This window comes from Prunus dulcis, chromosome 4 (genome assembly GCF_902201215.1).
Source record: "Prunus dulcis chromosome 4, ALMONDv2, whole genome shotgun sequence".
Classification (NCBI taxonomy): Eukaryota; Viridiplantae; Streptophyta; class Magnoliopsida; order Rosales; family Rosaceae; genus Prunus; species Prunus dulcis.
The window spans coordinates 20,209,560-20,281,648 of NC_047653.1; the positions used below are offsets into that span (position 1 = coordinate 20,209,560).

At 37.8% G+C, this 72,089-nt stretch overlaps 4 protein-coding genes and 1 long non-coding RNA gene across 9 annotated transcripts; 2 read left to right on the forward strand and 3 right to left on the reverse strand.

Annotated features, from left to right (window-relative positions):
• The first annotated feature begins 14,167 nt into the window (after nt 1–14,167).
• On the forward strand, nt 14,168–17,016 carry LOC117626694 (protein LATERAL ROOT PRIMORDIUM 1). Its single transcript, XM_034358503.1, has 2 exons — nt 14,168–16,334; nt 16,487–17,016. The coding sequence occupies exons 1-2, from the start codon at nt 15,392–15,394 to the stop codon at nt 16,831–16,833; spliced, it is 1,290 nt and encodes a 429-aa protein (XP_034214394.1). The 5' UTR covers nt 14,168–15,391; the 3' UTR covers nt 16,834–17,016.
• Nucleotides 17,017–22,908: 5,892 nt separating this feature from the next.
• Nucleotides 22,909–28,365, reverse strand: LOC117626339 (ankyrin repeat-containing protein P16F5.05c). 2 transcript variants are annotated; one of them, XM_034358007.1, is made up of 7 exons: nt 28,212–28,365; nt 27,737–27,829; nt 27,470–27,557; nt 24,477–24,541; nt 23,458–23,526; nt 23,334–23,383; nt 22,909–23,233 (listed from the first exon to the last, which is right to left on the reverse strand). In XM_034358007.1, exons 2-7 carry the CDS (start codon nt 27,812–27,814, stop codon nt 23,122–23,124), a joined length of 462 nt encoding a protein of 153 aa, XP_034213898.1. In that variant the 5' UTR covers nt 27,815–27,829; nt 28,212–28,365; the 3' UTR covers nt 22,909–23,121. The 2 variants fall into 2 exon arrangements, with proteins under 2 accessions (XP_034213898.1, XP_034213899.1); XM_034358008.1 differs by having other exon boundaries at nt 27,986–28,313.
• Nucleotides 28,366–29,640: 1,275 nt separating this feature from the next.
• Nucleotides 29,641–32,440, forward strand: LOC117624603. Its single transcript, XR_004585343.1, has 2 exons — nt 29,641–29,869; nt 30,437–32,440. It is a non-coding gene; the product is annotated as an uncharacterized LOC117624603 (long non-coding RNA).
• Nucleotides 30,069–38,266, reverse strand: LOC117624602. Of its 4 annotated transcripts, XM_034355950.1 has the most exons (11): nt 38,085–38,266; nt 37,900–37,979; nt 37,405–37,617; nt 36,987–37,078; nt 36,647–36,754; nt 35,604–35,710; nt 35,360–35,415; nt 34,561–34,738; nt 33,612–33,695; nt 31,904–32,194; nt 30,069–31,306 (listed from the first exon to the last, which is right to left on the reverse strand). In XM_034355950.1, exons 3-11 carry the CDS (start codon nt 37,588–37,590, stop codon nt 30,396–30,398), a joined length of 2,013 nt encoding a protein of 670 aa, XP_034211841.1. In that variant the 5' UTR covers nt 37,591–37,617; nt 37,900–37,979; nt 38,085–38,266; the 3' UTR covers nt 30,069–30,395. The 4 variants fall into 4 exon arrangements, with proteins under 4 accessions (XP_034211841.1, XP_034211842.1, XP_034211838.1 ...); XM_034355951.1 differs by lacking the exon at nt 37,900–37,979 and having other exon boundaries at nt 36,647–36,718; XM_034355947.1 differs by lacking the exon at nt 37,900–37,979.
• Nucleotides 38,267–69,253: 30,987 nt separating this feature from the next.
• Nucleotides 69,254–70,070, reverse strand: LOC117626063. Its single transcript, XM_034357704.1, has one exon. The coding sequence runs from the start codon at nt 70,046–70,048 to the stop codon at nt 69,413–69,415; it is 636 nt and encodes a 211-aa protein (XP_034213595.1). The 5' UTR covers nt 70,049–70,070; the 3' UTR covers nt 69,254–69,412.
• Between the last annotated feature and the right edge of the window lie 2,019 nt (nt 70,071–72,089).

Below are 72,089 nucleotides of genomic sequence, written 5' to 3' on the forward strand. Positions count from 1 at the left end.
ACTTATGTCCAAATTACCATCACTTAAATCTAAGTCATTCATGTCTACAAGTTCATGTGACTGAGAATCACCATTTATTTTCAAATTACTTTCATTTATATCCAATTCATTCACTATTTCTATATTCACGAAGCTATAATCAAGTGTATGCACTTCCTTCTGGTGCTCCCTTTGAAGTGAGGACTCTGATGAGAAGAACATATCATTCTCATGAAACATAACATCCATGGTGACATATATTTTCTAAGTAGGTGGATGATAGCAACGATACCCTTTCTGATCTGATGCATAACCCACAAAAGCACACTTCAAGGCACAGGGATCAAGTTTACTTCGTTGATGCTTGTTAATATGGACGAAAACAACATACCAAAACACACGAGTTGGAAGATTTGGAACGTGAGGGCCGATGGTAAGAGTCATCAACGTCTGGAAGGGTGTCTGGAAATTAACTTCTTGGGATAGAACACAGTTGATCAAATAAGCTCCAAGGGAAAGAGCTTATCCCCAATAGGAAAATGGTAAATGAGCTTCAAGTAGAGACACGTGGACAACTTCAAGGAGGTGCCGAATTTTCCCTTTAACAACTTCATTATGTTGTAGGGTATATGGGCACGTAGTCTGATGAATGATATCATGGTGATCCAAGTATTTGTGCAATTCGGAATTCACATATTCACCACCATTGTCACTACGGAGCACCTATATCTGAGTCTTAGACTAAAAGCAACCATTTTATGAAATTTCTGAAACAAGAAATTCACTTCACTTTTCGATTTCATAGGGCATACCCAAGTCATTTGAGTGTAATCATTAATAAAAGTAACAAACCGGTGGGCACCCCGCAATGTAGCAATCTTAGATGAGCCCCAAACATCAGAGTGTCCAATATGATGATGCCATAACCATATTTCATATTCTTTATTCTTCTCCCCGTGAGAACCTTCCACAAACAAAGTTTGAGTCAATCGACTGGAGCTTTCTGACATCAAGTCCAAGTAGTAGAGCTTCCCTTGCCTAACACCATAACTAATCGTCTTGCGAGTCCGAATGTCCTTGAACAGACAAAAAGGCTAGAAAATCACAATACAATTTTAAGGCCACAATTAGTTGAGTAACAGACAAAAGATTATAGTCCAAGGAAGGAACAACAAGTATAGTGTCTAAAGAAAGGTTATCAGTAGGGGATATGGTGTCTTCCCCAATTACAAGGTCGGCATTACCATCGACAGTAGATACCATGAGTTGTGGGGAGGACTTTATGGTTTGCACCTGTTTAGAATCAAAAGACATATGCTCTGTAGTGCTAGAATCAATTATCCACGTATTATTCAGAACAGACGCAGAAACCTTTAAAACCTTACCATTGTTACCTATATCAATGACAAAAGCAGGCATTTGTTCAGCTACATGTTCAGAATCATCCTTCATTTCAGCAATAAATGCATAAGACTTGTTGTGCCTAGGATCACGAGTCTTGTCCCACCTTCAGAATATCTGATAATTTCATAACAACGATTCTTAGAATGCTTGGTTTGACCACAATAATGGCATTTACTTTAACCCAATACTTCCCTCGGAAACTCTACAATGATTGGTTTAATTAATCGATCTGAGATATGTGCCCTGTCCACAAAATCCTTTAATGAGTCAATGGGAGAGAGGAGCGGTCAACGTTGCGGTTGGAACGATCAACCCTTCCACCATCTGTCTGAGGAACTCAATCTTGGCCGGTCTGGGTTTGAGAGGGACGACGCGCCACCATGGTTACGGCTTCGGACTAGGAAACTTCATTTTTCATGGCTTCCCTTCTGTCAGCTTTACGGCAAACATAAGCATAGGATTCTTGAACCCAAGTATAGGGTCCTTCTGCAAAATTTCTCCTCAAACTTGATCAAACTCAACATCCAATCCAGCTAAAAATATATGAATTGTCAATCATTCAATCGACTTTGCATGTGCCTTGATATCATGATCACAAGACATAACTATCATATCACAGTGATCCAATTCCTAAAAAATTGCAATCAATTCCCCCAAAATAATTCGTCATGGATTTTCCATTATGTTTGTATCAAACACTTTTTGGTTCAAAGTGAACACTCGAACTTCATGAGTTCCATCAAAGAACGTCGTTGAAAGGGCATCCCAAATCTTCTTCGTCGTCTTCAGGCGGATGTAAAACTTCATAATTTCCGGTGTCATGGAGGTCAACAACCAACTCTTGACTTTCTGGTTTTCAGCATACCACTTGTATTACTTGGGATCTGTCTCAGTGGGTGCCTTTTCTTTGCCATGAATATACCTCATTTTTTTCTCTTGATGTGATATGCATCATCATGAGTTAGGACCACATATCGTAGTTCTTCTCGGTGAGGGTAATTCTGACATGGAACGCCGCGTTGTTAGATTAAACAACGACGAAAGCAATATTAGAAGCACCAACAGATTAGTCGTCCTTGGCCATCGCAAGAAATTAAGGGTTTCAAGAAGATTGAAGATTGGAGGTGATGCGGAGCGGCTAGGTTCGGCTCCAAGAAGGCAAGTCGGTTGGGCGTTATGGCGGTACTACAGGATTCGGCAACGGCGGTGGCTTCTTCAGGTTGACACTGTGGGATTCGACAACGGCGGCAATGCATTGGGTTCGTGCGGTGGCGACGTAGAGAATTTGCTTTATGTTTTTTTCTTTTTTTTTCTGAACCTGGCTCTGGTGCCAATAAGAAGAATACTATTTGGTTTAATATTGTTGTGTGTTATTCATCTCACAAAGAGGGATACACATAGGGTTACAATCCTAATCCCATTATCACAGGGAGTAATTACAGGTCTATACTAGGAAATCTAATATTACATGGAAGTCAACAATTTTATTGACCTCTGAAATGAAATATTGATCCCTGAAATGAAATATTGATCTCTGAAATGAACTGAACTTTACTACTGCAAGTTAAAAGTTTAATTTATTGAAATGACCCTCACCATTGTAGATACTCTAAAAACTACAAATTTAGCCAAAGTAGCTTACCTTCTTCCTACAAATCATAGTTTGATACATGTGTAAAATGATTATCAAAAATACAAAAGAAAAAACTTCATCGCACATATCAAACAATCATTAACAAAAATGTAAAAGTTACTACTTGTATTGTGTGTTCATAATTCTGAGGCTTAGATCTTGCATCCCTAGAAAGTGAAGGCGGCCAAGGGTGTAAAAAGTACCTCTGTCTTTTCCCTTCTTTTTTTTGGTTTTATACTCATTAATTAAACTATAATTTATACAGATTCTTGGTTGGAAAAGGAGGTGGGCCAGCGCTTACCATCTTTTCTTCTTTTTTTTTTGGGTGAAAACCATTGCTTACCATCGGTTTCACATACAATTGTAATGTAAGAGGTGGGCACTCATATGAATATTCATACACGAATTAGGGTTGGGCCTATAAACTTATAGACCTGGACCATCCTTGTAAGCTACAAACTTTTTACATGACTTAGGATTTGAGCCTATCCATGAGGCTTGAGAGAATGACAAGCTCCCATCAGAACACACGGAAGTCATTATGTTCGAATCCTCACATTGTTAATATCGCTTGTATAAAAAAATAATCAAATTAAGAATTATTGATAGTGATCAAGCTAGACTTACTCATTTTCGCGTATATATCAAAGCGTAATTTATATAAATAAACAATATCTCGATAAGGAAAGAGGCAAGCACTATCCTGAAAGATAATTGAGGATGATCAAGCTTGGCTTAGTAATGCTGACCATTTACAAACCCTAATTAAAGAAATATTTTAGGTATGTTTGTCACGGCCCAGCTGACATGCCCAAGCTGAAGCAGACATGTTGCCTCATGTGGCCCTGGCCTCCTTTAGCATGAGGTATCAGAGGTACAGAGAGCCCTATAGAAAGTGACTAACCCTTGTGGACTTTTCTTCCTATTAAAACCATTAGCTCATTCGCATAAAGTTTTCCCTTGGATTTCGTTTTGGACAAATATAAAAGGATTCTTCTAAACCCGCTCCTTGATCACATAAGATCAAGTTTCGTAACTACAATATAATATATGGCAAACAAAATGTAAAATAACCATCGCGTTTTCCTGTTTATCAAGGGTTCCAACCTAAGGCGTTTGGATTTAGAGCTCGTATTAAACTAATCTCTTTTACAACCGAACCACAATACAAGTTTTGACATGAATACAAAAATAAACATATAATTGTAGGACATTTGACTATGACCGGCCCTGACTTTTGAGTGGATCGGGGCTAAAGTTAAAATGAGGCCCTTTCCTTTAACAAGAACAAAAAAAATTGCACATGCATTTTATTTTTGGCTTAAGTATAGTAGTTCTATACTGAAATATCGGTAATCTTGACGAAATATTGGGGATATTATCGGTTTTTGGAACATATCAACGTACTTATCGTATAAATAATAATAATATCGTTGAAATTTCAGTGTCGATGATATCCTTCAATTATCATCAACATTTGGTCAATATATCGTGATAATATCAATAATATATCAATAATATCATGGTGTGAACATGGAATAGAAAAAAAAAATTATGAAAAGGCTTATACTCGCGAGCACATAGGAATTCAAACCTATGCCACTACAATTCTTCCTCCAACGCCTTATTCAACACATTGATGATGACTTTGTTATACACAAAACCAATCCTTTCCCAACCCTTCATATCCCATGTCTTTTGGGATGTAATCGAGTGGCTCATGGAAAGAAGCTGAGACCCAATCTTCAAATGATTTTTCTTATGGGCAATGTCAACCAATCTCGGATCCATATGAGTGGCATGTTAATAATTACATGCAAAATTATTTTGGGGGATTTATAATTTGATGACTATGCTTTACAGTACACCTAGTCTACACATAGAGATGATGAAGATAGTGAAAATTTTGAACCTCATAGGAACTCTATGTGGTACTAACTAAGTCACTCATGTATCGTACCATGCAATGTCTAAAGTGTAAAATATTGTAATAAATCATTATAAATAAATGATTATGGTGTGTTTAATCTTCTTTCATTAATTACTACATATTTTCTATACTCACAGTGCTTGTCAATTCGCTATATAATCAACTTAAATCAATCAAACCCACCATGCAATACATTTCCTTCCAATTTGTTGTGATAATATAATAGATAATTGATTAAATAAAAAGTTTCATTCAAAATTTCCAAGTTTTTCTTATAATTTAAGTGGTTTTTATTCATTTTTTACCGATATCCATAATTTCATGATATTACCGATATTTCTGTGTTTTTTTTGAATTTATGATATTTCCGTGTTTTTGAATCTCCGATATTTGCAAGACCCTCGATATTTTAGACCTAGTTCTATTAAACTAAAATACCAAAAGTGCATGAATCATAAAATACTTATATATATAAATCAGATCATTGATGAAAAAAAATCATCAAAATAGAAAAACTAAACATTTGGATGTCTTTTGTTCTAAAGTAAATTAAGAAGAGTTTTTCGATTGTTAAACGCGGGTCCTTGTATAGTTTTTTTTTTTTTTTTGGTTGGTGGGTCCATGTATAGTTAAAGAACTTGGAGTGGTTTTTATTTAGGCCCTTGTATTATTGGACTCTCAAAAAATCACTTGTACCATGGCCTTGAACAATTATATACATAATATGTAAATATTAAAACTTATTACTCCTTAGTATGAAGATCATACAATAATACACCAATAACTTATCATAACCACAAATTGTGGTTACGTATCAACACAACTGATAAATACAATTAGTTTAGCCTAATCTGAAGTATTAGAAGGACTCTCATCTAGAACAAGAGTTACATTGGAGAAGGACTCTATCATATCACTAACAAAATATAATATATTTGGGCCCTCCTTGGTCCTAGGCCCAGGGTGGTTGCCCTTGATGCCTAGGCTCGGGGTCGACATTGTTTTTGACTGAAATGGTCCTTATTTATGCCTGAGTTCCATTTTAGTTCTCTAATTAAAAATTTCACTCTTGTGGTTCTCTAACTCACTATTTCATGTTAAATTGGTATACCGTCAAATCTCATCAAATTGAGAGGTAAAACCGTCAATTTGGACATTAATCCTTTAAACGACCAACCCAACTATGTAATGAACATCTCCCTTCATAAGTTGTTACTCTCTCCCCAAAATTGAAACTCGAAGTCTCCTCTCTATCCCATAAGAATAACAGCTTATGAATCAAAGGGAGTTGAGGACTTTACCCCTTAATTTGATATCAAACTTAACGATGTGATCAATTTAGCACGAAAGAGAAAGTTGGAAGACCACCGGAGTGAAAATTTTAGTTAGATAATCATATAATGAAACTCGAGCATAAATTTATGTATGATTTCAATCAAAAATCTTATAAACAACTGATCATGGTTAGAGAAAGATAAATTACCCATGCAGTCGGTAAAAACAAAATCACTCTTAATATAATTCCTGAAAAAGGAAATAAGTGTAGAAAGGACGTGTCACCAATCTATTAGCGAAAGAAAAAATAAAATATAAGGGATACAATTATATGCAAGAACGAATAAAATATATATAAATCAAAGGGAGGTGATGACTTTAAGGAGAATGTAGCGGAAAAATTCCCAGATCTGGAGCGACCGTCCGTGACTAAACCCTGTTAGCTCAAAATCCACAAACATCGTGCCACGTGTAACCCAAAGGCCCCCACTCCCTCCCTCTCTCTCTCTCTCTCTCTCTGTGTCTTTGGTAGGTTCGTAGGTCGTAGGTCGTAGGCCTTTGTAGTTTGTACTGAAAAGGGGATTTTGCTAGACTTCTCTTTTTGCAGGTTTGGCATTCCAAAACCCTAAACCCACCCACGCCGTAAACAAACACGCGCCATCCCACCCTCAAGTTCGGGGGGGCCCAGATGAGATGAGAGGCGCGTAGGGTAATATTTGGCGCGTGACAGTAAATGGGGTTGGGTTGAGTTTTGAGTAGGGAAGCATATATGAAATATATATAATTAATTTAATATAAGAAAAGTAAAAAAGAATTGAGTGGTGATGTTTGCAGGGCTCGAGGCAACCCTCGGCATGTGCGTCCCCTAGGCGATATATATAGACTCTCTCTCTAGATCTGCCTTGGCTGTATTACATTAGCAACACAATCCAGTCAGATATAAAAATAAATTAGTTACATATTACACATGGTTCCTCACTCCCTCATACATTGCGCGTGCGTCATACGCTTACAATATAACACAATAAATAATAATAAAAAATAAAAGGTCGGGTGGGCATTATTTTGACTGAACAAATTAAATTAACCGATCAGAATTGTAATGGCCGGTTTAATTTGGTTTTGAAAATACAAATTACTTAAAATTAAATTGGACTACAATGGTTTAATTCGATTGCAGTTTTGAACTTTGCAAGTCAATCTAAAGTGAAACGAACTGCGTATTTATATATATTAAGTATAGAACTTTGAAGTTGTATGATATGTTAAATTTTAGGATGGATTGATGTGCTAGAAAATGAAAAATATGTAACAAGTTATGAATTTTGTTGTTGTTGTAATTGGGCTAACAAAGTTGAAAAAATGCACACAAAATAAAAGAATTGAGTTTAACCAAACCGTCTTAAATTGATTCAGTTTCTTCCATTGTATTGTTAAAATCAAACCGAACCAATCCATTTTATTGTAATTGATCCAACTATGATTTTGGAGTAAAATCAATCCAATATGTCCTGTATCCACCCCAAATATGAGGAGGTTTCCATTCAACTCATTAGACCCACTAGACCTACTAACCAAACATTTTGTAAAAAGTCATTTTAAAACAAAAAAATTTAAATACAATGCAATTTAAAACACAAATTCTACATAAGAAATATTTAAAAGAAATGTTCAACTTACATGATTAGAAACTCGAACGAAAATATAAAATTACTTTATTTTTTAACGGGTTAGCATGAAAATGACATGTTTTTATTAGATCATTAACATGTCCTCTTGTTTTCAACATGACTTTTTAGGACCCAATGCGAATATTGTACTTTTTATACATGTTTACATTATATTATGACGTTGTGCATGATTTTTTGAGATGTCTAAATTTTGAAAAAGAAAAGAAATAATGATATTGTATAGTGAATCTGAATATTTGTTGAAGAGCGTGGTGATGAGTGTGTAATTGGAGAAGTGAGTGTGGTGAGATAATTCGGTAAGTGATAAAAGCAATGCAAGTGGAGAGAGGAGAGAGAGAGAGAGAGAGAGAGAGAGAGAGGGTTGCGTTGGGTTGTGAGTTGCGCCGTTTTCTTTTTGAAAAAGGAAAAAGGATGGTGTGGGGGTTGTGGAGGAGGCAAACTGTGCAGCGTGTGCAGAGTGAGCAGTTGATGGGGAATTCTGAAAACTAAAGGCTAGCAGGGAAGGAAGGAAAGAAGGAACGCAAAGAGGTTCTAGTGTGTGTGTAGCGTATAACTCTGTGTTTGCTGTCTCCACTTTCTCACTCTGTTTACTTTCTTTTCTACTGTATCCTGTTTTGCCTCGGTAAAGCCATCGCACTCATGTATAGTATATAGCCAGCTGGCCCCCCCTTTGCATGTCTTTCTGTCTTGTTTACACCATAATGAACTGAGGAGACCCAGCATCAAAGCGACTAGCACCAAGACAGCCACGTTTTCTCTCATGCCGAAGGAAGACACACTTCCGAGGTGCCAGACACCTGCCGAATCTCCCAGTTGCCAAACCTAATCTCCAGGACACGTGTCGCCACCACAACGGCTTGCACAAAGTCCCACATTGGAACTTTGTGCAAAGTTCCCACTTTCACTTCCCTATAAATAGGGAACAGTACCCAGGTAAAAAGGAGAACTATTCTCCTACTTTTACTGTTACCCTGCCAGAATTACTACCCATAACTGACTTAGGTATCGGAGAGCCTTCGGCCGGCACCACACCAGTGTCCGAAGCTTAACGGTTGCTTCTCTCCTTTTTACCTTCTGCAGGTCCCTCACCAACCCATTTCACCAAGGGCCTCAGCCCTCTTCCCTGCTGAAGACCCAGCACATATAATCACTAAGTTGAACTCAATATTGGCCGGGCCATTTTGAGCATCAACATGTCTTTCACTACAAATAATACTCAATAATATTAGGGAACATAATAGATCATCATACTTTTGTTTCCCTTCAAAATAAATAAATAAAAAATAAAATAAAATCAGACTTTTGGTTTTTTCTTCCTTTTAAACACTGCATTCTTGTTCATTAATTGTCTCTGCAATTTGCTTTTTATTCTTATATATGTTACTACTATTACTCTCTATTTATTTAGTTTTTAATTATTTATACTATATCTGACCAAGTATTGTCGACAAGGATTGAATGGTAAAATGACGACCACACGTGCCAAAGGCTCTTTAGGTGTGAAACCACCTAGTGTGTCCTTCACCGAACCACGTGGCCACACCGAGCCTCCCTTCGAAAAAGGACAAGGCGTCCTTCTTTGACATAAAGGAGGAACAAAGCCCTCCAATTCGGTATCCACCTCTGTTGTGCCACTTTTGGACAAAGCACTTGTTGTGAGACAAAACCCTAGGGAGACGTGTGGGCATGACAAGCAACGCCACTAGTCCCACATTGAAGAAATCACAAGAGATGACTTCTGGTTCTCGCCCAGTTAATTTGCACATGTAATGTTACTCACTCAAATTAATTCCATAAACCACATTCGTGCTAACTTAAGCATCATAGTGCTTTCAACTGGTTGCACATTGGTAAGGGTAGGTTCAGTTCAGTAATTGAACCAAGAAGGCAAAGTCGGAGAATAACCAAAATCGAAACTGCCATTGAACTGTCTAAGGTCGGTTACTGACTGTTTGGATTTTGGTTGGAGTCAGTTGATTGTTGTCTGTTTCGGGTGACGTTGTCATGAGAGAGAGACAATGGTGGCTGGCTTCCATTGGAAAGAGAAGACTATATAGCAGTGGCTACTTGTCGAGGAGATCTGCAGATGAGCTGGGAGGCGACGATCCAAAGAGAGACAAAGAAGACGAAGAGAGAAAGAGAAGAGAAAAAAAGCGACCAAACAAACGACTAGACTAATAGCGATTTGGTTTGATTTATTCTCGAAATTGAAAAATGAACAAAAACATGAACCGGTTAGGTTGTCGATTTGATGGTTTAAATTTCCAACCTTACACATCGGTGCCAAGACTCTTACCATACTCCTTTACAGATCTCCATCTCATCTTCCGAAGGACGTCATTGACCGAAGGCATCCTACTTTAAGTTAACTCCATTTTTGAACATCAACACTAGTACTTATATATTAGCTAAACATGAATGTTAACAACGCTTATCTATATTCTTATATAATGTTTATGTAATTACAAGTGTGCAAAATATGAAAATACCGTTCGAACCAACCAAACAAAATCAATTTGGGAGGGCTTGGTTCGGTACTTTAAAAAAAAAAGGTGTTTTGTTGTTGACTCGAGCCAAACCCTAATTTATGGTTCGATTGAACTTTTCAAACCAATCTAGTTGTATCAATTAGTCTAATTTTCTTTTTTACAAATTAAGCTTTCTTATAAGTTGTCATACTTGTCAATGTACATGGAATAGACTTTATTTTACAAAGAGAATGAATATACAAAATTGTATGAATTTTCAATGAGAAGTTTTATTTGGTATTTTCTGTTGCTTTATTTTTCTTAGGGAGATTCACTATTATACCCAATATAGGGGCTCAAATTATTTTTTTTAAAAAAAACTATATAAAATGGACTTTAGAAACACACCCAAATCCCATTTACAACATAACAAAGAGGCTTTTAAATTCATATAAATTACAAAACTGCCATCAATTTCTTAAAACAAGCCCAACCCCAAAACCTCATAAAAATACCCAAAACACTCAATATGGCATCAAAGTAATTTAATAATCAAAATTAAATTCAATAGGGCCTGCTGTTATTTCTTAGGTTTGTTTATAAAAATTAAATGGTATAGGGTTTATCTATATTATTAATGCTAAGAATGGATATATGACTAAATATCTCTTTTTGTTAACCCACATAATTATATCAACTTTGATTGTCAAAGTTTAATGAGAGTTATAAAAGCTCTTAACATGTGCTCCTTCCTTACTTCTGACACATTATTTTGGTTTGTGAAAAAAAGAAAAAAAAAAAAGTGTTCATATGATCTTTACAAAGACTAAATTCATATTGAGTATGAATATCAACCTCGTGATCTCATCCTGTTTAGCACATGGGTTGATTTATTATCAAACATATGACTTGCCCCATGGATTTTCCACATCAACATTTTTCTTTTTTCTGTTTGCTGATAAATTAGTTTGGTTAAATTTAAATTGACCTTTTGTTTAGTGATTAATGATGAACGAAAGTGAACCGGAAAGTTAAAGTAAATATGATTAAAGTGTTCACTATCCATATATTTTAATTAACATGATTTTGTTGAGAACTGAATTTTTAAGGGAGATTCACTATTATACCCAATATAGGGGCCCAAATTATTATATATAAAAAAAAAACTATATAAAATAGACTTTAGAAACACACCCCAAGCCCATTTACAACATAACAAAGAGACTTCGAACTTCCTATAAATTACAAAACTGTCATTGATTTCTTAAAACAAGCCCAACCACAAAACCTCATAATAAAAACCAAAACACTTAATAGGCATCAAAATAATTTAATAATCAAAATTAAATTCAATGAGGTTAGCTGTCATTTTTTTAATTTTTTTTTATAGAAATAAAATAGTGTAGGATTTATTTATATCACTAGTGTTAAGAATGGATTTATAACTAAATATCTCAATTTTTAATCTATTATTCATAATCAATCATTGGTGGTGAGCCTATTCACCCCTAACAAAAATATATCATACTGAGCAACAAATTTGGCTATTTCGTTTATTGCAAGAGGCATTTCATTGACTAAACTGAGAGAAAGATGTACCACTTTCCAAAATAGAAGTAAAGCCAAGAACTACAAAGTACACGGCAAATCAAGAACTATAACATAAACCTACGTTGACAACCCAATCCCATCAAAGTTGCAGAAACAACCGTTGGAATGGCCAATGTACCCAAAAATTTTCGAGAAATTAATTAAAATAGCAATTCTTCATAACTTTTGTTTTAAAATTGCCATCCTTGTATTATAGAGGCACTATGAGCAGTGGCAGACCCACAGAGGTGTAAGGAGGTGCACATGCACCTCCCCTGGCCGAAAAATACTTTGGAGATGCAGGAATTTGCCCCTTTACTTGTGCCCACCAAGTGTTCGATTAAAAGCCTCAAAGAGGCTGTTTTGTTGCTGCTGTATGAGACCCTGAATATTTACCTTAGATTGTTGAGCTCGATCTCACGATCATGTAGGAGAAAACGGTTCGTCAATTGTACCCCCACAACCAAAACTATAGATTTTAGAAGATTTTGAAAAAATTTTGAAAAAATTTCACTTAAGTTGCAAACATAAGCCGAAGAATAAGATGACTTGTGTTTGTAATTAGAATCATGTGCTTCTCAACTTGCATTCCTTTTTAATATGGTCCACTATCAAGGAGCCATGTGTCAAATTTTAACTAGATCAACTTTAGAAATTCATTAAAAATTCATATGTGCTCCAAAAAATTCACCGAAAAATACCCCGAACTCATAATCACATGTACTTTTATCTTGTGACCTCCAAATCACATGTACCTTGGGTTAGATTAATTGGTATTGATTTTGGTTAGATTAATGGATGATTTCATATGAATTTTGATAGACTAATTGTGTAATTGACATGCATTTTGATCATATTTGATATGAATTTTGGTAAATAATTGTGTAACATGAATTTTGTGCATGTTAATTGATATACAAAATAGACTATAGTCATTAGACTTAGACGTAAAACTTTTATTTATTTTAATTATGAATAACATTAGTATTGTTTAAATTGTAAGGCTATTTGGTTATTAGCCTTTTAACATTTCCCTTTTCCTAAAAAATTCATGGATTCAACACTGACAACATAGAAAAAACTATGGGGACAACTATATGAAGACACCATGGGGGTAATTGCTATTTTGGAACAAAAGTTGTTTAAAAGGGCTATTTTAGCACAAAGCCCAATTTTTTCACACAATTAGAAATGACTCGAATATGCAAAAACATTTGCAACAAAATTTGCTTCACGAGAATATGATCAACGAATTGGAGAGGAGGAGGCGGCCAAATATCAATAGTAAATTGTGATATCTAATTTGATCATTGGCCACGTTTAATATGGACGATTAACTAAATAACAAACTTTTATGTGCAATCAAGGAAGAATATGGATGTTGTCTTTTAACTTAAAGAATTAAGGTGAAGTATTCATATGAGGTTGACGTCTAAAACTTATCTTCGCTAATCTTCTTGAAAATGGTTGGATTTATAGAGGATAAATTTTAGACATCAACATTTTATGAATAGTCCTTCTCCTCCAAATCAAAAGACAACATTCATATTATTCCTTAATTGCACATGAATTTTAGTTAGCCGAATCTAATCCTCTCCATTAAACGTGGTGCCGAAGTATAATTTTTGAAGAAGAATTACAAAAGGAAGGTACAATTAACTCAGTTATTGGTGCCTTAATTGGTTAATTATAGCAAAATAATTAAACTGATAAGTCAAACCTAGCTTACACTGTTAATGATGTTACCAAATATGCACGAATCTGACAACATTCATCTCCATCCTTTCTCTCATCTCATCTGACAAACCCAAATCAAAAACGACAAAACAGATAGATTTTGGGACTCCTACTTGGACTCCACGTTTAATTAATGAAAAATGAGGAGGCTAATTCGCGTGCCCTACACGCGCCGCACTGCAGCTCTCCATTCATGTGGGCCACCACCATTTTAGGATGAGAGGAATAGAGAATAATAAGGCCGACGCGCTGTGGGAGAGTGAGGAATACACGCACGATGAAGTGGAGAAGTAGGACTGTAGAAGCACTGTTGCCCTAAATGAATGAGAGTTGTCATGTGACTTTAGAGACTCCACAAAACTACAAAAACTAGAGAACAAAAGTCTTTATACTCTCTCTCTCTGTCACTTTTATATATATATATATATATCTCTCTCTCTCCTCCTACTATCTTATACTATTTGCTATTGCTATTCGGCTAAGTGATTATTGGAGAGAGAGAGAGGGAGGGAGAGAGGGAGAGAGGGAAGGGAGTTGAGAGGTAGAGAGGAACCCACCTCAAGTTGGCTTTCTAGGAAACATGTTGAGGAAGGGTTTTTAGGGAGAGAGTTAGAGAAAAAGATAAAGGGAAAGAAGTTAAGAAGCTGAGAAAGAGAGAGAAAGAGAAAGAGCAGAAGGAAAAGAGGAAGAAGAAGAAGATATAGAAGAAGAAAAAGAAGGGAGATGGATCTATGATGAGAGAGAAAGGTCACTGGGCACAATAGCAACAGCAGAAAATACACAGAGGAAAGGTCGTTATTGCATTTCTCTCTCTCTCTCTCTCTCTCTCTCTCTCTCTCACACAGAAGAGTGAAGAGTGAAGATACATAGCATTAACTAGCTGCTGCTTGGTCTTGTTTTTTCTCTGCTGCCTGTGGACTCAGTCTGGGCTTTGAGGGTCGGCCCCCACCCATAAGCAGAAGGGCCAGAACCAGAAGCAGAAGCTCTCTCTCTCTCTCTCTCTCTCTCTCTCTCTCTCAATCTGTTTGTGTTTCTGATCAGAAAAAAACCAACTTTTTTTCTCATAAAAGCCAAACTAGTGACAGTAGAAGCAGTAGCTGCAGCACAGTAGCAGCAGTAGGCACTATTCTACCATATATATAACCAGCAAGCAAGCCAGAAAGACCCCCAACAAACTTCTCTCTCTCTCTGTCTCTCTCTCTTTCTAAATGAACCTAGCTTTATTCTCACATCGATCTAACAACCAAATTCTGATAGAATTTCAGAAACCTACAACACATAACACCCACACATAGATATTAGCTACCCATCCTTCCATACATTGACTTGGTCGCTCTCCTTCTCTCTCTCCCAATCTCACACAAGAAGAAGAAGAAGAAGAAGAAGAAGAAGAAGAAAAGAATATATATACAATTGAGGAAAAAAAGGGGGGCTGATTAAGATTGTGAGCAATTGGGTTTGTAATATACTTTGAGAAAGAGGTTGAGCTTCAGTTGTGGCTACTACAAGGAGGCTGCCTTCAGATTCTGGTGCTTTTGCAGATTGGGTGGGCTCATCTTCCTCCACCAACTCCGCAGCCACCGGACGCCCCTCCCACCACCACCACCCCGACCTCGACGTCCTCTCCCTCGGCTTCAATGCTGGGCCCGCCCCCGCTGGACCCTCCTCCGCTTCCCCCAGCACCATGTGGCCCTCCTCCGGCCCTCCCAGCAGGACCCTCCCCTACAGCCACCTCCCTCCCGAGATGGCCGGCATGGTCGGCCTCAGAGACGTCTTCGTCGTGGCCCCTGCCGCCGCCTACCACCACAACAACCATCACCACCTCCACCACCACCACCACGATCCCAATCTCCTCTCCCCCTCCTCCGACCCACACCATTCCATCAACTCCTCCACCAACCCCGCCACCGCTCTCGGTGTCGGGGTTGGCGTCGGCGTCATCCCTCTCCTCACCACCACCCCTTGTCTTGCCCCGCCAAATATCTCAAATGTCGACGATGACGAAGATAATAATGCCCACACTCCTACAGGTATGAGCATGGGCATGGGCATGGGTATGGGTATGGGTATGGGTATGGGAATGGGTATGAGTATGAGCATGAGTATGATGAGCAGCGGCCAGCATCGAAACAACCGAAGCGCGGGAGGAGGAGGAGGAATTCAGCTGTGGCAGCAGCCCCAGCCCCACTTCTTCAAGAAAACTCCACATGATCTGGCTGCTACGAGTCTCGGCGGGACCCACTTGGTTCAAGGTGGTGGCGGCGGAGTAGGAAACAACGTTATGAATTCCGGCTCTGCCGCTGCCTCCGGGGCGTCGACAATGACGTGTCAAGATTGTGGGAACCAGGCGAAGAAAGACTGCACGCACAGGCGGTGCAGGACGTGCTGCAAAAGCCGGGGGTTCGACTGTGCCACTCACGTGAAGAGCACATGGGTCCCGGCAGCGCGGCGGAGAGAGCGGCAGCTGATGTCTGGTGCGGCTGGAGGTGGGGCTGGGTCTAATTCTGGGTCTACATCCAGTGCCAAGAAGCCTAGGCTCATTGGCGCCTCCCAAACGACAACGTCTCATACTTCCACTTCAAACACCACCCCACCTAGAAGCTATGATACTAGCTCTAGTCACCAAGGTTGATTTAATGACTTGAATTAAATGAAATGTACTAGCAGTACTAATATCTTTTATAATTAGTTGAAATTATTTGAGTAGGGTTTCAAATTGTACTTGGTTTGTTAAATTCCCTCAACTATATAAAGATGTACAATATATCTATGTGTGCAGATGCTGGCTTCAAGGAGTCATTGCCGGGCCAAGTACGTGCTCCGGCAGTGTTCAAGTGCGTTCGGGTGACCGCGGTGGAAGACGGCGACGATGAGTATGCATATCAGGCAGTTGTGAAAATTGGTGGCCATGTGTTCAAAGGGTTCTTATATGATCAAGGGGTTGAAGGTAGAGAAGGGTTTCCCAACATCTCCGAATTGCATTTGGGGGGTGGTGGCGGCACTAGTGGTGGTGGCAATGGGGGACGAAATGGGGCTTCTTCCCCGATTCTCGATACGTCGGACGTTTATGGGGCGTCTAGTGGAGGATTGCTGGGAAGTTCAAACTTTGGTAATCCAATAAATTGATGGTATATTCTTCCTAGTTCTGTGGTGTTAATTAGGTACTGCATCCGTTAATGAACAACCTAGCTTGGAAGGATTAACATTGTACTTGTCTAATTTTTCTTCTGCTTGGTCCTACTAATGATTAATATTAATCTTTTGTATTAATATTACTGAAACAAGTATTTTATTCACATGTTTAATTTCTTCTCTTCTTTATAAATGGTTTTCAGCTTCATGGTTTCTAGTTGCTAGTTAGTTGCATTTGCATCGCACTAATAAGGGGGGATTATAAATCCTTTTTTTGTTTTGTTTTTGTTTTGAGGACTTTTCCTATTGAGTGGGGTGATGATATACTAAACTCACACACACAACATAGATAGGAGGACTCGAACCCAGGACCGGAGAGCAAGTACTCAAAACCGACTTACATAAATCTTGTAATTTGCTAAAGAAGTGCATTTTTAAGATACAAAATACCATTAATCCCATGGATATTATTATTATCATCATTTCTTTTTTTCCTTTTCCCATATATAGAAGCTGCATATAGCTTTCTTATCATCTGCCTGTTTCCTCTTGTTCTTTCTTTTCATCAAAGTAGTGTTGCTTGTCAAAGGTGAAATCTACAGTATAAAGTATTCTCTTATTATTTCTTTTACCAAAAAAAAAAGAAAAAAAAAAAGAAAAAAGAAAAAAGAATCATTAAAAAATACATATTTGTGGTAGATATAAAGCTTATTAATTTCTTACAACTATTTCTTGCTTCTGTTGTGTGCACTATTGATTCATGTGCTATGACATGTATTAATTATTCCAGCCATATATTTTCGATATTAGGGCCAAATTAATATTTCACTGCTCAAGCTGATTTCTCTTTTTCCGCTTGCTTGTTCATGATCAAGGCAGAAGTAAATGTGGGACGACTTGTTAGTGCTGCTTTAGACTTTGGCATGAGAGAGAAGTAGTTGTAATGTTACCATCATTTGTTACTAAAGAAGAAAAAGCATTTCATGCATGTCCTTTTCCACCCACTTTACCACTTTTAGCCTCTCTCTGCACTGTTTTGGACAATCGTGCAATTGCATGCGTTCATGAACAACAAATCATTTACTTGTTTCTCTTTTGTATTGTAATGTGGGGGTAAGTTAGGCTAGCTTCTCATCAAAGATCCAACCTTTATGTTGTCTTAAACTTTAGTCTTTTCGTTGTAAAAACAAACATCAATCCTTTCAGATGTATCCTTTGTTCCTTATAATTTTGATTGTTATATGCACTAGCTTCTCGCACCATAAACTTTCCACAAAAATAAAAAAGAAAGAAAACATTCTCTTTTCATTCTAAACCATCGATTAGTATTTTGTAATTTAGTCTCCTGTATTGAATGCTAATGTACGAAACAAGGCATTGTGTCCGTCCTTTGCATCCGAGTTTGATTCCCTCCCGTACAGTCATTAGAGTAATTTAGAATCTATTGTGTTATATGTGATTTGTGGTTAATTAGCTAGCAGGATAAGTGCTGTACAGAATGGTTGTTTGGCTTCATCTGTAGATTTTTTTTTAATTATTCTTTTTGTGATTGATGGATGCCGTAGATATAGGTGACTTGTTTTTATTTTGTTGGAAATAACGTTGCATACAATGTTGACTAATGTTGATTAATTAAGGGGTGTCTAAATTCATTGCCTGCTTAGATTTTTTTCTCTTTCCCCCACATGCTGTCCCCTTGCTTGTCTGCACTAATATATATAAACTAGATTGGTTTCATCATGTGGATTTCATTCACATTCATTTTTGTTTTATATTAATTCTTCCTATGCTGCACATGATCACCTTTTCTAAGTCTAATCCCTTATTTGACATGCCTATAGTTTTCTTTTGCTTTTCGTATTAGAAATATGTAAATCCTCATCACTGCTATGTCCACTATTTTTTTGCCCGGAGCATCTGTTGGAACTGAATATGGAACTTGCGCTTAAATTTGTATTCTTTTAGAAAAATATTGATGCATTTATAGCTCAATTGCTTGTTTTTATTGTTTCTTCTATGTAAATTGTGAAGTCAGCTGTAATGTGATAATAGTGTTTGTGATAGTCTGCTTAATTCCCAGTAGACAGATTCATCTTGGAACCTCAGAGAGACTAATCGCTTTGTCGAAATTGTTAAGTTCTTTGCAGACGAAAAAACGGATTGTTAAATGCTTATAATTAGTATCCTTGTAACACTTTCTCATTTTTTGTCAGTAGGAAAATTCATTTAGATTTGTTAAGCATGTCATCGACATATTTAAACTGCATTAGATACAGATTATAATTTTAATTTGCGTTTGGATTCATTTGGTATAGAAAGGAAGTGCTTTCTGGATACTAATTAAGGCACCCTAGTCTAGCAGCAATACCCTTCTAGTGATTAATCGTAGTGTATTTATATTTTTCAATATAAAAAAGCTTAGTCGATGCGTGTTTCTTTCTTTTGATTTTGAATGTGCAATTCCTGAATTCTATATTTCTCCAATTGGGTGCTGTTCATCCTTCAGATCTGTGCAGTTGATGTTGCAATTTGGCTCTCGATTGGAGGATATATATGTTTTTGACAAGGTTATGATGATATATAGGTCTTTCCATGGCTAGAACTATGAGATTTCCACAATGTGCAGTTACAGATATGATTTATTGCCAATCATTTTGTCTTTTAGATCACTTAAGAAGCTGGTTAGTAGATGTTTGATTGGGTTACAAGTAAAATATCCTTATTCCTTTCCCCCTTTTTGCTTTTCCAGGGGGTTTTTGTTTTTGGGTATTAGGGATTTTTTTGGGTTGCCCATGGTTTTGTTTTTGGCTTCATATATGTTAGAACCTAACGCAACTATACCTACCCTACCCATATCCTCGCTTCCTGGTTTGTGGTGGCTTCATGTATGTAAATATTTGTCATTTGTAGCTCTAGTGTGCCCTAGTGTTCCCTAGGAGAAGATGGCTAGAATCACTATCGGTGGCTAATCTCCAACAATCGCGGTTATTCGTATTGATTGTGCTATTAGGCACTGCTAATAGTGGGGTTTATCCATATCATCTTGTGTCACGGATGTAACGCGCAATAATAATGTTTTCTTATAGTGATATTTGGTGTAATATGGCAGTTCACTAAAGTTTGCCGATGATTCAGAGGCCATATCACTATATACCACTGAACTTCCAATATACACATCTGAAAACGCATACCTGTATCATGTTAGCCAAATACTGAATAAAACCTAGCTACATGGATCCTTGGTTTATTTGAACCATGCATGTAATGACTCATGCATATTAGGGTTTAGGATGTTCTCTTAAATATTATTTTGACGTTTTTGATAGCATTGAAAGATTTTTTGTTTTTGTTTTTGTTTTTGTTTTTCCTTGTCTTGGAAAGCTAGCTTTTATTTTCTACAACAAGAAGATATGCAATCTTGAGCTAGAAGGGAGGATGGTGAAATTTTACAGGAAAATAATACTTTATTTTCAACCACCAAGAAAATAATATTTATTTTTAGACTTTCTATTGTCAGTTTATTGTAACAAAAAAACAAAAAAAGAAAAAAGAAAAAAAGAAATATAGGTTTATCGACCTTTGAATGATACCAAAGAAGGTTTGAGATTCAGTTTTTGATTGGATACCTTTAAATATTATTTTCAAATTTGTCATGATGAGTTGAAGTTGACAAACTTTTAGAAATATAGAGAAAAACTATGTAAACTAATGTAATTTCATTAAACAGGAGGGAGCTAATTGACCAATGGTCTAATTCAGTAGAAAATGACCTTGATTTGCAAACCAGTATTTCAGATTCGAACTTTCATGGCACTGTGCTAGTGTGTGCGAGAAACTACCTACCCTTTGTAAGCCAGTTTTGAGATTTTGAGGGTCCTGTGCCAAACTTAAACTCGAGTCCTCGCATAATCTAATATGAAAATACTAAAAAAAATAAATTTTTTTTTTTATAACTAAAATTCGTCATCAATTAGCATGTAATAACAATCACAAATCAAATTCATAATTTTTTTAATGTTTTCAATTGATAAATTTAAATATTAGTATGTTCGGTAAAAACATAAGAGTTCAAGAGAAAGAAGGCATAAATTTTTATTTATTTATTTAGGTTTTGTTTTTAAGTAGAAGAAAGTATTTTTTTTTAATTTTTAATTTTAATTTTTTTTTTGGGTTTGGGTGTGATATATAACTAAGACTCGAACTTTGGGCTTTGTACCAAGGGATATGCACTAAAAACAAGCTCCACCAAATACACTTTTGTTTCACTGCGCTGCATGCTGGAGTATATACATAATTTTTATAATATTAATATATATATATATATAAAATATAAAGTAAAAAAATGTCGGGAACCCTATGCAATGGCGTCACTTGCACCGTATCAGGGCCGCCCCTACTTGTAATTTAGACTATCGTTTGTATTAAAAAAAAAGAACTAATTAAACTTGGCCAAAAAAAAGGAGCTAACTGAATTTCATTTTATTCCTTTTAAAGAGAGTGGCAGTGGTTCAGAGCACTTAATTTTGCGTGGGCATATTGCTTCCAGTTATGGTAAAAGTTTCATATTCAAGAATATTTGATTGCCTTGAAATACTATGGAAAAGAAAATGGCAACATTCTATATGAAAATTTGGAAAGCATCAATACAATGCACTATTGGAAAGAAGAATATATATAATTTTTGTTGCTTCACCTCACAATTTTCATCTTTGGAATGAAGAATCCTACACACCTTTTTTCCTGGATTCCAGGCTTGGTACAACATTTAAATATTTAAATATTTCTTACTAGTCTGAAAAGCTAGGAGAAAAAAGAAACCAAAAAAAAAAAAAAAAAAAAGCACAAGGAAAAGAGGAAAAAGTTGATTGGTTCATTGCCATTTTAGTAAAATGAAAGTCCAATAGAAAAGTAGGTTTTGAGCACTAATATTGAATTTCCTTTTTATGATCATTTTGATGGTATTGATACTCTATCTTTTAGTGGCATACCATTCTAATGAACAACCCTTTTGTTTTCTTTTCTTTTATTACCAAAACCCATTGACATTTGATTTTTCTTTTTCTCTTTTTCTTTTGTTCCCATTGTCCAATGAGACATTATGATTCTCCTTGGTGATGCTTCCTTTTTCTTTCAACTTGTACTCTAATTGTACATCATGAAGCTTAAAGCATCAACAATCATGTTCTCTATTTTTTAATTAAAATTTAGCAAAAAATATTAAAGCTATTTTAAAAGTTCTCTATAAAATTTCAACTCCAACCATACTCCCTAATTTAAAGAGTCATAAATGATTTTAATATTTTTTAATTCAATTTTTGAATAAAGTATAGACACAAAAACAACAACAAAAAATACTTGCATTAAATAAATGGTTAAAATACTATTAAAATAAATGAGCATTAAATTATAAGGAGATACTAGAAGTCATTTCTCTCATCAGATCTAGAAGCTCCTAGAAGTCTCTCTATTTTAGGAGGTGGCTAGGGAGCTTGGTTGGAGTTGTATTTTTCTAATTGCTCCCTAAAATTTGCCTAAAGAGATGATTTTAAGGGGTCTATTATGGATGCTTTGACTTTCATGTGAAAAAAGACATTATCAGTGATTCCTCTCACATTTCCGAATTTGCAGTTTCCACTATTTGTGGGGATTAGAAATGCATTCAAGATCTGGTGATCTATGTCTCGGCAAGAAGTTGACCTAAGAATGTTTGTTTTTTTAAAACCTCGGATGCATTCGTAACTGCTCTTAAGAATGTTATGTTTTTACTTGAGATCTGGTGATTTCATTAGCTCTTTAATCTCTTGAACACCATCATCTGTCTGGTTTTAGGAAGGCTGAGAAATTTGGGGACCATTTTCTCTATCCCCCACTAGCATCAATAAGAGCTCATCAAATCCTGCTTATATTGTTTCCTCTTGGTAAGTTTGCAAAGATGCACAAGAAATAAAGCTACACCAACCTTAGAATTGAAAACAACTTTGGTTAACATTAACATTTTCTAATTTACACCAAACCACGGGATCCAGATATGCGTTCGAAACATATTCCTGCAGATTATTTCCCATGGCATAGACAACACAACATTTCTTTTTTGACATCACTGAAGCGCTGCACATTAAAATTTGAGATATGGAGATTGATTAGCATCACGCTAGTTTAGCAAACAGTTGCAATCCTCTATAGCTATTACCAAAAGTTTCATATCTAAACTTTGCAATCTACAAGAAGATAACATCTATAAATTTTATCATGGCTCCCACTTTTTGTTAGGTACTCAATACATTAGGACACGCTGACACCAGTCAGCTCTACTTGGGCAGCTGCTGCATTAATGGCATCAAGAACATCCATCTTTCCCCTGGTCACAGCTTCATCAATTGGAGTCCTCTCATAGCTGAAGACAACCAGTGCTACAATCATTCTTATAATAAAAGGTGTGCAAATCTTATATGTTAAGGAAAGTCAGGCTTTAGTTAACATGTTCGAATGCGTACCTGTTTAGTACACTAAGATTAGCTCCTGCAAAGATCAATTTCCTAACCACCTGCAAAAGCAAAAACGTTAGACAAAAAGTAGAATGAGTTAATATCACTGCGCCAAAACAAACAAAATATTCACCTCAACATGTCCATTCAGGCAAGCCCAATGTAGAGGTGTATTCATCTCCTCATTTGTAGCATTAAGATCCTTACGCAAAGAAGCACAAAATTATTATAATTTATCATAATAACATATCACAAGTCGAGAACAGGGAACATGCAAGCAATCTTTTGCCAGATATCACAATGCAAATAACATAAATAAAATTTACGCTTAAAAACAAAAAACAAAAAACAAAGAACAATCATAACCTTAACTGATAAGCCTTTTTGTTGAGTAAAAGACATTAAAGTGCTTCATACCAGTTAAGGTAGTTGCTCCATTTATAAGATGCGAGTTTTTATATGGAAGAAAACTAGTTGGTATTTCAACGTACTACCCTTACAATCAACCAATGAGTCATCTGCCTAACAATCTAACAATAGAGATAATTTTTGTTCACAACTTTAACCCAAGGTGTTGCATCATCACCATAGCAATGTATCCTATAGTCTAACCCCATAGTTAACTTATATATTAAATACATTTAAATTCACCACTAACTAATTAATAACAACTAAAGAAAAGTTTTAATTAAAAAAAAAAGTACTTTCCCTTCCAAAGCCATTGTGCTCATCACTCCAGCGTCCCCAAGCTATTGTGGCGGTGGCCATAGCTTGTGAGAAAATCACTTTTTTCTTCTCTCCTTCTCTGTGAGTGTTTGGGTACTCTCTGAACAGCACTTAGCTTCTGTAAAATTCCTCGCACAACCTTCCCTTCAAACCCCTCAATTTTCTTTCCTCCCACTAACTTCCAATCCGACATTCATCTAAGCTCCACATCCAAAACCGATTTGAAATGCATTAGCTCTACAGTAGGGACCAAAACCCAATTGATAAATCCTTTTATCGATCCTAAATCTATTGACTTTATATTCTAACATGAGATTGATACTTACAGATTTCCTTTACAATCTTTTTTGAGAGAACTAAAAGACTTATATTATTTTTTTTGAAAAGGAGAAAAAGAATGTTAGATATTGACTTAAAAGACCTCACCACTCCTCTACTGATAAGATACTCCACAATGTCAAGATGTCCATTAGCAGAAGCCATATGTAGTGCTGCAATCAAATGTCACAGTACCCCGGTCAAACACAGTTACACAAGCTTGTAAAGTTGTTCAGCGTGAATAAAAGTTTCATTATCACTTGGTATAATATAACAATTAAGAAAAATGCATAACATCAATATCCCCATCTAAGTCTTGAAATTCAACTCAGAAGAAACTCTCATTTCAATAGGTATGTGATTGTGTGTGCATAAGATAACTAAATATCTTCTCTTATGTATGAACATCATACCTACATATTGTTTGTGGTTTAATTGGAGGGAAAAAACCATTGACCAAGAACTAAGAGAAGATCATTGGCGAAAAATAAACCTTAAAAATAAGAATTTCTCACTTAAACCATAAACGTAGCAGCATGACATATGGGAATAAATAACATTGATTCAAGCCATGCATAATCATTAACCATCAACTTCTGAAGTCTGTTATGCTATTAATTCCTGACAAAGAATAAAGTTTCATTATGGTCGGGTGTTTGAACAAATTTTGTTTTTGGTCACGTGTTTCAACCAATTTAGAAACAAAGAAATAATAGAATCTGTAACTTGGTGAAAAAAATATTGTATCAGTTACACGCTACAAATCTAGCTCAACCCATGATATATACATAAAGTATTTCAAAAATTAATTAATTAATTAAAATTTAATTATTAATGGGAGCTAGAAAGCGAAATTAAGCAGTTAGGGGTTGGGGACGCGGGGTGAGGGTCGGGGTGGTTTGCTTGGATGCAATCCTTCTCCCCTTCTTTTTAGCATTTTTTTCCCATCCCATTCATACAGCACTTTGCATAGGGCTCATTTATTGGGACGGCATCACTAATAATCACGCCTCAGACCTTTTTTTGGTTGGATTGGGATCCTTAAGCTAAGTTTGTTTTATATGTAACAAAGTTAAAACCTAGTCTTGATCTAGGACTGCGAGTTACTTTTATTGCCAAATGTCAAAAAACAAATGTTCAGGTTTAACCCCCAATTTATAAAATCTCAGCTGAACCCAAAAGTATGCCACTCTTCCAAAAAAAACTAAAACTGAATATGCCGATGAAACAAGGGAAGAAATGATGAGGAACCAAACGTGCTGGGATCTGTAAAGATAAATAAAGAAGAGGCAACTGAAGGCCACATCATATGCCAAATGCGGCATTGCACCAGCAAGTTGCCTTACAATGCCGCCTCTTCTATTCTAGCTGGATCTATCCCTTTGCGATTAGAATTTCACATGATATTTAACTAAAACACGATATTTTCAAGCAAAACCATGCGAAGAAGCATCATTTCACTAGAACCCCCGAGGTTGATATTCCAGGTGTATTTTAGTGAAACCTTGCAAAGCAGCATCCAAACGTGTTGCCCATCCAAGCAACCAACACAGGATTCTGTTCCTTCATATCAACAATATTGACTAAACCTTTCGTGGGATCAAAAACACTAAAGTTTAAATTCTCTTCAATAGTCCATTTGAAATGCATTAGCTCTACAATAGGGATAATAAGGAAATCTTAAAGTCACAAGGAATTTCAAAATGATTAAATTTTAAAGATAGGAAGGATTTTTTCTGTCTAAAAAGGATAGGATTGAACAATCAAAACAACATCTTCACCCCAAACCCAATCAAACTCTCCCATCCAAATACTCTGAAGAGAAAATCTCCACCTTTATGAGTTGTCCTCAGAATCTGGAATCAATTGTTCAAGAGGCCTTACAGTAGTCATACTCATTACCTTGTTACATATGTCTTGTCTTTTGAAATTTTGAGGGAGAGGGAGAGAGAGAGAGAGAGAGAGAGAGAGAGAGAGAGAGAGAGTAAAGGGACAAGACTTTATTAAAAGAAATTTACACAATACAGAGGACATCTTGTCGACACTCTAAAGGAGAAAAAGAAACCCAAGACCAACATCTACCTACACTGAAGACACTCCAAAATTTACCCAAGAAATCAACAAAGGGCTATAAGAAACAATAGCATTCCAATCTGGATTAAAAAAAAAACAAAAAAAAAAAAACTGAAGATACTCCTTAAACTCTGATTACACCGATGCCCCAAAGAGATGCCCAGGAATGAACCCTCTCCCACAAATCCAATCCTCACCATCCTCAAATGTATGTCACCCCATTTGACTGACCTTCCCGTTACTACTAACGGCATGATTTAGTAATCGTTGAAAATAGTTTGGAAATGGGATGCTATCGTAATTTGGTGCAATACAAGGTATGCTGATTTAAACACTTTAAGGAGGTCAAAATGATTTGTCAATATTAAACTGATTAATGAAATAACTAACAGCTTCAATGCATTATCCTAATGCCTAACTATTTCTCAAGGAAATGAAAACCTAATTCCTCACTTCCAAGAAGAATTAGGTTTTCAGATCTCTATCCTTCCAAAATCACCCTTGCATCTCCTCAACCTCTCTACTTACGTTCACAAGCTTCACAGATCAAATATCAATACCATCAACCTCTGAGACCACATACAAGTGAACCTTATCTACTGAATTTCAAATTTGACAACCAAATAAATACCCTTCAGATTTTCAATAAGCAAATTCATGAAAAATTATTGCTCTGGTTGTCCTGGTATCTACGTTATTAAGACCAACTACTATAAGAGGTTGAGGAGATGCTGTCCAAGTTTCAACAAATTCACAAGTGATTATGCACAGGAAAGCAGCAGACAAATAAAACCTCCGCATGATGAGAGAACAACTTGGTACAACAAAGTGTCATCTCATGCATAATCTATAATTGCTTTAATAATCCCAATGAATTCCTTAACAAGTAATAAAAAAATTCACATTTTAATAAGAGAGGAGAAAACCATGAGCCACAAGAAAAATATCTACCACTTTTAGCACATGTCAAATTTATATAAAAAAACTGTAAAACGGGGATGAATTTATAAAACAACGAAAATTATAACCTGTTCGGCCCTGAGAATCCTTAGAATTGAGAGAAACACCAGCAGATGCTAAGCTTACAGTGTCATCCATGTCATCATATCTAGCAGCCTGCCAAACACAAAAAGATCATCTCCAACTACAATTTCTTTCATGAAAGCAGGATATGAATTTCAATAAACATCTCATTGTACAAAACACAATATATCACATATGTTGAATCCTTTCGTTCAATACAAGAGGGTACTTTAGAAAAGAGTATTAACTTTTGGAAAAGGGAGTTGGGTTACCTCCAGCAAGGCCTCAATGTTCTCCAAAGATGTCGTTTGGACTGCTGAATCTTGAACTGCATTTCCCCCTTCCCCCATTTTGCCACAGCCACCCTATGAAATACAAAAGCAAATGAATTTGTTCCAAGCATCAGTTCATGGCATACACAATTTTCCCAAATACAAAAGCAAATGAATTTGAAAAACAGGACCATTTTCATTTGCATACATAACTTTCCCAAATAAAAATTTATAAGCGGCAACACATACAAGAACTCCACAGTCGCTTCTATTTGGAGACGGAGAGAAGAAGAAATAATCAAAGGGTAACAGATAAAATCGCTTCTTTTAGCTTAAACCCAAAACCTACAGTCTAAATTCAATCACTTACTTCTCAAACCCAAATTTAATTTCTAGGAGAACAAATGAGATTACAGAACTCGCAAATTCTAACCAGCAAATAAATAACAAAAGCACCGAAGCTATTTGTTCGTACCGCAAGAGAGGAAGAGAGAGAGAATGGTTGTCTACGTGCAATTTTGTCACTTGGAAAAAGAATTCTTAACAATGTCACCCCAAGGAATTTTCCCACATGTTGGTTTCTACATTGTTTTATCTTGGGTTATTAGTTTTTTCATTTTTATTTTATATTTTGGTTTAAAGCAATAGAGATTGTACGAGTGAAGAAACACAACAATCAGGGCTCTAGGTGGGGAGGGTTAAAATATAGCTATATCTTGGGCTAAATTTAACTCTGTGCTATATTCAGCTCCCTAAAAACTGATTTTATAAGAAATAGTGTCAGTTCAGGTTATATTTTAATTGTCTCCAGTAACAAAAGGCTAAATTTAAAATTTTAATAATTTTTAGTATATTATGTAAATTTATTATTTAATTTAATTAAACTACTATTTATATTCTATTTAAAATACATTTTAGAAGATAAAATATTCTGGGATATGATTTTTGATATCCACGTGTCGGAATGTCATTAGCCATATAAATTTATGATTAGATATTTTTTTGTTATTAAAAAACTTAAAAATTAATTGAAATGTGAAGGATAATTTGTAAAAGAATGAAGAGATTGTGAGAAATTATGTAAAAGAATGAAATTGAGGAAGGATAATATGTAAAATGATGAAGATGTGAGAAATTATGTAAGAATGTGGTAGGTATTTATACCAAAAAAGTTAAGAATTTTATAGAATTTTTTTTAAATAAAAAAATCATTTTTTCGGATTAAAAAAAAATAGCTAGTTGACGTCACCTAACAACTAGGTGATGTCAGTTGGGCCTCATCCAATTATTTAGCCCGAACCAACAAAAGGGCCACATGTGGCCCTCATTTTATGAATTGGCCCTTTATGTAACCTACCTTTTTTTTTTAGCGGTTTGTGTAGCCCACTTTTGGAGATGAGTTTTGAGGATTTGGGCTATATTTGAAGATATAACCCTCACTTAGAGATGGCCTAAGCCAGTTGGTTAAGGTAGTGTGTACGTATGGTTTTATTCAAATTCGATCCTCCTCCTATAGTCAGAATAATTCAGAATATCGCTTTGGCTAAAAAAAAAAAAAAAAAAAAAAGTCATTCTCCAAGGCTTCATTGCATTTTGAAGAATAGGTGCAAAGTATTGTACCGCGAAACTTCCAATTAGAGAAAGCTACTGTACGACAGACTAGCAATTGAAGAGTACAAAGCAGCTTTGAAAAAAAATCAAGCTGTACCACATTGTAGTACAATTTATGTCATACATAGTTTCTTCTAAAGAAAAACATATGGTTAAGTAAAGAAGATTTGTACTAGAAATTCTAATTTTCTATTCGTACCATTTATGTAGTACAATGGAGTGAAGTACTCAATTGAGTTGTTCTATATATATGTTCACATGCAAGACATGGATACCAAGTTGTGGCAGTAAAACTAGAACCAAGTTGTGTGGCTAGGTATTATGCTGATGCTAGAGAGGTAGAGGGGTTCAACAGGAGCGACATGGGATCACATGCGTGCACCCTCACATTAACACAATGTGCTGCATTGCTAGTGTATTGTGCTCGATGTGTTCTCAGGTCGCCCCTGCAGTACCTTCTTTTACCGCATGATTGAAGTGCCATAGATTTGGTAGTACGGTGAAGATGGACTGGTGATGCAGGTATGTCATGCCTACCTTTGATTCTTTGTTGTGTGATTGAATCTTGGTCTTTTTTATTGTCTTCTTAGCTCACAATATTTTGTGGGGTGCATTTTTTTCTTCTTGTTTTTTCCACATTGGCTGTAAAGAGTTCTGCTCCTCAATTTTAAGGAGTCAAGTTTTTTCCTGATTAATAATAAGACCGAAAAATGGTATCAAATCATTGAACACAAAATTGAATAACATAATGAACCAGTGGCTTAGTGAAAATAAACCATGGTCAGTTTATAAAAAAAGAAGAAAAATACATAAAAATAAAAATAATCTTTGGTGGAGTGCTAAAATAGAAGAACCCGCCAGCTAATTTTACTCTGGTTACAACTTTTATAACCCAGATAATCACATAGTGCACTACAAAATATAAATCAAAACTGCTTCGGTCGCTAATTTATCACCACTATAAATCAAAACTGCATAGATGCTAACAAAAGCTTCCAAAATTAGACCTACCCTAGCTTTGAATAAATCAGTGACTAAATTAATATCCTTACAGCAGGCTTTTTTTTGTGTGTGGCTCAATTTTTACAGCAGGCTTTTTTGTGTGTGGCCAAATCCTTACAGCAGACTTGATGGCAAGTAGCTCTTCTTCCCCAACTTTCTTCCAGACCCCGCCTATCATGAGATGACCACTGACATCTTCTGTGGATAAAACATGCTCACTATCTGATACACAGCCATCCTCTGTTTCCCTCAACTTCTTAACACATCGGTTATCTAGTAGCTGTATATCGGAACTAGCTTCTCTCTTGCCACTACACTGGTTCAATTCCCAGTTCTCTTTTCTTCCTAGTAACTGAGAAACCTTTTCTGGGACAGTATCGAAGTCCAGAACGGGAAGGCAACCAGAAGACCCAACAGCTCGAGGCAACATTCCAATTGGACACGGATTCCATGATTTTGCCAGAACCCATCTGTTAGTATTTCCGGCATCACCATCTGTTCTCTTCACTACTTTGCTCTTCATTTTGCGCTGTTTAATCATCTCTAGCTTCTCTGATGCTTCACTTATAGATTCGTCTTCGTTCTTAAATACATTAGTTGAATGTTTAAGAGAATTATCTTCTTCAGTAACATCCAAATTTGATGAAACTAATGAAGAGAGTTTGTTCAGTTTTCCCAATAGGTAGTTGTCCCCAGTCAGTTGTGCAAGATGGACGGCAGAATCCATGAGCTGGTTATTAGCAGAAGCTGATAGAACAAGGCATTTACGTAGGAGTTCCATCAGAATTGCCTTCGATATCGTTTTTTCTCCTGAAGAAACTTTGATCTCAGGTGCAGAATCTTTTTCAAGATGAGGCTTTAATCCTTCAAAATTCCCAACTAGCCACTTAAACAGAGAAGAGAGGTGTTCAACTTGGAGTATCTCTGCCCTATGGTCTGATGATGTGCGAACCCCTCCTAAACAAATTCACAAAAGCAGCAACTACGATCACTGACCCATGTCCAGTATTAAAAATCAGTCCAGTTGAAACCAAGTAAATATAATTAGATTTCATGCACACTCACCGTAAGTTTACCAGTATATATCTAAATACGGAGCAACTAAGAGCATTCACAATGGGCTCCCTAAACCACCTCCTTAGACAAATTTTAGGGATGAATTGGAAAAATACAACTCCAACCATGCTCCATATCCACCTCCTAAAATATGGAGACCTCTAGGAGCTCCTAAATTTGAGGAAAGAGAAAGGACTCCTAGTAGCTCTCTATAGTTTAATGTTTCTTTGTTTTATGCATAGTTTAAACTTTTAATTAATGTTAACTATATATATATATATATATATATATAATTTTTTAGAGATTGACCATTCATATTGAATTAAAAAATAACTAAAATATTTATGACTCCCTAAACTAGGGAGTATGATTGGAGTTCAAATTTTATAGAAAGTGCCTAAAATAACTTTTCTGTGTTTTTAGCTGAATTTTAACTTAAAAATAGAAAGCATGATTGTAGATGCTCTAATACATAGCAAAATCAGGTCATTTGATTACCTGTCTCAAATAGCACTGCTTCCTGAGTCTCAATCATATCAAGAGCTGCATTCAGGAGAGCCAGAAGTAACTCTGGTTCCTTATTTGAAAATTTTGTTATCACAAGCTTCCACTCATTCAATGAAATATGTAGGCTCGGGCCTTTTTGGGTGTTTACTGGAAGCTTCGAGGAATCTGAGATACTTATAGCATTCAACAAGATCTCCAACAGTACAGAAACAACTTCTGAGGAGAAGGAAGCATACAACCCTACAAGACTTTTCAATATCTTGGTAAGGTCTTTCTTGGAACCTGAGAAGAAAGTACCTCAATCAACATATAAAACATCCAAGAATTTAAAGACATCCTTCAAAAGTTAGCTGACAGATTGAGATCCTCTCTATTTGCTTTCAAATGGACATCCAATCATGCTTAAGATGGCTGTCAATATATACTACAAAAAAAAAAAAAAAACAGCGACTTTCTCTGAAACTGATACCATCATACCAATATGACATGAAATTATTAAAAGACATATCCTTCAAACATTAGAGCACAGATTGAGCTCGTCCCCATTTTTCTTTCAAATGTCGACTGCTGTTCTTTAGTACTGGGCATCCAATCATGATTTAGACGGCTCTGCGCATACTTTAAGATAAGGTGACTTTCTTTAATCATGCTTTCAAACATTCTAATTATGATTGGCAGTAACAGTGAAAGACTAGGTCCTCTACATTCAGAAGTCAAAGGAAAGGATCCCAATTCTTAGCTCATTAATGTGATATGCTAAGTACTTCACAATTCTTGACATGACTAATTACAGAAAAGATAGCCAAGAGGGAACATGAAACTAAGTTTTAAATATGGCATTACGTCATCCACAACTTAAAAAAGAAAGAGGGGAAAAGAACTAGATACATGATTCTATTTTTTGAAACTATAAAATATTCTCAATATGTACTCTGTTCCATCACTAGTACCTATACAATTCCACATTTCACTACATTGAGGATTACCAATTGTTTTAACAATATAAGACATATCTTCGATCAACACCATTATCCAGTTGACTTAAAAAACAATGAAACCTTTATACCGACACTAATTGGGATAGACTACATGTCCATATTTGAAGTATTTAAAATAATAATAATAATAATAAGAAGAAACACCGTTTTTCTATGGCCAACAAACAGGCAGATTTTGGCAGGACCAAACCTACTCCACCCTTGAATGTCGGGTTTGGAAATGTTTTTGAACAGGTTAGGGACAGAAAATCTCTGGTAAAGTTGAGTTCTGGGACGGTTCGGTTTTGGGGTTACATTGTTGAGATTACAAATGGGAAAACCCAAACCAAACTTACATTGTTTATAACTCAATAGTTGCATTTGTGACTACTTTAACATATAATGACAACCAGGTTTAGATTTATATGGGTATGTGGAGTTAGGATTTATGCTTTTCAGCTAATCCAACAACCAGTACAAGACCTGATTTGCTGTCAATCCAACGATTTGACCAAACTTTCCTTATTACTTCCGAACTACAGTCAGATTTTGTTTAATATAAAGAAATCTAGACTCTCTCTCTCTCTCTCTCTCTCTCTCTCTCTCTCTCTCTCTCTCTAACCAAACATTCCTCTATAACCAAACAAAATGTTAATGTACAACAAAAACACATTACCACCTCCTAAGTCCACTAAATTACTAAAATTAGGGATAAATCTTACGTCTAGATTTTGATGAATGGATCTTGCCAGCCATTAGTGAGAAAAACTTATTACGCCCACAAAGCCATTTACTACTTCTGCCACCTATATACAGATAGAAATTTGAAACAATGAAAAGCATTATGCAATAATAAATGTTCATTGTAAACTATACAACTAAAACAAAACTCCTACTTTTACAGAATTTCTCCATGCACGACAGCCTACATGGCTTGCCGCGCACATCACTTATGCTCACTGGAGCAAGAGCCCAGTAAATGCTAATCCAGTGGCATGACACGTGGTTACTTTCATATATAGAAATAAAAAATTAAAAAATTAAAAATCCAGTGGCAAGACACGTGGTTACTCAAATAAAATATGTAACCAAATCTAAAACCTGACATATGAAATATATCCATATGTCTGAAGTATACATTGTGTGCATGATACATGTAGACAATTAGTTCTGTACCGTAGCTTAGCTGTGTAAATGCCTTTTTCTTAATTTTGACTCTCCCATGTGTTTGCGAGATTGTTTGCTGACCGAAATACATAGCATGATAATTTCTATTTCCGAATTCATTAAAAAAAAAAAAAAAAGAATATTCTCCGAAAGGTAGCGAAAAAAGACAAACTCTAAACGTAAATTTAAGAATTTAGAAAATTATAGCTTCCTAATTCTAAGGGCATTCATATACTGTGCTTTTCCATCTGCAGAAAATAACTCCGAATAAACAGTCCTAGATTATTCCTTGACAAAAGAAAGAGTGTCAAAGCATATATTTCATTGTTGGATTAAGACACATGACACAGTACAATCCCTACAAAATCTGGCTGAAATTAACATGAAAGGTTCTATATGTCATAGGTGCAAGGGCGTATAAAATCATTGGAAATATTACAACCTATGGATCAAAGATTTTATGCACTATAATCAACATAATTCGAAGAAATAAGTTTTTCATACCACGTTTTTCCTTGACTTTTGAAGAAACTGACGGAGGAGTGTTCTTAACTCTTAAGCAGAAAGCCAATTCATGGAATTTCGACCTTATCTCAGTTCTGATGTCAGCAGTCTCATTACCATGAAATGGAATTGCCTTCTTCTGAGGCTCCCAGTAGTAGTACTTCAACCAATCAAGGGCCTAAAAACACCAACCATGGATATAGTTTAACGTCCCAAATTTAAATTGATTCTTTGTTTCCAAATATAATTGGTAAATGCATGTTTGTGCAGCACAACAATAGAGAGAAATAAATGAACTTTCAGTTGTGGAGCAATGTTCAATCTAAAATTTCATACACTGACAAGTTTCATAGTAGTTATCCATGTTCCAAACCATAAAGGATTAAGATAAGTGTAAAGGGCCACTTTTCTCCTAAAAAATAACTTGGTAATATTTTCCAAAAACTGATAAATTGTTTATAATAATACCCTATTATTACATTATAAAACTAGGTCATATAGTTTAGAATTTTCCACAAGTTAAATAAGTGAATACATGATATCTTCTGTAAACTGTTTCTTGCAGTCGAAAGGAAAAACAAAGCCAGTTGTAACAATTTGTAATAGAACTCAGAAATCTTATCAACAAAACAACCATTCTGTGCAGCACCCACAAGCAGTTAATCCAAACACAAATGAAATTTTAGTAGGACACTTATTAAAATAAACTAGATGTGTTGGACATAAAATCTAATCGTAAAGAGTAAGCTTTAGAAGAATCTGAAGGAACAAAATTTGAATTACCAAGCATGCTGCATACCTTAACTGAAGCACTACGAACAACCTCCAGTGCGGGAAGTTCACGGTGAGATCCCTCTAAAAATCAAAGCAATAACCAAGTGAAAAAAGAAGAAGAAAAGAAATCAAAGATCAAAAGGGTATCATTCAAAAGATTACATCAAAGAGTATGCTTTGGTCGAATGGGCATGGCTGGTAGTCTAGACTACAAAAATTTTAATCAAAGAACCAATGATAAATGTGCAAATTAAAAGTGGGTTGCTCACCATGACGAATATCAATCAGTGTACGTGGAATGCCAATTGCATCAGCAGCCACAGCAATTGAAACCTCTGTTTTCTTCCGTGTCTTCTCAACAACACCATTCACAAGCCTTTAGAAAAAGATAGCATGTAACAACATGTGACACAAATAAACAGGAGGCAAAAACAAATGTGAGTTAAGCATTATCCCCTACAATATTGAGTGAAATATATATATATATATATGTATATATATATATATATATATATATGAAGGACAATTCTCGTATGGCCAATGAATTGCAAATAGTTAATTTCTATGTTCTGTGCCTAATCATGTGAAACCCTGAAAGGAGGCAATCCACAAATAAACTATCTTGATATATTACAAATATCAGGAATGTGACAGGATATAGAACTTATAACAAAAATCCTGCATGTTAGAAGAACCCATTTTAAAGGAAATCTTATATTGAAGATAAGCACTGAATGCATATATCAAGAAAAATTCCTGACAAGAATTTTGGATGCTCAAGGATTTTCTTCCAAATGACCAATAATAAGAACATATACATCCATACTGCATCCCTAATATCTTGCTGGAGCTCTTTAAGGCCTACAAAATTTTAGTCAATCAAAACAAAATTTCAATATTGGTGAAGATACAAGGCATATGGTGAACCGGTAAACGTCACGAAATACAGCACACCATGCAACTAGCCTATGCATCTTACAAGTAGTCTACCTCTTGATCAGCCATTCAAACCCACTCCAAACTACCACGAAGAGAGAGAGAGAGAGAGAGAGAGAGAGAGAGAGAGAGAGAGTGTGTGTGAGTGTGTGTGTGTGTGTGTGTGTGTGTGTGTGTGTGTGTGTGTGTTGTGTTTGTGTTTGTGTTTGTGTTTTGACTGAGCATTATAGTTGATCAAGGACCTTTTTCTACAAATTATTGCACTCTGGATACAATGGTAGTACTACTAATCACATTCATCCATACATCACCATATGATAAGGACTAGATAAAAGAACGGAGAGATTTAAGAACCAAAACATTAAAGGAACCACACCTCATGATTGCCATACAATATAACATGGCCAGCATTTCATCTGAAAGTGAAGCATCACTTGATTGATCTGCTCTGCAATTATCCAAAGCATCATTTGACTGGTCCTTTCTATAATTCACGAAACACATACATGAAGTTGTTACCAAAGTAGGACAAATACATTATTTTTGGTTGGAATTTAAAGCGATAAATGAGATAAAAGTACAAACAGAAACCACAAAGCAAATAACATTTGGCATTAAGTATCCCCCTGCCCCTGCCCCTCCCCGGGGATGAAAAAAAAAGAAAGATATAAGAAGTTGATCAAAAAATGCTCAGAGAATTTGGTAGTAAAAGGTACCTAAAGTGAGGATCTTTTTGATGAATTTCAATAATCGATGCCGTAACTTCAATTACAACAGGAAGACAACCTCTGCTTCTCCATGCTGATATCTTTAAACAACAAGTCAGAGATGAAAGACATAAATACCGTTTCCAGAAACCACCAGAAAATTCAATTTAAAGCAGAACCCACTAAAAAATTAACTTCCTCCATTATTTACAAAATTATAGGAGCAAATAAAAAAGATTCAATCATATTCAACAACATGCTAAGAATTTCATGGCGAGCCAGCCAAAAGAGTTTTTTTTTTTTTTTTTTTTTCGAGAAGGAGAAATAAACAGAACAGCATCCACATGGAATTTCTGATATAATGCTAAAACAAAATATTTGCTTCCGGGCTAAGCAAAAAGAGTATATAAAGTTGCGGTTCTCTTACTCTTCTGAAAGCGGAGGCCACAGATTCAGGTGAAATCGAAAAGAGAGATTCGTCAACGAAAAGCCACTCGTCCCAGCTCAACCACGGCACTAATTTGTAGCTGTAGGATGCTGATGACGACGGCTTTGATATCACAAGTTGGTCATAATCTGTTGATTCTTCCTTAAACCCTAAAAGTGCCTCCATCAGAACACTCTTCCACTCGCTTTAGCTCTAGAAACGATTTAATAAAGTAACAATTAATAATAAAACAAATTACGTACGAGAAAATTAGCAATCAGAAATTTAATACGAAACAAAAAATAGTTCTCCCAAGATGAAAATTCAAAAGAGGTTGCGATTTTGAGCTCTGAACCTAGCAGCTCTTGTTGCTAGAGAGGAAGAGTGACGTGGTCGTTTGGTTTTGGCGGCTAAGCCTCTGGGAGATGGCAGTTTAATTTCAAAACTAAAGGCGGAGAGAAAGAGAAAGACAGAGAGAGAGTAAAAGAAACTTACCTCAACCAGAACGGAAAACAGCAAAATCAAACAACAGCAACACCCAGAAGAAATTTAACAGCTTTCCAATTCTATTTTACCTAAAATATCCAGAAAAATAAAAACCCAATGAAAATATATCAAATAACAGCCAAGAATAGAACAGAGAAATAAGAAATCAAAAAAAATACTACAACAGTGTTTACCTGTGGGGTGTGGGGGTGAGCGAGACAGTGAGAAAGGGGGAGAGCGAGAGAGCGAGCAAGGAGGAGAGGGAGAGGGAGAGAGAGAGAGAGAGGAGGAGGATTGGTCGTCGCCGCCGGAGAGGAGGAGGCGTGGTCGTCGTCGCCGGTGGTTTGTGGTTGGATGTAGATGGGAGCGCAGCTGCTGTAGAAAAAATGTGACACGATAAAACATATATAAAAAAAAAATACTATAAAAAAAAATGCTAATTAATAATTCAAGTTACAAAAATAAAACATATATAACAATCCCCAAAAGTTTTTTCCCAAACCCTAAATCATAAAAATTTAAGAACAACAATTAAATTTGGAAATTGAATTTAAAAAAAAAAGAGAGAAAAACTTACCGAGATTGAAAAACTCACTGAAGATTCACAGGACCCGCCCTGGATTCCTCGAAACCAGGGACGAGTCCCGTCTTAATTCCCGACATCACCCCGATGCTGGGCCCACTTACTAAAGACCGAGACTTTCTACCAAAAATTTTCGCAGAGTCATCCCTGTAAATTGAACATTTCCCCAAATTTCAACATGCTCAACATTCACAGTTTAATATCCCAACCAGCAACAAGCTTTAAAGAGAATAAACAGTTTACAACAAGGCCTCCGGCCTCATAAATCAAAACTTAGCACGGCCGATAACAGAGCACATCTAAGAAAATTCGATTACAACAAAAACAGAGTTCAAAGAGAAATTAAATGATGATGGAAGAGTCCTATGAAGGCTCAAGATTTGGAAGCACATGATCCGGCCAGGCTGCGGAGCTCAGTCAACTACTGCCTGGGGGAGGCGCAAAACAGAAAAGTGTGAGTGGACAAAAATAAGATTCAATTCAATGTAAACCAACATAATATAACCCCACCTTTTAGAAAACCATGCAAGAAATCCAAATGCATCCCAAAAGCACCATAGTCAAGTATATACATATCAAGTTAAATCAATACCGGTTTGCCAAGTCCGAAATCCATAAAGAACACTTTACAAACCCACCATTCAAATATTATAAGTCCCAAAACAAAACTCTCGAAAGCGTACCCATTGGCAAGACTGACAAGGAAGTATCCCCACCAAGAAACAAGAACGAATGAATAGTTGTACATATATATATATAATATAAATATGACAATCACCTAGTTGTACCGGGGAAACAATCCAAGTGGGGGATTATTTGACTAGTCCACATGGAAGAGCCCGCATAAAAGAATTCCTCAATTGACCATGTGTCTAGGGAAAGAGCCGTCCAACTGGGGGACTAACTCTCAACCAGCACGTACGGCCGAGACCCTCAAAACTCGTACGTCTATGACCAGTCCTACGTGAATAGACTACCCAATCAAGGGTCTACAGCAACACCCTGTCAAGGATGCCCTGGGTTCCGACATTTCCAAGTATCTCAAGTTTCTGTATCCAAGTTCCAAATCTGGGGAGGTACATAGGGTAGTGCTTACAGCACTCCAAACTGACATTTTGTACTCAATTCTTTCCACAATCTCATCTCAACAACCCAAGTACCCCACACATAGACAATTATAGATAAAATTTCTCAAAATCCATATATACATCCTCAAGATACTCAAAATATGTCAAAACTCAAAATATATTGCCAAAGCTTTATAAGAATATAAAATTCGACAATCGAATATATAATATATCCAATATACCATTTAAAACATTATGTATAATTTTTTCCATCAATAAAACCATGCTTAAGATTTGAAAACAAAGTCCACTCATAGGTAGTCCCACGTTGCTTGACCCTAAGAGGGTCCTGCCTGCTGCGTATGCGTGGTCGGAGTACTTATTTCAGAATACGAACACGAGATTAACACAAAGCGTTTCGAACGAGAACTTTGAATTAAAATCATAGTATCCTGGGTTTCTAGTGAGCATACGAGAAATGAGACAATTTGAAAGTTCCTAAGGGTTCCACAAGGTTTAGGATACACGTCCCGTAAGTTTGGTCCAAGACGGACGGTTAGATCGCTCACAATTGGACGATTATCGTAAAACGCAAATTTTAAGTTACTGAATAGGAACATCTGGGGCTCTGATTCATGATCCGTGAATTCCTACACGTTCCTAGGAATGTCTAGAGTAACATATATTGGAATGGAGTCAATCCCACGGTCAAAACTTGTCGAACCGGGATAACGCACAATAGGAGTAAATCCCTTTGATCATCAAATGACATCCGAATTGAAATCCGAGCACATCTACGCGCTCATGAGGACTAGGAGAACACATTGGGATAAAAATGCACCTTTTCTAGTGCCGGCCGGCAATGCGTGGGTGTCCAAAGTGATAACACTTCGCTAGAAAATCTCAAAATCTCGGTTCAAGACTCCTACCCTAGGTGTAACACCCTAATTAGAGTCACTTTTGTTCTTGGGCCTACCCCAAAAAGTGACCAGAAGTGGCCGGAATCGAGATCCCAAAACTGGTCGAGATCCAATTCGAAAATCAAACTACCCAGGCTCAAAATTGAAGAAATCATACCCAACCATCAGCTAAATCATAAATCATAGGTGGAAATCCATACCTTACATGTCAAATTTGTTGGCAGGAGGAGAGAGAACGAGAAGTTTGAATTTTGGAGAAAAACCGGCCAAAACCTTCGAGTTTCCGGTGGCAGGAGCTGTCGACATCCTCCGGGATGCTTCAGAGTGGGGAGCTGAGGTGGTGGAGGTCCAAACCTGACCGGTCCCATGTTCGGTGGTGTACGGTGGCGGTGGTTATGGAGGATGGAGGGCACGACTAGGAGGAGAAGTTGAAGGGGGAGGGGTTTTTCGTCCGGGGGGGGGGGGGAGAGAGAGAGAGAGAGAGAGAGAGAGAGAGAGAGAGAGAGTGTGTTTTCAGATTTATTAAAAGCCAACTTAAAAATATTTACTATTTTGCCACTGAGCTTGTTTTGATCGTAACTTCTTCGTTATAACTCCGAATCGAGTCAACTACGTGTCTATAGACTCATCTCAGTACGATCTACCTAAAAATACCACTCGTTGCCCCAAACTCTCTCCGGATAAGCAAATGACCAAAATACCCTTACCCCGAGGGTAAATTCGTAATTTCATATTTAATTAAATTAAATAATTTAAATATGAAATTTAATTGGAGTCGGGGTGTTACAAAGATAGGTTGGTACAATTTTTTTTAAAGGGGGAGAGCTATTTCTTCTAGGCTCTTAAGGTTCATATATGGCGTTTTGGGTGGCTAGAATTGTTAGTAGTATGCCCTTAAAGCCAACTTATTGTACGATAATTAATGTTAAGGACATCTTGACAGGACCCGATCCAAATTCCGCTTTGGAATTCGAGCCGGACCCTGTGCGTGTCCGACACTTGGCAGAGGTCGGGCACAAATGACCTATTTACCCTTCTAATTATAAACTTAAAGTCTCGACTTCTACCGAAATTTCGGCAGAGTCTCCCCTGTAATTTGTTCAAACCCAAACTTTCACCTGTCAAAACGAGCATGTATATTTTACAACCAACTGCCAGTATACGTAACAAGAGCAACTACTAAGAATTTACAAAAGAGTTAATCGTTTTACAAACAAAATCCTACATTACGAAGAGGCGCGGAAGATAGGAGACGGCCCGGTGGTGGATTCCTGTGCACGTCTACTCCTGGGGGCGCAAAACATTCGAAAATGTGAGCAGACAAAAATAAAGGTCTAGAAAACAGTATATGAACATATTAACCCCACTGTAAAAACAGTTATGCAAAAACTAGATTTTTCCTCTTCAATATATTCGTACTAAAATCAATTCATTCACATATTCATATACGTATATGCAAAACATGTTCAAGATCAATAAAACTCGCATAAAAGCACTGTAATCAATTTAAAACTACCACCTAGGTGTACCCCTTTAATTCCGTCAATTCCTGATATCCGTCAATTCCCCTGGCAAATCTCGGTGACACAAAGTCAACCCGAGTCGCAAACTGGCAGGATTCAGGAGACCGTAGTTAGCCTGATCCGCATTTCTGGCTCTCACGGTCTCGGCGTCCCCGAAACTCGTGAGGCAAATGTCAAGTGCACTGACAAAACTGAAGGCAAACTGGAAGTCCGTGGACATCATCATATCCGAAGGCAACATATACTGAAGGCAACCTGTTTCTGTAACTGGGTACATAAGGTGGCTTAAGAAAATATAAAATTTCTGATAGGCCTGATGAAAAACTGATTTTTGGATTAAATCTAGAACTCTGCTGCCCTTTTTATCTGATATAAGTCTCAATCTCCACTTTCCATATCTTTTTAGCATTTAACTAGGCAATGTATAAATAGAGATATTTAACCTCAACAAAACATACTAGGAAAACCATAATTAATAAAACTTATTCAAGATCAAATAATGACATTTATTTGCATAAAATAATTTATAAAAGAAAAGTCCACTCACTTCTGGTCCGAGCTAACTGGACCTCTTGAAGGTCCCTCCTTCAGGTCTGTCTGGCCGCGGGTGCCTGATTAAACCACGATGAATATTTAATTAATAAAACTGCTCGATAAAAGTATTAAATTAAAACCATGACCCCCGGCTCCTAGAAGTGCGTGCACCAACTTTAAAGTCATTCTTATGTCCACTTAAGCATTTCAGATGTTTAGAACTGTCATAAAAGACCTGAGACTTCACTAAGCGATACTGCCATATTGGTCAATACGGAACCTCGTGGAGTCCACGACCTCCAATTGTCAATCTGGGAGTCCCTATAGGTTCCTCACATTTAAATACCCATGTCTTGCTAGTCTGGTCTGAATTGGACGGTCGGATTGACCACGATCGTGTAATCGCATAATTTCTGAACCCTAGCCCTAGGGTTCTCGATTTCGGAGTATCCGGGACTCCGATTCACAATCCGTTGAATCCTACACGATTCTGAAATTATCTAGAATAATATATCTGAAATTATCTAGAATAACATATCTGAAATTGAGTATGATCAACGTTTCAACAGTATTGAACCCGGAAATCGCACAATATGAAAAATCCGTTCGAGGCTCAAACGGTATCCAAATTGAGATCCGTGAATTCCTATGTGCTCGTGACAACCTAAGGATCGCATCAAGACACAGTGCCACTGCACTACCCTCGCCCACGCACCGCCTCACGTGCCGGCAGCGATGGGTGTCCAAAGCGATTACGCATTGCCGGAAAAATTCAAAACCACGGCTCCAAACTCCTATCCTAGGTATAACACCATATTTGGAACCACTTTTGTTCTTGGACCTACCCCAAAAACTGACCGGAAGTGGCTGAACACAGAGGCCGAAACTCAGCCGAATTTCAATTTGAAAACTGGGCTATCTACGATCAAAATTGATGCAAACATATCCAACCATCAGCTAGAGCATGGAAAATAGGTAGAAATCCATACCTTACTCGACAAATTTGGAGGAGAATTGAAGGAGAACGAACGGGTTGAAATTTTGACAAAACCAGTCGGTTTTTCGCGATTTCCGGCCAGTGCGGGTCGTTTCACAGGCGGGGAATGGTCGGAGAAGGAAGAGGAGGCGGTGGCGGTTCGAACAAGACCGGTCTCGTGGCCGGTAGAGCTCTGTGGCGGCGACGGCTGTTCCTGGAAGGCAACGGGCAATGAACAGCGGGAGAGGAGAGAGAGAGAGGAAAACTGAGGGAGAAGAGAGAGAGAAGGGATAAAAATCTGATTTTTTTCCAAATTACCGTTTTGCCCCTCATGGTATTTTAACCGTATTTTCTTCGTTAAAACTCCGATTCAAGCCCACTCAGTGTCTACGGACTCGTTTCGTCGCGCTCTACGCAACGGCGTAAGTGGAATTGTCAAATTCCTTTTTGGTCAAAAAGTCAACTTTTCCTTAATAAAATATTCCAAGGGCAAAATCGTCTTTTCTCAAAATAAATTACTAATTTAATATGAATTTTTGTTTTGGGTCATTACACATCTTATGTAATGACTTATTAAGTTATTCATGGGCAAGACCAGTTGTTTTCAACCATGATATTTGGTATATTATCATAACAGTAAAACAACTATAGTCCTGAGAATATATAAGTGGACATGAGAACTATGTAATGAGATTGCATACATCAAGACTTATCATGTTCCTTAATTCTAAATATGTTCCTGGTCATAGGACTATCAATTGGGCATTGATACGAGGTCTCAAGTCATTGAGTGTAGTGACACCAAGATATGTGTGTAGGTGCTTGCAGGAGAACAAGTACACTAAAGTTTTCAAATACATGAGTTCTAGAATGGAAGTCTTTACTCACATATCAAAGTAGAACTCATAGATTGCAATGGTGCAAACTAATCCTTAGATATGAGACATTATAAATGTCTTGTGGCTATGTTGTTTGTCTTTGAGGGCATTTTACAGTTGTGTTGTAGAAGACATGACCTAAAGGTGTTTATCAGGACTTTCAATAAAGTCATGGAGGCAAATGAATGTACAACAAAGAATTTCTACTCTCGGTAAGGAGAGAGAATACTCCAATGATATGATTGATTAAATCTCAGCATAGAGTAATGTATAATATTTGAAAAAAGAGGTCTTTAAATCTTATCAGGATAATCATATCAAGGAATAATTCACATTAGGATATTTGACATTAGATTCCATTATCTAAATATGTGAATAAGGAGTATTGTACAAGAGAATGATTCAATTGCCCAACCATTCCAATTTGAATAGGTTCTTCCCTACCCCCTATTTAGCTCAGATAACTATGACATGCTACTAGGTGTCAACCATGGTTTGTGGAAGTCCTGAAAGGTTTAATCATAATTGACCTTCACTAATAGGAAGAATTAAATAGTGAGATTTAATTCACAAGTCAACTCAGAGAAGTTGAGTCAACCCACTATCTTTCTAAAAGGAACCTATGGATTGCACACCGAGAAATGTGATTAGAGAAACAAATGAAAAGAGAAAGAAACTTGAGAAACAAATGAAGAGGATAAGACATTGAAAGTCAATGGTCAAAGTCAAAGTGAACATGTTTGACCAAAACGAATGACCAAGTCAAACTATTCGGACTAAGGATATAACTTAATGGTTAAGTCACAAATCACAATTAAAATCTTAATTGTGAAGTTAGTTTGACGGTTGGACTCGATTTGAGCTTTAAAGTCATTTTGGGCCAAATTGCAAAATGGCCCAAAGAACCCCGTTCATCCTTGACCCAATGTACAGAGAATATGCTTCTTCTTCTTTTTTTGTTATTACTCAAAACACAATACAATTCAACATCACAGTAATAATGACTAACCTCCTAATATAGTAGGTTGGCTAGATTACAAAAAGACTAAAACAACTAGGCCTGGGCACGGTTCGGGTCGGATCTAATTTTGAGTGACCTGTGGGCCGAACCGAGTAAGATATTGATTCTTGGATTGGGTTGGGTCCAAACTCAAAGCCAAAAATGGGTCGACCTGTTAGGCTCCGGTTCAGTTCTGGTTTTTTGGTTGGTTTTGGGCTTTAGGCCAATACTAGTTTTTTTAAGCCCAAATCGCTTTTTTTTGGGCCAAAATTTGTTGTTGTTGTTTTTTTTTTTTGGTCAAATTGCCAAAACCTAATTAGTTTATTTATTCAAAAGCCCAATTTTGATAGTTTTTTTTTTTTTTCACAATGCCAAATTTTCAAACAGGCTATCGATTAAAGCCCATTTCGTTTTTCCTTACCCAAATCATGTAAATTCAACTCAACTATAACCTGCTTTTTTAAAGTTTCTAAACTAAATCACAATTACAAGCATCATTCAACTATCAAATTAGTTGTTTCTTACAAGTTACATCCCATGATTAAAAACAATACAACCAAAGCACCAAATTATATTTTACAACCCATGACAAAAAATACGAGTAAAACACCAAATTAGATTTTAAATACCAAACAGATGCACTTGTATGATTGTATCAGTTAAGAGAGTTGCAAAAAAAATAATACACTTGTATCAGTTAAAAATCACTCACCAAACAACCAGAATCATACTCCAACCCGATAGTTAATTTCACCAAAAAAAAAATGTGTTTGCAGTTTCTGTCTCAAATCATTTAAACAGATCAAAACAAGTTATAGCACGTCAATCAACTCAAATACATAGATCAAAACCCTCCTCAATCAGTTATCATTCAAAACGTCTTATAAGCTCTGTTCCAAAACAAAGAAAACCAAACCAAACTAGATTAATCCAAAACGAATCACGGCCTTATCTGACTGACCTATATTTTTTGTTCATTTCATAATTATTTCCCTTTTATTTCACATAATTAGTAAACAAATAGAAATGAAGAATAATTAATTACCAACTGCATACCACATCAAATTTCTTAGGCAGGTCTTCAATGTTTTCCTTAGTGTAGTCGATAGCCAAATCAGCACCCAAGCTTCTCAGCAAATCAATTTTTTAGTGCTTGCAGTGGCTGCTACTCTGGAGGCACCAAAACATGCTTTGCTAGCTGCCACAAAATTAACACAAACATTAACCTTAAAACAACCAAAACATATGGGAGGATTGTCTGAGGTAAAGTAGAAGAATAAGAACAAAAATGAACATATATGTACCTGAATAACATGAGTTCCACAACCCCCAGCGCCTCCCAAAACAAGAATGGACTGGCCAGCAGAAAGCCCAACTCGTTTCAATAGCTGCCAGAAGGCTAGCAGCTTCCACAAAGCTCAGGTTTTTGGGCTTCAGAGCTAACAATCTTTCTTCTGCAGCAGTGTACTTTGCCAAAGTCCCAAACTTCTTCAGGTTTAGGCTAACCTCCTCATTGATATCTCCGTACACTTCATCCCCAATGTTAAATTTGCTGGCTTTGCTTCCCAACTTCACCACCACACCAGCCACATCATACCCTGGAACTATCTGCAAACAAATCGAATTCATAAATTCATAATGATAAGTTTTTAGTTAGTTAATGATTTAATTATGGAAAAATGTTGGTGAGGACAAAAGGAGCCGATGAGATCAAGAGAGAGGTGGCGAGTGTGAGTTAGAACTTAGACTATTGCCTCTCAATGTACAAATTTTTTATTAAGGGATTGAATGTAAAGTTTAACCAATTCTAAATTCTCCTCATGAAAAGAACCTAGTTTGTAACAGAAAAAGAAAAAAGGATTGTAATGAAGGCAACTAAGGTGATTTATTGATGCACTGTATTTGTCTTATGTTGACATGCGTTTGTTCAGTCATGTACAAGGTGGTTGATTTGGTTCATGGATGCCTGTTAATTGCATGAATTGTTTTATAGACTACAGATTTGTGTTATATAAGAAAGACAGAAAAAAAAAAAAGAACCTGGAAAGATATCTTCTAAACTATGGAGGAAAGACAATGAGAGATGCATACCAGACGAGAGAGAGAGAGAGAGAGAGATCGACGAAGAAGCGACGCCGATGCTGTCGCCGAAAGATCCAAGGTCTGGAAAGACGAATCGATTGAAGATCTGAGGACTCGGGAGAGAAAGGCGCCGCTCAGGGTTTTGATTTTGAAGAAGAAAGAAAAGAAATGAAAAGAGGAGAAAAGAAGACAGACTAAGTGAGAGAGAGATCGCATAAGGTGAGGGAGGGTTACGAAAAAAAAAAAAAAGAAGTTTGAGGATACGCTGCAAGTAGGCTCACTGAACCCTTTTTTTTTTTTTTTTTTGCCAATCAAACGACACCATGTGTAATAAATATATATAATTAAATACCGATTCGGTTCAAGTTCATTGGTTCTGAAAAAATTTGACCCGAGAGCCGAACCGTTGACCTTCGGTTCGATTCAGGTTCATGGTTGACTTTTTCAGTTTGGTCGAAAAACTCTCTTTTTCGGTTTGGTTTGATTTGGTTCGGTCGGTTCGATCGGTTTATCGGTTTTTATGCCCACCCCTAAAAACAACCATGGGATCCTATTAAGGAACATGTGTTGTATGACAACACAAGTTAAATAAGCCCAAGAGGAGCCCACGAAGAGATAGAGTCGAAATTTTCTCATAATCTTTTGTTGGCTATAAAGCCACACTTTGACATTTTTCAAGTTAGGGTTTTTGGCCTCCAAACCGTGAAGTGTTGATGTGTAGGTGAAACATCCTCCCTCTCATCTTCTTAGCCAAAAAAGGCACCAACTAAGAGGTAGGCTAGCATCTAAGGCCTCTTGGTTGATCTTATCTCCATCTTTTGTCCATTTTAGTGCGGTGAAGTAGAGGGCTTCTACTTTGGAGCCTCTTGGTTGAGGAATCCACATTCTAAGAGGAGATTGAAGACCTTTCCAACAAGGTGATCATTCTTGGTTCTCCAAGAAAAGTTTACAAGGGTAAAAGCTTAACCTTTCTTCTCTTTTCTATTTTGTGCTCAAAGTAGATTATAAGATGCTTGGGTTAAAATGAAAATGCTTAGCTCAGCTAGAATAAGCATAATCAATCCATCATTATGAATGTTTATGTGTTATATATTGTGGCTAAATTCATTCCAAGTCATGAGATGCAAAAAGTTTCCTTCAAGAAGAAAAATTCTGGTGTCTACTACTAATCAATTTATATAGGTTATGGATTGCATGTTTACTCTTTCTTATATGCTTCAAGAGTGGGCTTATTTCTACATAGAGAGCTCAACTTATTTTAAATAGAGGGCTAAGCTATTATTTACTTTACCTAGATTTGGCTTATACCACTAAGCCTATAAAAAAAATCATCACTGGGCTGGAGTGTGTAGATCCTCCTGTGCAACCAGCCTAATAGGAGCTCACTACCTGTCCAAATCATGCATCAATATTGTTCCCACCTTAACCACTTAGGAGAGAGAATGCTCAATAGAATTCTAGGTGTAGGGTTTTAACTTAAAAGGTCTCGGTGCAATTAGGAGTGGACAAGATATACTTAAACTGTAGATTATTTTTGTATTCTCCAATCTGGGGCTTACACATCATGACTTGTATCGAGCCACTTACACCAACAATTTTTACAAGTCTCTTTTATCTAATTTTTTTTTTTTTTGGCATGTTACACATTGACCCTTGGTATGAAAATTCCTAGATCCATCACTGTATGCATTACATCTATGTATTGACTATATGATATAAAAACTCAAATTATGGTTTTAATACATATAATTTTTTACAAAAATTTGGCGTTTATTCAAACAAAAATTAAGCTTGGGTTGTCTTTGGATAAGCCACACGTGGAACAAGAAGTGCAGAAAGAAAAGAATGCAAAGTGTTTGACGAGGCGGGTCTTATCCCACGTGTACCAAAGGCAGGTACTTATATTTTCAAGGTAATTTTGAAATATGAATGTGATAAAATTGGCTATGATGATTTCATGCCTAGAGAAAAGGAAGGGATCAACAAGGCTTCCAAAAAATGCGGCAATTATTAGGCTCTTCCAATGTGAAGTTATCTAATCCTAAGTCTCTAAAACCTAGCCTATAAGAAAACTTCCACCCATCCTAAACCCTAAATCCTAAGAGCACTTCCACCCATTTTTCATGGTAAAAGGCAAGAAGAGGTAAGGGCAGTTACTATATGAATAGTGCCTGCCCTAGCAATTTTTTTTATGCATTCCACCCATCGCCATGACAACCCAAGGGCAACCACTATTCAATGAGATATGAGGAGAGGCATTTGTAAGGAGTTTTGGTGTGGGAAGTGAAGAACATGACTAGATATTTATAGAAAAAAAAATTCTGAATTTTTTGGTATTTTTTTCATTTTTTATATAATTTTTTTGGTATTTAAATTGGCAGCTGACATGAGCTTGCCCAAGCAACAGCCCAGACAAGTCTTATGGTTGGGCTTGCCCAGTTTCATGGGGCCCACTTCTTACCATGAAATTTTTTCCTTGGTGGGGGTTGTTTTTGTATCCTAGGCTCCCCTATGAAATTGGGCAAGCCCAAAGTTAAGACTTGCCTAGGCAAGCTGATGTCAACTGCCAATTTAAATACCAAAAAAATTAAAAAACAAAGGAAAAAATACCATAAAATTTAAATTTTTTTATCTATAAATACCTAGCCATGTTCTTCACTTCCCACACTAAAAGCCATACAAATTCCTTTCCTCATATCTCATGTAAATAGTGGTTACCCTTTGGGTTGCCATGGCAACGGTTGGGCATGCATCAAAAAAATTGCTAAGGCATGCACTATTCACATGAATAATAACTCTCCTTGCCTCCCCTTACCTTTTTCCATGGCATAGAAGTGCTCTAAAAAGTATGGCAATGGGTGGAAGAAAAAGAAGGGAAGAGCATATGAGAGGAGTCGCAAGGTTGGAAAGAGAAACAAAAAAAATTTAGAGAGAGAGAGAGAGAGAGAGAGAGAGAGAGAGAGAGAGAGAGAGAGAGACCAATGACCCAAATGAGCTCTCCTTAGCACTGACACTCTTAGCTAAATTGCACAAGAACATTATAAAAAGTAATTGGCTCAGATGCTCTTTATGTTGCTCCTGATCATGATGGCACTGCAAGACAAGAATAGATAAATGGCATAATTCATTGAAGGTTTCCTCAACCAAGCCTTAAGAGCATCTCGAAGGGAGTATGCAAATGAAATAGATAAAATTGTACTATAACAACCTAGGTGGCATGTTGCCTACCCATTTGCCTCATGAAAAAAGTTGGTCACTCCAAGGGAATATGCAATGCAAATGTACAAACTATTATTATATTATTTATCTTTATATTTTACATTTACTATTATATTTTTATATTTTTACATTTATTATTATATTTTATAGAAAGTAGGTGAGAGAGTTAAGATGATATTTTATTATAAAAAAATAAATGGAGCCCAATATACCTCTTCACTTTGAAGTAGGCAATATTGCCTTGTTGGGGACAGTAGGTATATTTTGCCTACCAATTTGCCTTTTCCTTTGAAGCATGAAAATGCTGATGTGGCAAGGCAAATAAGGCAGCACAAGGAGAGCCATTTGAGCTCACTGCCACTATGTTGTTGTTGTTTTCTCTCTTGAAATTTATCCTCTGTACTCTTGAGAAATTCTCTTGATCATCACATGCTTCCATGAATGCGTGTACAACCCTCAGTCAAAGTCATGGCTGTTTAACATGAAAAATAAGAGTAGATGCAACAATTCAATATACAAAACAGTTGCATCGAAACAAAAGCCAACCAAGAGATATGCACATAACCAAAATATGATACAAACCACAAAGTTTCAAACAAGTTTAACAAATACTATCAAAGACATACTTCACATTTGACTTGGTTGTGATTGTTTATGAGCATCCCCTAACCTGAGTGGTCTTGAAACAATAGGAAGCTTGTTGATCAGAAGTTGAAATTGAGCTACATACAATCCTTTTGTAAACAATTCTCTAACATTGTAGGGGCTTTTTGCTAGCAGATGGATTTGGGTTGTTGTAAGAGATGAATGATGATAACCCTTTTTTGTTGGTTCAAGAACCATACCCCAAAACACTCCGAAAGGATGTCAATTCTTAAGGAGTGCTCTGGTTTTTTCACCAAAGGTATTATATTCGTAGTAAATAAAAAATTCTTTAGCTTGGCTTGAGAAGTTTGTGGTATGTGAGCTAAGTTTTCATAAGTTTAACAAGAGATATAGAAAGTTTGTATGGCTAGAACATGAGTTTATCTAAGTTTCCATAAGTTTTGGTGTGACAAGACCCTCCCCGTGTTAGAAATATGCCCTAAAGCCAAACATGTGATATTACTTTCTGGATATTTCACCATCACTAATGGGCAAGATCGTTGTTTTCAACGATCATAAATGGTCTATTATCATAACAGTAAAACAACAAGTCCTTGGAATATGAAATAGTATGAGGGCTATGCAATGAGATTCGATATAAGGAGACCTCTCATACTTCAACATCATTTTCTCAGTCGTAGGATTATTAATTGGATGTTGATCATCCGCAAAGATTGGTACACACTATATCCACTCAATTGGGAGAATGACTATAGTCTCAAGTCATTGCATGTAAAGGCACTAAGATAAGTGTGTAGGTACTTATAGGGAAAAGTACACTGAACGCAATCAAACCACGAGTTCTAGTATGAAATTCTTACTTACATATCAACCTAGAACTCATAAGGTACAATAATGCAAACTAGTCCGCAAACTTGAGACATCATAGTTGTCTTGTGGACGAGTCGTTTGTCTTTGATATCACTATACGATATGAGAGAGAATGCTGGGTAAGGAGAGAGAATGCTCTAAATATATCAAAGACAAACGACTCGTCCATAAGACAACTATGATGTCTTAGGTTTGAGGACTAGTTTGCATTATTGCAACTTATGAGTTCTAGTTTGATATGTGAGTAAGACTTCGATACTAGAACTCATGGTTTGATCACGTTCAGTGTATTTTTCCCTATAAGCACCTACACACTTATCTTAGTGTCTCTACATGCAATGACTTGAGACTATAGTCATTCTCCCAATTGAACGGATATAATGTGTACCAGTCTTTGCGGATGATCTACGTCCAATTGATAATCCTATGACCGGGAACATTTAGAAAATGATGTGGAAGTATGTGTTCACCCGTTTTATGTTTGTTCATGTGATGGTAGGGTAAAGTTTCTCATTGCCTTGAAAACCATTGACGGGTCAACAAGTCAACTTTCTTTAGCGTGCGAGCGTGCCACTGCTAGCAATGAGAATTATAGCAGACTTCTTAAAAATAGATAAATTGCGCCCCAAGTTACTAATTTCTAAACAAGCGATTGTGAATTTGGGTGAGGAATATCCCCCAAGTAAGTTCATTTCTTGCCTCAGACTGGTGAAGACTTCACAATTTTTTACAGTATAAAACTGGTAGTTCTGACCAAAATAAATGATAAGAAAGTGAACTGTTTTTAGGCAGAACTGCCTTTTACAAAGTCAAAAAGGAAAATCAATTCTAAAGAAGACAAAAAGGGGGATGGACTTCCATTTCTGCCTGGGTAGATGTTTCTGATCTGGGCTAGACTGGGTATGCCTGTGTTGGACTGGATTATTAACACCTTCAACTGTCAGCTGTAAATCGATGCCAACGTTCGAGTTTGATAGAGCTTTAATCTATTTCAAGCCTTGGAAAGCTTTTGAACGGGCAGAATTGGAACCTTTTCAGTCTGGAAGGGCAAGAAGTGGTTGGACTTAATGATTATTGAGCTGGAACTGCACTGTGGTACCTGTTCTGCTTGGTCAGGGCTCTCCATAAATTTGTTGAGGTTTTCATATTTGTAAAACCCAAACTCTACTTAATTTGGCTTATGCTGAACTAAATTTGTAACGAGAGAAGTCTCGTTTTGAATGACTTATTTCTCTAAGTCTGAACTGAAGTTAGAGATTCTGAATTGTAGCTGACTTCTTTCTTGTGGCTCAATGAGCTTTTGGTTGCTTCAGTGTTTTGAAGGATTTTGAGATCAAGTGATCATTTTGAGTTTTTGTTTTTGATTGATTTTTTTGGCTCTTTCAATCTGTTCACCTCCTTTCATATTTATAGAAAATGCTAGAGCGGGGCTTCTAATCTTTTAATAATGGGTAGCAAAATTTTCCAAGAGAAAGATCTTTTATTTTAAATGCAAAAAAAAAAAAGAAAAAAAAAGAAAAGTTATCCGTTCTGGCAGAGAAGAACCATCAATAATCAATTTTCATGGATGTCTTTTCCTTGCTTTTTTGAAGGAAAGACCAACTTTTCTTTGTTCTCTATCTGTTCTTGGTAAAGAGAAAGAACACAATCTGACGTAATGGTCAGTTTGCTTTTCTTGTTTGAACAGCTCCCTTGCTTCCCACTTATCTCTTGAGATAGTAGTTTGCTTATCTCTTGGAAAGATCACTCGCTCTTATGCAGAATCATATACAAAAAGATTTTGATCTTTTAGTCGCAGAGTTTCAAATCAGTCTTTCTGCTAATGACCTGCTTTCATTAATTCCCAATCAACTCTCTAGTCTCTTGTGATAGTTGAAATTGTTGACTTTTCAAAGTCAGGAAGTCACGGGTTCTGAGAATAGGCTTTCCAAAAAGATCTTTCTCTGGGTTTTAAGATCAATGGTGAGCATTCAAAAGCTGAGCCCAATCCAATTCTTTTTTCAATTTCTTTATTGATCTGCTTTAGTGGTCAATTGCCATTTAATTTTGACGTTTTGCAATTCTGCTTTTTTCGTAAAAAAAAAAGGGAAAGCCCAGTCCTTTGTTCTTTTGTTTTGTGGGCCTTTCTTTGCGAAGATGGGCTTGCGCGTGGATTTCTTTTTGGCCCAAACAGTATGAGAAGTCTCCTTATATCCAATCTCATTGCATAGCTCTCATACTATTTCATATTCCAAGGATTTGTTTTTTACTGTTTGATAATGGACCAAATATCATGGTTGAAAACAACGATCTTGCCCATTAGTGATGGTGAAATATCTAGAACGCAAAATCCATAAGGCAACCTTGGTGCCTTAGGTGTAAGGATTAACCTTGCGTATTACAACCTATGAAATTGTAGGGGTTTTTTTGTTCCAGCAGCCTGATGAATGAGCTTGGGCTGACAGGACCCGATCCCAATTTCACTTTGGAATTCGAGCCAAGTCCTGTGCGTGTCCGACACCTGGCGAATGTCGGGCACAAATGACCTTTTTACCATTCTTGTTACAACTATGGTTAAAACTTTCCTTAGACTCCTGCCGAAAATTCGGCAGAGTCTCCCCTGTAATTTGTCCAAACCCAAAACTTCCACCTGTTAAACAAACAAATAAACTTCACACCAACTGCCAGAATAACTCAATTAAACAATTCTCAACTCTGGTTCTCAGTTCCAACAAGATATCAGAGCAAATACTAAATATTTACAAGACTTTAAGTAGTTTACAACGAAATCCTACGTTTGGTGGGTGGCGCAGGAGCTAAGAGTGGCCCGTGGTGGATTCCTTCGCACTTCTACGGCCTAGGGGCGAAAAACAAGTTTGAAGGTGTGAGTGGACAAAAATAATGTTCTTAAAAACAATTTATTACATAGTAACCCCCGTTAAAAATATAAATAGGTATGTAAATCTGAAAGTCGACTGTACTCAAATACAAGGCATTTATATAACCATAAATATGTATACATATCGATGCAAATATAAAATATGCACGGATATCGAGAAAACTGGTATATAAAATGACTGAAAGCAATGGCTGCATAAAAGTACTCAAATGCCTTTAAAACTACCACCTAAGTGTACCCCTGTAAATCCATCAATTCCCCTGGCAGGTCTCGGCGACACGCAGTCTGCCGAGCCGCAAACTGGCAGGATTCAGGGGACTATAGTCAGCCTGATCTGCAGGCAGGTCTCGATGACACAAAGTCAACTCGAGCCGCTCTGGCAGGATTCAGGGGACTGTAGTCAGCCTGATCCGCAATCCTGGCAGGTCTCGGAGACACGAAGTCATCCGAGCCGCAAATCCTGACAGGTCTTGGGACACCAAGTCTGCCGAGCCGCAAATCCTGGCACTCACGGTCTTAGCGTCCCCGAAACTCGTGAGGCAATGTCAAGTGCACTGACAAAACTGTAAATAGACTGGATGTCCGTAGACATCAGTCCATCTGAGGGTAATCACCAAAAACGGGTACATGGTGGTTTTAAAATAAATTACTTTAGGAAAGTCTGATAAATAACTGTAATCTAAAATTATGCTGCTATCTTATCTTATACAAGTCTCAAACTCTGTTTCTATAACTTTTTAGCATGTGCAAGTAAGCAGCATAGATTTATAGAAACATTACTGCACTAATCATGCTCGGAAACTTTTAATAAAACTTACTCAAGATCAAATAAGAAATTTAATTATAAAAACCGTTTAGAAAAGAAAAGTTCACTCACTGTTGGTCCGAGCTAGCTGGACCTTTTGAAGGTCCCTCCTGTGGTTCTGTCGGGCCTCTGCTGCCTGATTAACCATGAAGATTAAATTAATAAAACTGCTCAATAAAAAAATTAAATTAAACACCCTGACCACCCGGCTCCTAGAAATGTGTGCACTCAATTTAAAGTCACTCCTATGCCCACTTTAGCTTTTCAGACAATTAGAATGGCTTAAAAGATCCGAAGCTGTACTAAGCGATAAACTGTCAGACCGGCCGATCCGGAATCCCGTGGGGTCCACGATCTTCGATGGCCAATCTGGGATTCTCTAAAGGTTCCTCACAGAGAAAGACCCATGTCCTGCGAGTTTGGTTTGAAATGGACGGTCGGATTAGCCAAAATCGCGTTATCGCTTAAAATCCAAACCCTAGCCCCAGGGTTTGCGATTTCGGAGTATCGGGGACTCCGATTTGCAATCCGTCGAATCCTACAATATTCTGAAATCATGTAGAACGACATACCCAAAGTTGAGTGTGATCCAACGGCTCGACGATACTGCACCAAGGAATCGCGCAATATGGAAAATCCGTTCGGGGCTCAAACGGACTCCAAATCGAGATCCGCGGAATCCTACGAGCTCGTGACAACACGAGGATCGCAAAACTACACAGAATTGCTATTGTACCCTCACCCACTTGCTGCCACACGTGCCGAAAATTTGGGTGTCCAAAGCGATAACGGGTCACCGGAAAACCTCAAAACCAAGACTCCAAACTCCTATCCTAGGTAAAACACCCCATTTGGAGTCACTTTTGTTCTTGGACATACCCCAAAAAGTGGCCGGAAATGGCCGATCAAGGCGGCCTAAGTTCGATCGATTTTCAATTCGAAAATCGAGTGTTCTACAGCTAAAATTGATCAAAACCCAGCCAACCAGCAGTTAGAGCATGAAAAATAGGTGAGAATCCATACCTTACTCGAACGATTTGGTTGAGAATTGAGGGAGAACGAAAAGAGAGAAGTTTGGATGAAAACCGGTCTGAAATCACGATTTTTCGGCCAGTTCCGGGCGCCCAAGGGCGGCGACGAGTCGGGGAAGGACGGCGGGGCTGAGGTGGTTCCGTTGGTACCTGTGCTGGAGATCGGGACGGCGTGTGGTGGCCGCTGCGGCGACGAGAAGGGGAGGGGGCTGTTGGTCGCGCGGGAGAGAGAGAGTGAGGAAAGAGAACTGAGGAGAGAGAGAGAGGAGAAAAGGGATAAAAATCTGACTTTTTATCCAAATTACCGTTTTGCCCTTCGCGGTGTTTTGATCGTATTTTCTTGGTTACAACTCCGATTCGAGTCTACTCCGTGTCTACGGACTCGTTTCGTCGTGCTCTACGCAACGGCGTAAGCGAAATTGCCAAATTCCTTCTCGATCAAAAAGTCAACTTTTTCCTATTAAATAATGCGAGGGTAAAATCGTCTTTTGATAGAATAAATTAATCCTAATTTTTAGAATATTTTGTTTTGGGTTATTACAATCTACCCCCCTTAAAGAAAATTTCGTCCTCGAAATTTACGTACCTGTTATTCGAAGAGATACGAGTACTGTTCCCGCATCTGGTCCTCAGGTTCCCATGTGGCCTCTTTCACAGTATGGCTCCTCCATAGGACCTTCACAAGTGGAATCTCCCTTGAGGGCAAAACTTGCGTCTTTCGGTCCAAAATCTGAACTGGTTGCTCGACATAAGTTAAATCTTCTTGTAACTCTATCGGTTGCTCCTCTAGCACATGAGAAGGATCCGAAATGTACTTCCGGAGCATTGAGACATGGAACACGTAGTGCAACCGAGACAAATCTGAAGGTAAGGCAAGTCTGTAAGCTACTGGGCCTACTCGCTCCACAATCTCATGAGGTCCAATATAGCGAGGACTTAGTTTTCCTCGCCTCCCAAATCTTATTACGCCCTTCCAAGGCGATAGCTTCAGGAATACCCAGTCTCCAACTTCGAACTGGAGGTCTTTTCTTCTGTTGTCTGCATAACTCTTTTGTCTGTCCTGAGCCGTTTTCAGTCTTTCTCGGATTATCTTCACCTATTCCTTTGTCCGTTCGACGTCATCTGCCACTTCCAGTCGGTTCTCACCTACTTCATCCCAATAGAATGGAGTTCTACACTGTTTCCCATGCGAGGCATCAAATGGGGACATTCTGATACTCGCCTGGTAACTGTTATTATATGAAAACTCCATAAGTGGCAAATTCTCGTCCTAGTCCTCCCGAAACTGTAATGCACAAGCTCTCAACATATCTTCCAAAGTCTGAATCGTCCTCTCAGACTGACCGTCTGTCTGAGGATGAAAAGCAGTGCTGAACTGTAACTGGGTTCCAAAAGCTTCATGCAACTTTATCCAAAATCGGGAGGTAAATCGTGGATCTCTATCCGAAGTAATAGAGACTGGCACCCCATGAAGCCTTACTATCTCATCTATGAAGAGCTTAGCCAACTTATTTAATGTATAGTTTGCTCTTACCGGTAAGAAATGAGCAGACTTCGTGAGTCGGTCCACAATCACCCAAACTCCATCATGCTTATTCCGTGTTCGAGGCAGCTTGAACACAAAATCCATAGTCAGATGCTCCCACTTCCACTCAGGAATTGGAAGTGGTTGCAACAGCCCAGAAGGTTTCTATCGTTCTGCTTTCACCTGTTGACAAATCAAGCACTTTCTGACATACTCTGCTATCTCCTTCTTAATGAAAGGCCACCAGTAGTGTTCTCTCAAAGTATGGTACATTTTAGTACTCCCAGGGTGCATGGCAAAAGCAGAGCTGTGGGCCTCTTCGAGAATTTTCCTCTTTAGAGCTTCATCATTCCTCACTGAACGATCTGTTCTATCACCACTCTCCACCTCTGCTCGTAATGTGCAAATCAAAGGATCCTCTGCTTGAGCTGCTATTATTCGTTCCACCAACACTGGTCGCACCTGGAGAGTAGCTAACAATGCTCCCTGCTCATCCACACCCAGCTCTACTATGAGCTTCCTCAATTCAATCATCAATGGTACATATCTCCCTCGGAGATAAGCTACTGAACCGGAAGATTTCCTGCTGAGTGCATCAGCTACCGCATTAGCTCTCCCCGGATGGTGCTCTATGGTACAATCATAGTCCTTGATCAACTCTAGCCATCTCCTTTGCCTTAAATTCAACTCCTTCTGAGTGAATAAATACTTCAAGCCCTTATGATCTGTGAAGATCTGACATGTGGCTCCATACAGGTAGTGCCTCCAAATCTTTAAAGCAAACACGACTGCTGCCAACTCTAGATCATGAACAGGGTAATTCATCTCATGCTTCTTTAACTGTCTGGAAGCATAAGCGATCACCCGGCCATGTTGCATCAGTATACATCCAAGTCCCTGTTGGGAGGCATCACTGTAGATAACAAAACTGCCACTATCATCTGGAAGTGTTAATACTGGAGCAGTGGTTAACCTGGTTTTGAGCTCGTTAAAGCTATTCTCACACTCATCTGACCATTCAAACTTAACTCTCTTTCTTGTCAGACGAGTGAGAGGCGCCGCTATAGCAGAAAAACCTTCCACAAAGCGACGATAATAACCGGCTAACCCAAGAAAACTCCGTACCTCCGTAACGTTGGTTGGCTGTTGCCAATTCACTACTGCCTCAACCTTCTGGGGATCAACATAAACACCTTCTGCAGAAATAATATGTCCCAAGAAATTCACTTTATCCAGCCAGAACTGGCACTTACTGAATTTAGCAAACAATTTCTTCCTTCTCAGAGTCTTCAGCACCAATTCCAAGTGCTTCATGTGCGCCTTCTGACTTTTGGAATACACCAGTATATCGTCTATGAATACGATTACAAAGCGATCCAAAGAACGTCGGAACACTCTGTTCATCAGATCCATAAACGCAGCTGGTGCATTTGTCAATCCGAATGGCATCACCAAGAACTCATAGTGCCCATACCTCGTTCGGAAAGCTGTCTTAGGCACATCTTCTTCTTTAATCCGTAATTGATGGTACCCAGATCTCAGATCAATCTTGGAAAATACCTTAGCACCTCTCAGCTGATCAAATAAATCATCAATGCGGGGCAACGGATACTTGTTCCGCACTGTGACTTTATTCAGTTGCCTGTAGTAAATACACAACCTCATGGTACCATCCTTCTTCTTCACAAACAATACTGGGGCACCCCATGGGGAAAAGCTAGGTCGGATGAAGCCCTTATCTACTAACTCCTGCAGCTGCACCTTCAACTCCTTTAATTATGCTGGTGCCATCCTGTAAGGTGCTTGAGATATATGGCTCGTTCCTGGAATGAGCTCAATAGTGAACTCGATCTTCCGGTAAGGAGGTAACCCAGGAAGATCATTCGGAAACACATCTGAAAAATCCCGAACTACTGGAATATCTTCCAACTTCAACTCCTGATTTCTGGTATCAATTACGTGGGCTAGATATCCTGAGCACCCTTTTCTGAGCAACCTCTTTGCTGTCATCGCTGAGATGAGGCAAGATGGGAGCACTCTACGCTCACCATAAAATGTCACTTCAGGACGTCCAGGGCTACGGAATACAACTTCCTTCCTGAAACAATCCACTGAGGCATGATGTTTGGCTAACCAATCCATGCCCAAAATAACATCCAAGCCCACCATTTCCAACGGAATCAGATCTGCTTCCAGACACACATCCCCTACTAACACTGCACTATCGCGATACACAGTACCTACATGAAAGATCTCTCCTGTAGGTACAGAGATCTAAGTCATCCCGTAGAGCTGACAGTCTGACATCAGCATTGTGGGCAAAACTAGGTGTAACAAATGAGTGCGTAGCCCCAGGGTCAATTAAAACTCTAGCTGGAGTTCCAAAGACTGATAGAGTACCTGTAACCACGTCTGGCGACGCTTGTGCCTGCTGCTGGGACATATGGTACACTCTACCTGTGGCTCTGGCACGTCCACCTCATCCTTGCTGTTGACTGCCGCCTCTGCTGGCAACACTAGTCTGGGTCCCACCACTGGACGAGGTTCCTCTAAACTGTGTTCTGCCCTGTGTGCCTACCTCTCTAGGCGATGCAACAGTTAATTCACCACCCTGAAGCAATACCGGCCACTCTCTCAAGAAATGTCCAGGCTGACCACAGTGAAAACATCATGTGGTACCCTGTCGGCAGGTCTCGGTGTGATATCTGCCACACACACTACACTGCGGACTCCTCATCCTGCCTGCTGCTGAAGGTGGCTGTCTCCCAGAACCTCTAATTGCACTGCCCACAGAACGGCTCCCAGAACTACCACTCTGATTGGAGCCTCCACTCGAACTAGCTCTAGGTCGAAAGCCTCCATAATTGCGGCCACTGAACGATCCCGAACTGTAACTACCCCTCTTGGATGACCCCTGACTGGGACCACCCATATCAAACTGTCTTCTCCGAGGTTCACCTCGTGCTCTGACCATCATCTGACTGCTCTCTATCAGCGAAGCTGACATCACCAAGTCTCCAAAATTCGTCAGCTGCTGACTGATCACAATATCTCTAATGGAGGCCTTCAATCCCCTAGTAAACAGCTGGCACTTCTTGCTTTCATCTTCTACCAGTGGTATGCAGTACTTGGATAGTTCATTGAACTTTTTCTCATACTCCAACACTGTCATCGACCCCTGTTCCAACTGCAGAAATTCCTCCATCTTCAGGTTCTGATACTCCTGGGGGTAGTACTAGCAGTCAAAAGCAGCTCGAAAAACTGGCCATGTGATGGCTGATGAATCCCGATACCTCCTTTTAACTGACTCCCACCAGTGTCTGGCATTTCTGATCAGAAAGAACATGGCCAAAGTTACTCGGCGATCCTGTGGAACGGCCATCACTTCCATGATCCGTTCCATTCTCTCTATCCACTCTTCGGCCACTGCTGGGTCGCCATCTCCATCAAAATCTGTGGCCCCAATTCTCTTTGCTTGGTCAGCATATCCCAAGGACGGGTCTCTAGACTGCCCAGTCCGGGATAGGGCCTGAGTCAACAACTCCAGGGTCTGCTGAAAATTAGGATCTCCCATCATAGTGGGCATGGGAGGTGCGGGCCCTGATGGGCCTCCAACAAAAGACTGCTCAACCGGTTCCTGTACCGGTTCAGGGGTAGGAAAGTCCTCTGGTTCGGGAGGGGGATTCTGTCCCCTCACTAGGGACGACTGTCTCGTCCCCCTACGGAAACCACCACGTTTCGGGCCTATACGCAACTGTCACAAGAACAAGTGTTCAGTAACACTAGAAAGCACAATTTAGGGTCTACAAGAAGTGAAACCTAGGCTCTGATACCAAGTTGACAGGACCCGATCCCAATTTCACTTTGGAATTCGAGCCAAGTCCTGTGCGTGTCCGACACCTGGCGAATGTCGGGCACAAATGACCTTTTTACCCTTCTCGTTACAATTACGGTTAAAACTTTCCTTAGACTCCTGCCGAAAATTCGGCAGAGTCTCCCATGTAATTTGTCCAAACCCAAAACTTCCACCTGTTAAACAAACAAATAAACTTCACACCAACTGCCAGAATAACTCAATTAAACAATTCTCAACTCTGGTTCTCAGTTCCAACCAGATATCAGAGCAAATACTAAATATTTACAAGACTTTAAGTAGTTTACAACGAAATCCTACGTTTGGTGGGTGGCGCAGGAGCTAAGAGTGGCCCGTGGTGGATTCCTTCGCATTTCTACGGCCTGGGGGCGAAAAACAAGTTTGAAGGTGTGAGTGGACAAAAATAATGTTCTTAAAAACAATTTATAACATAGTAACCCCTGTTAAAAATATAAATAGGTATGTAAATCTGAAAGTCGACTGTACTCAAATACAAGGCATTTATATAACCATAAATATGTATACGTATCGATGCAAATATAAAATATGCACGGATATTGAGAAAACTGGTATATAAAATGACTGAAAGCAATGGCTGCATAAAAGTACTCAAATGCCTTTAAAACTACCACCTAAGTGTACCCATGTAAATCCGTCAATTCCCCTGGCAGGGCTCGGCGACACGCAGTCTGCCGAGCCGCAAACTGGCAGGATTCAGGGGACTATAGTCAGCCTGATCCGCTGGCAGGTCTCGGTGACACAAAGTCAACTCGAGCCGCTCTGGCAGGATTCAGGGGACCGTAGTCAGCCTGATCCGCAATCCTGGCAGGTCTCGGGGACACAGAGTCAGCCGAGCCGCAATCCTGGCAGGTCTCAGGACACCAAGTCTGCCGAGCCGCAAATCCTGGCACTCACGGTCCGAGCGTCCCCGAAACTCGTGAGGCAATGTCAAGTGCACTGACAGAACTGTAAATAGACTGGATGTCCGTAGACATCAGTCCATCTGAGGGTAATCACCAAAAACGGGTACATGGTGGTTTTAAAATAAATTACTTTAGGAAAGTCTGATAAATAACAGTAATCTAAAATTATGCTGCTATCTTATCTGATACAAGTCTCAAACTCTGTTTCTATAACTTTTTAGCATGTGCAAGTAAGCATCATAGATTTATAGAAACATTACTGCACTAATCATGCTCGGAAACATTTAATAAAACTTATTCAAGATCAAATAAGAAATTTAATTATAAAAATCGTTTAGAAAAGAAAAGTCCACTCACTGTTGGTCTGAGCTAGCTGGACCTTTTGAAGGTCCCTCCTGTGGTTCTGTCGGGCCTCTGGTGCTTGATTAACCATGAAGATTAAATTAATAAAACTGCTCAATAAAAGAATTAAATTAAACACCCTGACCCACCGGCTCCTAGAAATGCGTGCACTCAATTTAAAGTCACTCCTATGCCAACTTTAGCTTTTCAGACAATTAGAACGGCTTAAAAGATCCGAAGCTGTACTACGCGATAAACTGTCAGACCGGCCGATCCGGAACTCCGTGGGGTCCACGATCTCCGATGGCCAATCTGGGATTCTCTAAAGGTTCCTCACAGGGAAAGACCCATGTCCTGCGAGTTTGGTCTGAAATGGACGGTCGGATTAGCCAAAATCGCGTTATCGCTTAAAATCCAAACCCTAGCCCCAAGGTTCGCGATTTCGGAGTATCCGGGACTCCAATTCGCAATCCGTCGAATCTTACACGATCCTGAAATCATGTAGAACGACATACCCAAAGTTGAGTGCGATCCAACGGCTCGACAATACTGCACCCAGGAATCGCGCAATATAGAAAATCCGTTCGGGGCTCAAACGGACTCCAAATCAAGATCCGCCAAATCCTACGCGCTCGTGACAACACGAGGATCGCAAAACTACACAGAATTGCTACTATACCCTCACCCACGCGCTGCCACAAGCGTCGGCAGCTTGGGTGTCCAAAGCGATAACGGGTCGCCGGAAAAACTCAAAACCAAGACTCCAAACTCCTATCCTAGGTAAAACACCCCATTTGGAGTCACTTTTGTTCTTGGACATACCCCAAAAAGTGGCCAAAAATGGCCGATCACGGCGGCCGAAGGTCAGCCGATTTTCAATTCGAAAATCGAGTGTTCTACAGCTAAAATCGATCAAAACCCAGCCAACCAGCAGTTAGAGCATGAAAAATAGGTGAGAATCCATACCTTACTCGAACGATTTGGTTGAGAATTGAGGGAGAACGAAAGGAGAGAAGTTTGGATGAAAACCGGTCGGAAATCACGATTTTCCCGCCAGTTCCGTGCGGCCCAAGGGCGGCGACGGGTCGGGGAAGGACGGCGGGGCTGAGGTGGTTCCGTTGGTACCTGTGCCGGAGATCGGGACGGCGTGTGGTGGCCGCTGTGGCGACGGGAAGGGGAGGCCCCTGCTGGTCGCGCGGGAGAGAGAGAGAGAGGAGAGAGAACTGAGGAGAGAGAGGAGAAAAGGGATAAAAATCTGACTTTTTATCCAAATTACCGTTTTGCCCTTCGCAGTGTTTTGACCGTATTTTCTTCGTTACAACTCCGATTCGAGTCTACTCCGTGTCTATGAACTCGTTTCGTCGTGCTCTACGGAACGGCGTAAGCAGAATTGCCAAATTCCTTCTCGGTCAAAAAGTCAACTTTTTTCCTATTAAATAATGCGAGGTCAAAATCATCTTTTTGCTAGAATAAATTAATCCTAATTTTTAGAATATTTTGTTTTGGGTTATTACATGGGCTGCCGTAAGGAAAAGACAAACAAAATTGCCCATGTGCCTGAGTTCGAGAATCAGGCTCCAAGAGAGTTTTGAAAAGTTTGTGAAACCTTAGAAAACACCTTGGATTCCTTTCACTAATAACCAGATGAACGTGACAGATTAAAAATATGGCTTGGCTTGAGAAGCTTGTGGCATGGGAGCTAAGCCTTCACGAGTTTAGCAATAGAGAGAAAGAGCATGAATTTCTAATGGAAACAAAGGCTTAAAGTAAGGGAGAGAGAGATTTAGGAAGATTTTGACTAAGGAAGAGAGGGGTGTCTTGAGTAAATTTCAAGCTGATCGACAAAAGCTTGGTCGTGCTCTAGATGATGGTGTGTTTGCTGGGCCGAATGAGTCTCCTTTTATAGGCACTGGAACCTTTAATTTTATCAAGCATCCCTCTCCCTTTTCCTTCACTTTCTCCTATTCACTCTTATTTGGTGAAATTTCCCCAGCCTGAGCGTATAGGCACCAAGCCTTTTGAGGTTCCAAGATCTTCATGCAGCTGGACCTCTCCATGTGAGTGAGGCGCCACCTTCTTTTTATTCTGGTTTTCCTATTAGAGCTTGCAGAAGAAAGAAACAGTGGTAAAGGCGTTAGTCTAATGGGTATTCCTCTTCCGTACATGAATCTCGGTTGGTTTTTATAGTGGCCTGCTATTTGACTTCGTTCTGGGGTTTTTTGACAAGCTAGATACGATGCTAGATATTTTATAAGGTAATGGGCTGGGCTTTTCTAAGGTATTGGGTCGTTGGCATTTTATTTCCAGCGCCAGCTAATCCTTCATGGTTTCATCATGCTGCTGGAAACAACTTATTTGCTTCGTTCTTTGTCAAGGCGCTGGGCATCCTAGCTGGTGCAAGATTTTTCTAAGCATTGCAAACTATTGGATATCCTCCTAAGGCATTGGGTCTTTTTTTTTTTTTTTTCCTCTCCCTTGCTTACCCATATGTTTGGGCTCAAGAAATGGGCTTAAATTTTGGTATTCCCAAGTATCCCAAAACTTCCATCCCCTGAACCTTCAATGGGCCTCGTGAATATTTGTAACCATCCATACCATAACCTACTCAGCAAGCCTCAGGCATTCGCGTGGCTTGGGTCCACTTAAACTTGTAGCGCGGCTCGATGTCAAACTTAACTGCTTTCACTTGGCATGTTGCGTGTTTGCTTGGCGTGGCATGTGGCCCACAACTCGTGTAAGGGCATTCGACAAATTCTTGCGTATCCTATTTGGGCTTTTTCCCCGATTAAGCGTTGCATTGAATTAGAAATATGTTTGGGTCCAGCCTTAGATTTTTTGGGCCTCATCAGAAATCTTGTTTGACATGTAAGTCAAACTTCCATTAATTGAAGATTTCTAGTTTGATCGCGTTCAATGAACTCACTCTCTAGCGAGCATCTACACAGTTATACTAGCGTCCTTGCACGAATGACTAAAGACTAGTCATTCTGGCAGTTGGGCATATATAGTGTGTGCAGTTCTTTGCAGTTCATCAATGCATAATTGAACGATCCTATGACTAGGAACTTTTAGAGTGTGAGTTACAAGGAGAGGTCTCTCTTCGTTTAAAATCTTTAGATCACTTTCCTTGTATCACAAATCCATGGACTTGTCAATAGGCTAAGAGCATGCACAATCATGCTCATGCTCTCAAATTTTCAGCTAAAATTTAGCTAAATATACTAAAAAACTATTTTATGAGCTCTTTATAAAATTTCAACTCTGACCATACTCCTTAGTTTAAAAAGTCACAAATATTTTTAATTAGAATAATTAGGGTTTGTTAGTTGTATATAATCAAAATTAAAATTGCTTATATAATAGGAAATTAAAATTGCTTTCTTAGTTGTATATAATCATCTTTAAATTATCTATCCCTAACTAAAAATATATTGTACTTTAGTTTGTATTCCTTATTGTAATTTAGTTTGTATTCCTTTATTGTAAGTATTGATTAAGGATGTTGTTAAACGAACTCTAAAATTAACTGAGTACACATTTAAATTAAAATGTAAAATTAACTAAGTATATACCCTATTTAACTACCAAAAATACCATTGATATATCCTAACACGCCGAAGCAAGTAAACAAACAAATAAATAAATCAATAAAAGGAAACTATTTTAACTATAAATTGAATTATGGTTCTACAACGATCTCAAAGCCATATTAGACTGGTCAAACAAAAGAATAAGCCAATTGGGTTTTGCCTCTGACTCTCTAGTTCAAGATTGCATCACATGTGAATTTCCTAAAGCTTTCACTGATCAATGATCACCAAGTGAAAACAGAAAGAAGACGAAACGAAAAAAATGATCAAAAACCAAATGATCAGCAAATGGAAGGTGAAACAATTGTGATCAAAGTGATGGGATGTGATTGTTTCAAAGCCTTCAAAAACAGTAAATTAGAACAAATGAAGATGAAGCAGAAAATTACCAAAGATCAGCAAACCAACAAATGGAAGCTGAAAGAATTATGATAATTGAGATGGGTTTCTTTCAAAGAGTTCAAAGACTCAAACTTTGATATCAGAAACAAATGAATTCTCATATGAAATGGTCATCCAAATTCACAAATTCTCAATTTTCAACCACATTTAAATAAAGCCCGTATGGCACATACTATTATCACAAAAATATCACAGTTTGGTTCTATTTGCTTGGGCGTGTTTGGGTTTTTAGAAGTAGGATTTTTCGCTTACATTTGATTGGGGTTGAATATGGTGAGTATGATGTACTTATTAAAATTATATTTGTTTCACAATCCAATATATATCCATTTTGTTCATTTTATATTTGGGTAAATTAGTCATTCAATAAATAGTTTGGTAATATGGTGTACTCAATTAATTTTAGAGTTCTTTTAACAATACCCTTGATTAATTAGGATGCATAAATACAATTCTGCTCACCTAAGGACATAAAAATGAGGTCCCTATTTGATAAAGGCTCTTGAATTAATCTAATGACACATAATTAGTAGTTTAAATTCTCACTCATGCTCCCTATTTTACCCGAACAAACTCTAATTATTCTAACTAGCCTCTCAACACGCGCTTCCATGCCCGCAAGAGGGTTTTTTTTAGAATTAAAAAAAATAATGGGTAGTTGTGTTCCATAAAAATAGGATCCATTATCTGAAATTTCTTTTAATTTTAATTTTTTATATATGAAAAAGTGTGAATTTACCATATTATCCTTATTAAATTAATAATTTTCATTCTTCATATTTGCATTAACCAATGATATTTTCTGGTATTTTAAATGTTTTACCATTCTCTGTCATTTGCTTTATATATATATATTTAAAAAAACAAAAGAAACTAAAATTAAAAGTAGGGATTCACATTCAATTTCTCAACTTCCCCCACCATATGAACCTTGTCGGAACCTTAAACCGGCAGCTCCAATCAATGGTGCCCACCCAGAAATCCCTTCCCCTCTTCCCTCTTCCGTCTTCTCACCCAAAAAAAAAAAAAAAAAAAAAGCAACAACAAAATACCATCACAGTTTCAAAATCTAAAATCAAACCAAGAAGCTGCATGATCCCTAGCTAGGAAGATGCAAAGCAACCTCGTATTTCGTATATCTTTTATAAATAAATAAAAAAAATTCAACATGTACAGTAGTCACAAGGCTTTGAGGCACCATTGTTGGCCACAGAGATCCAGCCACGCGGGCTACTGCGAACTCCCAAACCCCACGCCCAAGCTACACCCCCACACCGCCACCCACCCATCATAGCAATTGCTCCCCCAACTCACCCATCACCGCACTCTTCCCCCCACCCCCAACGACATTGATGGATCTCACTCCCTGAACTCCTTTTCTCTACCCATCTCTCCCCAATTTCAAAAACGAAAAAATTGAAAGAACAAAAAAACTTCGAATATTGTTTGCATCTTTGTTTTTGGTTTTTAAATTAGAATAATTGGGGTTTGTTTTGGTAAAATAGGGAGCATGAGTGCAGGTTTAAATTACCAATTATATGGGTCATTGGATTAAGGCTTGTGAGGACCTCATTTTTAAGTCCTTCGGTGAGCGGGACTGTATTCATGCATCCTAATTAATCAAACCTTTATATATATTCATAATCATAGGTTGATTATGTCCAAGAAATTAAGGAATACAAACTAAATTACAATAAATTTTTAGTTAGGGGTAGATAATTTAAAGATGATTATATACAACTAAGAAAGCAATTTTAATTTCCTATTATATAATCAACTTTTTACAACTCATGAATGAATCAGGACACAGGAATGAAGAAAACACAATATGTACTAGCTGGTAGTAAATTAACCAATTAACTTTGTCACTCAATTAATAAAAGAGATTAAACAATTACATGACTTCACTCTCTTTCTGTTTCCACTCCAGCCCTATGAATTTGCATGGTGAAAACCTAACCTTGTATTCAGAAATGGTATCAAGCTTAGGCGACCACAATTGCTCTTTAGACCCAACAAGCTGTTCATAGTGCTTTTGCAACTCAGGCGTGCTACAAAGAAAACTATTGCTAGGGCTAGTAACAGGCGGCCCGTCAATTTCCTTATTATTAGCTCTTGTAATTAGCCTTGTTATGAAGTCTGGCACAACCTTGATCAAGACCTTCCCGTTCGAACCCTTTATGTACTCGAACGGGGACTCTCCGAAATTAATCGGAGCCTTCTTGTTGGGGCTTGAGGAGGAGCCTAAGGCGGCGAGCGAGGAGGCCGAGAGGACCCTGCATGCGAAGCAATCAAGGGGGAGAACAAAGTAGGTCTGTCCATGAATGAGCTCATCGTCTATGGCTAACGCCGGGACGGGGTGGCCGATGAAGAAAGAGTCCGCATGGCAAACCATTTGGTCTGGAAACTCGAACATGATCTCTCCAGCTACGTGCTTTCCTCTGAGGAGTCTTGTGGTTCCTTCTGAAAATATAACTTTTACAGCTAAGTTTGTTTTCTGTGGAAAACACGGAGACACTGCATTGCCCATTTTGAGAGAGAGAGAGAGAGAGAGAGAGAGAGAGAGTTAGGATTATTAGTTGGCTTTTAGGTAAGGGACGAAGGGCGGGTTATTATATATACAAGAGAGGGTATGAAATTGACTTGGAGAAAGTCTTGGTTTGTTTTCTTTTAAAATTTGGAGGGGTCGGTGGTCAGTTATGCCGGCTTTGACAATCTCTCTCTCTCTCTCTCTCTCTCTCTCGTGATGTGGTACGGCCTTAACCACTCTTAGACATGTGATTACTACTTCTTTTTAACGTCATCTTAAGCGTCATATTTTGTAGTTACCCTAAATTCGATTAATCAAGTAGCAAAAATAAGTTGCAAGGCAAAAAAATGAATATGATGCCTTTATATAAATCAAATATATTACTTAGGATGAATTGAGGATTCCTCAAATAAATTTGAGGGGCGCCATTGTATATGCCTATTATATATTGTGATTTCCCGTTTTTCAATGGACAGATTATGGTATTTTACTAATAGTTTTATTTTATATGTATTTTTTTATCAGTTAGTATTTGGGGTCTTTCGACATAGGTCCAATTTTGAGTTTGCACTATGAATGCAATCCACCTCTCTTTTGATGTAGAATTGGGTCTAGCGACTCAGCAGGCCAGCCAAGTATGCAAAGCCTTAGCCATTGTTTTTAAAACATTTACACATATAGCCATTGTACAGTCAATCCTCTAAAATTTATTAATTACTGCAGTCAATAAATTAATATCACATTTCTACAATTAATCTCAATTTATCCTGGTTTGATTTACCTGCTTTGCAGGTTTGTGTATACCTCCTTCATAGGTAATTTCGTATCATATATCTCCTCCATAGGTAATTAACATTCATATGTATACCTCCTCCATAGATAAATAGCATTCATATGTATACCTCCTCCACAGGTAATTAACATTCATGTATATTCCTAGTCCATAGATAATTATACCTCCTCCATAGGATTGTAAGAAGAAAAAGAAGGAAGAAGAAAGAAGAAGATGAATAAAATGAAGAAGAAAGATTATAGGAAATTTATCTATTTATTTTTGTATCATCAGATCGTGTTTATGGGATTTTCAAAATTAAAATGGATAGACAAGAAAATATTTTATAAATTCAAATCATAATTAACTAAAAGATCAAATATAGTAATTATTGGCCTAAAGTTAATTTCTTACCCGTTTATGAATTGCAATTAGAATTAATAGTTGTATTAATTAGCTAATTATTGTGATATAAATAAGCCTTTCCCGATTTAAATCATAAGGGCATAATTGGAATATGAAAATAAATTTAAAAAGAAAAAATATATATGATTACATCATAAAATTATAAAAGGAATGTAATCCTATGTGGCATTGAAGTCAGAGGACTTGCATTACTAACAATACGTGTGTGGATTGCACCCAAATTTTATACCGAATTATTTATTAGTATTTCAACTAATAAGGAATGTCTTGTCGTTGTTGGATGAAATTCAATGAACTTTTTTTTTAAGTACAAGCGATAGTCTAAATTACAATGGAGAAGGATTTCTCACACACACATGCACAACTATGATGCCATGTGGGTTCGAACCTGAGACCTCTGATTTGCAAGTCAAGGTCTTTTTTATACTTTACACTTCATCATTTCTTCGCTAGATTCTTTCCTTGATTGTTAATTATATGTTAGTTACTATATGGAACCATGGAATGATGGAAATGATCAACTTCTAATTATATTAATTACATGCCACTTGAGAAAAGTTAATTAATTATATAAACAATTAGTTGCAAGTTCATCAAAGAACGGCCACATGCTTGAAATGAAAACCCAGCCATAATATATATATATATAGCGGCAGACGATGTTGATGGTTTCAAGTCCCATGCTCTGACTCCCATTATTAATTGGAAACTACACGGAATGCAGACTTATTATTATTACCCAAACTCAAAGGCATTGCCTCTCAACTGAACTTTATCAATGCCGTAGGTCCATCGCATTGCATTGCATGCATTTAATTACCTCATTTTATTATAGCAACTTGT

Coding starts and splice junctions, on each gene's coding strand:
- LOC117626694 (XM_034358503.1), top strand. CDS start 15,392: ATGTGGCCCTCCTCCGGCCCTCCCAGCAGGACCCTCCCCTACAGCCAC. Junction 16,335..16,486: donor TACTAGCTCTAGTCACCAAG/GTTGATTTAATG, acceptor CTATGTGTGCAG/ATGCTGGCTTCAAGGAGTCA.
- LOC117624602 (XM_034355947.1), bottom strand. CDS start 37,590: ATGGAGGCACTTTTAGGGTTTAAGGAAGAATCAACAGATTATGACCAA. Junction 37,079..37,404: donor TGGCCTCCGCTTTCAGAAGA/GTAAGAGAACCG, acceptor TGTTGTTTAAAG/ATATCAGCATGGAGAAGCAG. Junction 33,696..34,560: donor AAAAGTCAAGGAAAAACGTG/GTATGAAAAACT, acceptor ATCTGTATATAG/GTGGCAGAAGTAGTAAATGG.
- LOC117626339 (XM_034358007.1), bottom strand. CDS start 27,814: ATGGGGGAAGGGGGAAATGCAGTTCAAGATTCAGCAGTCCAAACGACA. Junction 23,527..24,476: donor ATCTTATCAGTAGAGGAGTG/GTGAGGTCTTTT, acceptor TCTTTGCGTAAG/GATCTTAATGCTACAAATGA. Junction 23,234..23,333: donor AATCTTAGTGTACTAAACAG/GTACGCATTCGA, acceptor GGTTGTCTTCAG/CTATGAGAGGACTCCAATTG.
- LOC117626063 (XM_034357704.1), bottom strand. CDS start 70,048: ATGGGCAATGCAGTGTCTCCGTGTTTTCCACAGAAAACAAACTTAGCT.